The 72,089-nt window shown below is 39.1% G+C and overlaps 3 protein-coding genes, 1 non-coding gene and 1 pseudogene across 4 annotated transcripts; 4 read left to right on the forward strand and 1 right to left on the reverse strand.

Annotated features, from left to right (window-relative positions):
* The first annotated feature begins 18,653 nt into the window (after nt 1–18,653).
* LOC144281573 (olfactory receptor 11H6-like) lies at nt 18,654–19,595 on the forward strand. Its single transcript, XM_077844382.1, has one exon. It carries the CDS (start codon nt 18,654–18,656, stop codon nt 19,593–19,595), a length of 942 nt encoding a protein of 313 aa, XP_077700508.1.
* A 369-nt stretch (nt 19,596–19,964) lies between these two features.
* On the forward strand, nt 19,965–23,326 carry LOC144282144 (AP-1 complex subunit beta-1 pseudogene; annotated as a pseudogene).
* A 14,835-nt stretch (nt 23,327–38,161) lies between these two features.
* LOC144281574 (olfactory receptor 11H6-like) lies at nt 38,162–39,100 on the forward strand. Its single transcript, XM_077844383.1, has one exon. It carries the CDS (start codon nt 38,162–38,164, stop codon nt 39,098–39,100), a length of 939 nt encoding a protein of 312 aa, XP_077700509.1.
* Nucleotides 39,101–44,003: 4,903 nt separating this feature from the next.
* LOC144282763 (U4 spliceosomal RNA) lies at nt 44,004–44,141 on the reverse strand. The gene has a single exon (XR_013351207.1). It is a non-coding gene; the product is annotated as a U4 spliceosomal RNA (small nuclear RNA).
* A 7,936-nt stretch (nt 44,142–52,077) lies between these two features.
* Nucleotides 52,078–53,047, forward strand: LOC144281575 (olfactory receptor 11G2-like). The gene has a single exon (XM_077844384.1). It carries the CDS (start codon nt 52,111–52,113, stop codon nt 53,044–53,046), a length of 936 nt encoding a protein of 311 aa, XP_077700510.1. The 5' UTR covers nt 52,078–52,110; the 3' UTR covers nt 53,047.
* The last annotated feature ends 19,042 nt before the right edge of the window (nt 53,048–72,089 follow it).

Here is a 72,089-nt window from a genome sequence, read left to right on the forward strand (position 1 = left end):
AATAAACTTCCCTATGAGTAGGTGAAGGCTTGTCTAGCTCATGATGAGTCCTAGTGGAACATACTCCAATTCCGATAAGTTATTGCTGCATTATCTGCAATTCTAAGAAACAGAAGTTCAACTAAAGGGGAAAAAAATCCTCCACCTTCTAGGAAAGACTCATTAGCTGCAGGGAAATGTAATGCTGCCCACTCATCTTTATTCCTCTTCTAAGAGTGAATAAGGAAGATCCTTCCACTTACTGTTTTATCTTGAGCCTGGGACAACAATTAACCAAATAAATGAGATCTTTATATGTAGGTTTTTCATAGTGTCTGAAGAAGATATTCATATTTTAAAATAAAATATTTAAAATTAAATATTTTTTGTTTTGGTCTAAATGTCATACACACAGAATTTTCAATAACCAAGGCTTGCTTAGCTACACTGAGATGAATAATATGCTATTTTCTCTACATGCTTTTTAAATACACTTTACAATGAATAAATTTTCATTGTAAAAGAGTAGAGTACAAAATGATGAAAATCTTCATATCTCCATACTTCCACACACCTGTCCCTTTAGCAATGTGTTCAGTTTGATAGGCATACTTCTAGACCTTTTTCTGTGCATTTATATTTAAAAATATAAGTTCTGGATTTTGAATGACTATGTAAATTGGATTATACTTAAAAATTGCCCTATGACTTACTGGCCCTCACACCCATCCCCTACTCTCATCTAAAAAGCAATATCTGAGAAGGAAACTTCATCCAACTTCTAAAGGAGCTTCTGACTATTGGTCTAGAACACACATGAGGATAATGAAGCTGAAGATAGCAATTCTTCAGGAAAGACCCATTCCTAGAAGGTAGTTCATGGATGTGTGAGAGCACTACTTCCATGACATACTCAGGAGGTTCTTCTGCCATCAAACCAGGATTAAAATGAGGAAAACCTGTGAAAATTGAGGTGCATGTGCCCCTTTGAGTCTGTAATTTTGTATCCCTTGGGCAAATACCTAGTAGTGCAATTGCTGGATTGTAGGGTAGTTTGATTTTAACTGTTTGAGGCAACTCTATACTATTTTCCAGACTGGCTGCAAGAACTGGTTACATTTCTTTCTTTCTTTTTTTTTTTTTTAAAGGAAAGACCTTTTTTTTTTAATTTTTATTTATTCATGATAGGCACACAGTGAGAGAGAGAGGCAGAGACACAGGCAGAGGGAGAAGCAGGCTCCATGCACCGGGAGCCTGACGTGGGATTCGATCCCGGATCTCCAGGATCGCGCCCTGGGCCAAAGGCAGGCGCCAAACCGCTGCGCCACCCAGGGATCCCCTGGTTACATTTCAAGTGGTCAGTAGCCACGTGTGAGTCATGGCTGTCGTGTTGGATAGTGCAGGTATAGAGAAGTCTGAGGACTAAATATAGAACTTCAAAATGTTGAGGTTAAACAAATAACTGAATTGTCTTTATTTTTCAGAATATGGTTTCTTTGCCTAGAGGGACTAAGTATTATTATTCAAATTCAAATTTAGTTGTACCAAGGAATCACTAAATTCAATTAGCCAACATATAAGTACATCATTAGACTCAGATGTATGTTCAACAATTTATCAGTTGTGTATAATACCCAGTGTTCATCAAATCATATACCCTCCTTAATGCCTATCACCAATTACCCCGACCCACCACTGACCTCCCCTCCAGCACCCTTAGTTTATTTCCTATAGGTAAGAGTCTCTCATGGTTTGTCTCCCTCTCTGATGACTTCCCAATCAGTTTTCCCTCCCTTCCCCTATGATTCTCTGTGCTGTTTCCTATATTCCACATATGAGTGAAACCATGTGATAATTGTCTTTCTCGGATTGACTTATTTTGTTCGGCATTATATCTTCCAGTTCCATCCTTGTCGATGAAGTATTCATCTTTCTGATGGCTGAGTAAGATTCCATTGTATATACATACCACATCTTCTTTATCTATTCATCTTTTGATGGAAATTCTACATTTGAAACCAATATTACACAATATGTTAACTAACTGTAACTTAAATAAAAATTTGAAGAAACAAATGTGACCAGTTCTAATTGAGAAGTGTGATAAGTGGGGGAACCTGGATGGCTCAGTTGACCAAGCTTCTGCCTTAGGCTTATGTCACAATCTCAGGGTCCTGAGATGGAGCCCCACATCCAGCTCTCCATTCAGTGGGGCAGTCTGCCTCTCTCCTCCCACTGCCCCTCCCCCTTCTTGTGCTTGCTCTCTCACACTCTCTCTTGAATAATAAAATCTTTTTTAAAAATGTGATAAGTCTAAAATTACAAACTGATTTTGAAGACTTTGTGACAAAAATGTAAGTATCTCATGAATGTTTATGTAGAGTACATGTTGAAATACTATTTTAGATAAATTGAGTCAAATAAAATGTATTAAAATTTCACCTATTTCTACGATTATTAATGTGGCTACTAGATTATTTAAAATTATATATGTGGTTCACATTATATCTTATTAGATAATACTGATTTTTTTAAAGATTTTATTTATTTATTCATGAGAGACACAGAGAGAGAGGCAGAGACACAAGCAGAGGGAGAAGCAGGCTCCCTGCAGGGACTCGGGTATTATGCCCTGAGCCAAAAACAGATGCTCAACCTACTGAGCCACCCAGGCGTCCCGATAATACTGATTTAGACTGATCTCAAAGAATCTAACAGCTTTAAATAGACTTACATGTTGAGAATTCTCAGGTTTCTATCTCCACTCCCAACCACATCTCATACCTCCAGAATTGCCTATACAATGGCCTACCTGACCCCCACTTGGATGTTTACTCATCAATTTGTAAGTGTACCTTCCTATCTTTTATTTCAGTGGACTGATATCAGTGCTTGTCTTGACCCAGGATGAGAATCCGGCTAATGCGTTGAATTCAAATGCAGGGTTGTCTTATTCTACTTATAAAGTAGATTTCCCTGGTATACTTAACAACTACATATATAAATTTTTATATTTCAAATTCCTTCTAGGTTTTCCTATGGAAACAGCTGCCTTCACTAAAAACTTGGGCACTACTAACCAAATCTAACTTTGCATATGAGATCTATTTAAATATGGGACACATCATTTAAAAATTGTAAGGGAGATTTTCATGTTTTAACAAAAATGGCAGTGGACAGTGATTAATGTTAGCTCTTTTTCGAGATAAGTTATAAAGCCTGTCATTTCTACCTTCTTCTTAATGCCAATAAAGGTCATTTGCATTCCACGGACATACTTTTCAGGATTTTCAAAGTACTCCACTGGCTTGTCCTTCCCCCAAGTAATGTCTTTCCTCTTATCACATCCATGTAAGAGAATTCTGAGGTCTGGCACATCTTCAATACAAACAGCCCACGAAGATTCAAACCAGTCTTGAGTCTATCATACTTCTCAAAGGCATGTCTCCAGGTATGCTTTTGAAACAGAATCTTCTTGCCTTTCTTAATGCAACTATTTTAACTTGATTCTCTAATCACACTTCTCAGAATGTTCCTACACTCTATTTTCTTGATTTCTAGCTCACCTAAAATGTGAAATAGCCAAAACAGAACCCTTTTACTTCCTTTTGGGCTCTTCTAAAAATTCAGATTAAAGGAAGCTTTCCCAGACTGTGCTATTTAAAAGAGCACCCTCCCCCCTTCCATTATTATATGTTCTCTTCACCTGCTTTATTTTTCTTCAAAGTATTTATCACCATCGGAACTATATTCTATTCTAGGGGCACCTGGCTGGCTCAGTCAGTGAAGCATGTGACTCTTGATCTTGGGTTCATGAGTTTGAGCTCCATACTGGGTGCAGAGATTACTTTAATTAATCAATTAATTAAAAGAAATATATTGTATTCTATATACTTCTTTATCTATATCTTTATTTCTGGCTGCTTGTACCAGAATATGAACTTCATGAGAGCTAAATATCATTACTATACCCTCAATGCTCAGAGAAATGCCTAACACACAGGAGCTCAATGGCAAGCCTCAAAAATGCTATGAATTTCAAAAAGTTTCAAGGAAAGCATGACTGGTGCCTAAAAATGGGCAAGTTATCAGTAAAAAAAATTAAGCTCAGATTGTAAAACTAAGATTGTACATTAATTAGGGAAAATGAGTCAACAGGAGTAATGGGACATATAGTTAATAAGGTTATAGTTTGAGGACTAGTTGAGAGGAACCTTGAATTACATACAAACTAAAGAATTTGTACATGACTAATCACATGCACCTTTTACTAGAATAATCTTGTCTAACTGCTGGTCCTTTCTCTCTAGGGTGGCACCTCCCTTAGGTGGCTGCTAAAAAATCAGTCTTCAGACTTTTCAGAAGTCCTTTCACGTTGGTATTATTCTTTTCCTTCGTGCCACTTGGCTTTTGTTTCTTGTTCTCAAGTGTCTTATCTTCTCCAATTCACCAAGCATTAAGATCATTATAACAGGATAATGATCCTGTTTGCCACTTTTTTACAGTCATCTGTTATTACTACTATTCCTGCTGTTTTCTATGCATTCCACAGGTCTAAAGGCTCATACTCCAAATTTGACTTTAATTTTCTTGGGCTCTTTTAGAAACAGTCCTCTCTCCCACAGAGTTACAAAATCTGGATTACAATTCAATGTCAGAAAGCCAATTCGGAAGCACTATTATACAGCTACTGGTGGCTCTAGAAAAAAGCATAAAGAACTCAAGAGACTTCATGACTGCAGAATTTAGATCCAATCAGGCAGAAATTAAAAATCAATTGAATGGGATGCAATCCAAACTAGAAGTCCTAACGATGAGGGTTAACGAGGTTGAAGAACGAGTGAGTGACATAGAAGACAAGTTGATGGCAAAGAGGGAAACTGAGGAAAAAAGAGACAAACAATTAAAAGACCATGAAGACAGATTAAGGGAAATAAACGACAGCCTGAGGAAGAAAAACCTACGTTTAATTGGGGTTCCCGAGGGCGCCGAAAGGGCCAGAGGGCTAGAATATGTATTTGAACAAATCCTAGCTGAAAACTTTCCTAATCTGGGAAGGGAAACAAGCATTCAGATCCAGGAAATAGAGAGACCCCCCCCCCATAAAATCAATAAAAACCGTTCAACACCTCGACTTCTAATAGTTAACCTTGCAAATTCCAAAGATAAACAGAAGATCCTTAAAGCAGCAAGAGATAAGAAATCCCTGACTTTTATGGGGAGGAGTATTAGGGTAACAGCAGACCTCTCCACAGAGACCTGGCAGGCCAGAAAGGGCTGGCAGGATATATTCAGGGTCCTAAATGAGAAGAACATGCAACCAAGAATACTTTATCCAGCAAGGCTCTCATTCAAAATGGAAGGAGAGATAAAGAGCTTCCAAGACAGGCAGGAACTGAAAGAATATGTGACCTCCAAACCAGCTCTGCAAGAAATTTTAAGGGGGACTCTTAAAATTACCCTTTAAGAAGAAGTTCAGTGCAACAATCCACAAAAACAAGGACTGAATAGATATCATGATGACACTAAACTCATATCTCTCAATAGTAACTCTGAACGTGAACGGGCTTAATGACCCCATCAAAAGGCGCAGGGTTTCAGACTGGATAAGAAAGCAGGACCCATCTATTTGCTGTCTACAAGAGACTCATTTTAGACAGAAGGACACCTACAGCCTGAAAATAAAAGGTTGGAGAACCATTTACCATTCGAATGGTCCTCAAAAGAAAGCAGGGGTAGCCATCCTTATATCAGATAAACTAAAATTTACCCTGAGGACTGTAGTGAGAGATGAAGAGGGACACTATATCATACTTAAAGGATCTATCCAACAAGAGGACTTAACAATCCTGAATATATATGCCCCGAATATGGGAGCTGCCAAATATTTAAACCAATTAATAACCAAAGTGAAGAAATACTTAGATAATAATACACTTATACTTGGTGACTTCAATCTAGCTCTTCCTACCCTCGATAGGTCTTCTAAGCACAACATCTCCAAAGAAACGAGAGCTTTAAATGATACACTGGACCAGATGGATTTCACAGATATCTACAGAACTTTACATCCAAACTCAACAGAATACACATTCTTCTCAAGTGCACATGACTTTCTCCAGAATAGAACACATACTGGGTCACAAATCGGGTCTGAACCGATACCAAAAGATTGGGGTCGTCCCCTGCATATTCTCAGACCATAATGCCTTGAAATTAGAACTCAATCACAACAAGAAGTTTGGAAGGACCTCAAACACGTGGAGGTTAAGGACCATCCTGCTAAAAGATGAAAGGGTCAACCAGGAAATTAAGGAAGAATTAAAAACATTCATGGAAACTAATGAGAATGAAGATACAACCGTTCAAAATCTTTGGGATGCAGCAAAAGCAGTCCTGAGGGGGAAATACATCGCAATACAAGCATCCATTCAAAAACTGGAAAGAACTCAAATACAAAAGCTAACCTTACACATAAAGGAGCTAGATAAAAAACAGCAGATTGACCCCACGCCCAGCAGAAGAAGAGAGTTAATTAAAATTCGAGCAGAAGTCAACGAAATCGAGACCAGAAGAACTGTGGAACAGATCAACAGTACCAGGAGTTGGTTCTTTGAAAGAATTAATAAGATAGATAAACCATTAGCCAACCTTATTAAAAAGAAGAGAGAGGAGACTCAAATTAATAAAATCATGCATGAGAAAGGAGAGATCACTACCAACACCAAGGAAATACAAACGACTTTAAAAACATATTATGAACATCTATACGCCAATAAATTAGGCAATCTAGAAGAAATGGACGCATTCCTGGAAAGCCACAAACTACCAAAACTGGAACAGGAAGAAATAGAAAACCTGAACAGGCCAATAACCAGGGAGGAAATTGAAGCAGTCATCAAAAACCTCCTAAGACACAAGAGTCCAGTGCCAGATGGCTTCCCAGGGGAATTCTATCAAACGTTTAAAGAAGAAATCATACCTATTCTACTAAAGATAGAAAAGATGGAAAGATAGAAAGAGATGGAGTACTTCAAATTCATTCTATGAAGCCAGCATCACCTAATTCCAAAACCAGACAAAGACCCCACCAAAAAGGAGAATTACAGACCAGTATCCCTGATGAACATGGATGCAAAAATTCTCAACAAGATACTAGCCAATAGGATCCAACAGCACATTAAGAAAATTATTCACCATGACCAAGTAGGATTTATCCCTGGGACACAAGGCTGGTTCAACACTCATAAAACAATCAATGTGATTCATCATATCAGCAAGAGAAAAACCAAGAACCATATGATCCTCTCATTAGATGCAGAGAAAGCATTTGACAAAATACAGCATCCATTCCTGATCAAAACTCTTCAGAGTGTAGGGATAGAGGGAACTTTCCTTGACATCTTAAAATCCATCTACGAAAAGCCCACAGCAAATATCATTCTCAATGGGGAAGCACTGGGAGCCTTTCCCCTAAGATCAGGAACAAGACAGGGATGTCCACTCTCACCACTGCTATTCAACATAGTAGTGGAAGTCCTAGCCTCAGCAGACAACAAAAAGACATTAAAGGCATTCGAATTGGCAAAGAAGAAGTCAAACTCTCCCTCTTCACCGATGACATGATACTCTACATAGAAAACCCAAAAGCCTCCACCCCAAGATTGCTAGAACTCATACAGCAATTCGGCAGCGTGGCAGGATACAAAATCAATGCCCAGAAATCAATGGCATTTCTATACACTAACAATGAGACTGAAGAAAGAGAAATTAAGGAGTCAATCCCATTTACAATTGCACCCAAAAGCATAAGATACCTAGGAATAAACCTCACCAAAGAGGTAAAGGATCTATACCCTAAAAACTATAGAACACTTCTGAAAGAAATTGAGGAAGACACAAAGAGATGGAAAAATATTCCATGCTCATGGATTGGCAGAATTAATATTGTGAAAATGTCAATGTTACCCAGGGCAATTTACACATTTAATGCAATCCCTATCAAAATACCATGGACTTTCTTCAGAGTTAGAACAAATTATTTTAAGATTTGTGTGGAATCAGAAAAGACCCCGAATAGCCAGGGGAATTTTAAAAAAGAAAACCATATCTGGGGGCATCAAATGCCAGATTTCAGGTTGTACTACAAAGCTGTGGTCATCAAGACAGTATGGTACTGGCACAAAAACAGACACACAGATCAATGGAACAGAATAGAGAACCCAGAAGTAGACCCTGAACTTTCTGGCCAACTAATATTCAATAAAGGAGGAAAGACTATCCATGGGAAGAAAGACAGTCTCTTCAATAAATGGTGCTGGGAAAATTGGACATCCACATGCAGAAGAATGAAACTAGACCACTCCCTTGCACCATACACAAAGATAAACTCAAAATGGATGAAAGATCTAAATGTGAGACAAGATTCCATCAAAATCCTAGAGGAGAACACAGGCAACACCCTTTTTGAACTTGGCCACAGTAACTTCTTGCAAGATACATCCACAAAGGCAAAAGAAACAAAAGCAAAAATGAACTATTGGGACTTCATCAAGATAAGAAGCTTTTGCACAGCAAAGGATACAGTCAACAAAACTCAAAGACAACCTACAGAATGGGAGAAGATATTTGCAAATGACGTATCAGATAAAGGGCTAGTTTCCAAGATCTATAAAGAACTTCTTAAACTCAACACCAAAGAAACAAACAATCCAATCATGAAATGGGCAAAAGACATGAAGAGAAATCTCACAGAGTAAGACATAGACATGGCCAACATGCACATGAGAAAATGCTCTGCATCACTTGCCATCAGGGAAATACAAATCAAAACCACAATGAGATACCACCTCGCACCAGTGAGAATGGGGAACATTAACAAGGCAGGAAACCACAAATGTTGGAGAGGATGCGGAGAAAAGGGAACCCTCTTACATTGTTGGTGGGAATGTGAACTGGTGCAGCCACTCTGGAAAACTGTGTGGAGGTTCCTCAAAGAGTTAAAAATAGACCTGCCCTACGACCCAGCAATTGCACTGTTGGGGATTTACCCCAATGATTCAGATACAATGAAATGCCGGGACACCCTCACCCCGGTTTGTAGCAGCAACGTCCACAATAGCCAAACTGTGGAAGGAGCCTCGGTGTCCAAAGAAAGATGAATAGATAAAGAAGCTGTGGTGTATGTATACAATGGAATATTACTCAACCATTAGAAACGACAAATACCCACCATTTGCTTCAACGTGGATGGAACTGGAGGGTATTATGCTGAGTGAAGTAAGTCATTCGGAGAAGGACAAACAGTGTATGTTCTCATTCATTTGGGGAATATAAATAATAGTGAAAGGGAATATAAGGAAAGGGAGAAGAAATGTGTGGGAAATATCAGAAAGGGAGACAGAACATAAAGACTCCTAACTCTGGGAAACGAACTAGGGGTGGTGGAAGGGGAGGTGGGCGGGGGGTGGGGGTGAGTGGGTGACAGGCACTGAGGGGGACACTTGAGGGGATGAGCACTGGGTGTTATTCTGTATGTTGGTAAATTGAACCCCAATAAAAATTATTTTATTAAAAAAAACAATGTTTTATAAACACATAAAAGTTGTTAATAGAGTAAATCCTAAGAGTTCACATAACAAGGAAAAGTTTTTCTTTTTTTTTGTATCTATGCGATATGATAGATATTAACTAAACATTGTGGTAATTATTTCACAATATATATAAATCATTTTATTATGCCATCTATCAGAAACTTATATAGTATTTTATGTCAATTATATCTCAATAAAACTGGAGAAAAAATGCTTAAGTAGTAACCAAAAAAAAATGCAACTACAAAAATGGGATAGGAATGTTTTTTATTCTATCAATATAGAGAGAAATTTTTTCAAATACCATCCATATGCCTATAAGGATGCCATAAGATAGCATTCTTATCAACACACCTTTTGAAAATATATTTTGGAAAGTGATTTGATGACATGTATAGCTAGCAGTGAATTATATATATTTTTAAAATATATAATATCTATTATATATGATATATACAAATATCTTTTGAAATTATAATTTTCTCTTCAACAATCTATTCCAGGGAATTATTCTAAAATTTAAAAAAAATTAAACTCAAAGATTTCTATTGCATAGTTAAGATTGGAAAATTCAAAATAGCCTAAATACACTAGCGAAATGTTATAAAAATAACATTCACTATTATGCAGCATTTAAGAGCTTTAATTACATGGAAAAAATGCTTACATAAGCAGAATACTAAATTGTAAATGCTATATGACCTCATATGTACAAAGAAAAATTGTTAAAACAAAATAAAGCAAAGGAAATAGGCCAAGCCTTTACCTGAACTTATGTCTACTTGATAAAATTATAAGTAAATTTTTAGCCATCAAACTTTTTGAATCTTCCAAATTTTTGTTTAAATATATATTACTTGGATAATCAGAATTTTTAAAAATTGCAACAGTGATACCTGGAATACAGAAAGTTGCAAGAATTAAATAAAAAAACTTAGAGGTAAGAATTTTTGTCACAGTGCTGGGCATGAGATGAGTTATCAGAAAGCATTGTTTTCCTTCCCTGTCAAGTAAAGATGCAGGGTAAATAGTTTAGTATTTAAAAACTCAGTCTCTGATCTCAGAGAGAACTAAATTCAAATATTGGCATTCCCATTTATTAGTTGTGAACCTTGAACAGATTAATTTATCTAATCTTCAATGCCTCACCTATAAAATAAAAATAATAGTAATATTTAACATATTGGGTTATTATGGGAATTAAATGAACTTATTCAGAAAAGGTATTCTTGGGACACCTGAGTGGCTCAGCAGTTAAGCACCTGCCTTCAGCCCAGGGCATGACCCCGGGGTCTCGGGATCGAGTCCCACATCGGGCTCCCTGCAGGGAGCCTGCTTCTCCCTCTGCCTGTGTCTCTCATGAATAAATAAATTAAATCTTTGAGGAAAAAAAAGGTACTCATTTTACCACCCGGCACAAAGCAAGCTTTCAATAAATATTAACTGCTAATATTTGTATGCCAAAGTAAAATGGCAGCTCTGGGCACAGACTGACTTTTGGATTCATGCAATAAATTTAAAAATGAGTGATGAAAATAGTCTCCCTTTAATTCCAGAAGAGGCTTAGAATTGCTTGTCAAATGGACAGTGTCAATAGATGGAATAGACTCGTTGGTCCAATATGAGAAAAGGAGTATCAAGGGAGGGAGCCGGATGGCTCACGTCATGATCCCAGAGTCCTGGGATCAAACCCCACATTGGGCTCCCTGCTCGGTAAAGAGCCTGCTTCTCCCTTTCTCTCTGCCCCCTCACTGCTTGTACTCTCTCTGTCAAATAAATAAAATCGAAAGAAAGAAAGAGAAAGAAAGACAGGCAAAAAAGAAAGGGAGAGGGAGAGAAAGAAAGAAAAAGAAAGAAAGAAAGAAAGAAAGAAAGAAAGAAAGAAAGAAAGAAAGAAAGAAAGAAAGAAGAAAGAAAGAAAGAGAGAGAGAAAGAGAGAGAGAAAGGAAGGAAGGAAGGAAGGAAGGAAGGAAGGAAGGAAGGAAGGAAGGAAGGAAGAAGAAGAAAGAAAGAAAGAAAGAAAGAAAGAAAGAAAGAAAGAGAAAGAAAGAAAAGAAAGAAGAAAGAAAGATAAAAAACAAAGAGAAAGAAAGAAGGAAGAAAGAAAGAAAGAAAGAAAGAAAGAAAGAAAGGAAGGAAGGAAGGAAGGAAGGAAGGAAGGAAGGAAGGAAGGAAGGAAGGAAGGAAGGAAGGTATCAGATGTTTGAAAAAAAAATCATCAAAACCTAAGTCCTTGGGGTAACGTCCATCCAGCTGAGGGAACCTCAGCAAGGAATCCCTATAGGGAAGCTGGCTTTGGCCCAACAAAAATTTCACAGGGACAAGTGGAGAATAAGTTTTCATTCTCATCCCTGCTAAAAGTGGCGGGGGGTGGGGGGGTGGGGAGGGACCCACATCTTTTCCAACTTCAAAAAACAAAATTTTTCCCAAATGCACTGAAAGTGAAAGCACAAGGGACAGAACTCAGAGCCCTGGGAAAAGGCTTATCTGCAGCCCTGTCTGCTAATCAATCAGTTCTTGCATCAGCTCCTTCAACAAAGGGCAGGTGCCTGTATAGCATGAATGTGGGATAGAGAAAAATATGTTCTATTTTGAGTGTGGAAATCTGAGCCAGAGAAAGTACCTTCGTAGCTTCTAGTTGAAGAAGAAACCGTTACTTTCAAAGGCTGTCAACCGGAAAGGCAAAAGAGAAAAGGTAATTTAATTGCCTTTATTTATTCTGTTCTACTATTGTCATGGTTTCTGGACCTTTATTCTAAACTACAGCATTCTCCATAAAATTTACTGAAGAAAAGTAAAATCTGAAATGGAAGGTAATATCCATTTTCCTTTTTGTTTCTTTTAAGGGAGAAAAGTAGACGGAGGATAAGCTAGGACTCTTTCTAATGAGAAAGGAGTAAACATAAATCCTCTCCAGAAGTTGAGGGTTATCATTTTTCCTAAGGTTGCACTTGATTTTTTTTTTTTTGCCTTAACTTCTAATCCCTGCTCTAGGTTTATGAAATGATATTGGTCACCAGAAGTAAAATGCAGCCACCGAGTGTCCTGTTGGGAATCTTTCCTTTCTCCTCAACCCTGGCACATACACTGACTTCAGTGGGTTTATTTTGTTTAATAATAATAAATTTATTTTTTTATTGGTGTTCAATTTTCTTCAGTGGGTTTAAATCCAAGTAGCAAGTGAGTGGGGATGAGACCTGAGATGGCAAGTCAAACATGACACAGACCGTGGTTTTCCTAGAATCTTGGAATGTCCCAGGAACAGTAAAGTTCATAAAAAGTACTCAAGCAGGGTTTAGAAGACCAGGAGGGTAAATACCTTCAAAAACAATATTCTATGATAATTATTTTTCAGATTATAAGTGATAGATGATACTCATAGAAATTTTAAGACATATTAACATGTATAAACGAAAAAAACCACGTAACCTATCATTTGACCTTGAAAAAGTTACCATTGTTATTTCTTTACAGGAATTTTTCTATCCCTTTGTATTATTTACTTTCTTTAAAGAAATGTATGTAAAGAACTACATAAACCCTTGCTACACAACTCTAAAAAATATGAAGAACTCTGTAAATCTTTACGACTCAAAGAATCAGCATTACCTTATTGCTTTTGTTAAAATTTTTTCCTTTGTGTATGGCCAACATTAGTTACCCTGTGTTACATTAGCTATACGGTGTTACATTAGTGTGGGGTCTATAACACAGCGATTCAGATTCTCTGTTATTAAAATCTTAGGATCTCAAGACCCATCCATTCCTTCTGAGAATCTGTATTTTAATGATCCCCAGAAATTCTTCTGTACTGCTATGATCAACGTATTAATTTTTTCTGCAACTCTGATTTTTGTTTAATGGATATAGAAATTTTAAAAGCTCTAGGTATCCCCAAATTGCTTGCCGGAAAAAAATATATATATTACAAGTTTATTTTCCCTCCAGCAGTTCTTCTGAGTGCCATTTCATTGTACCTTCACCAACACTGCTATCATGATTATTTACCTATGCTAATTTAAAAAGTGAAAGAAAAAAAATAAAAAATAATAAAATAATAAAAAATAAAAAGCGAAAGAAAAATTATCTTTTTCAACTTTAAATTACCAACCTTCATCTAGAAATGTGGGAAACTAACTTCCACAATTTACACTCATATCCACTTCTTTATTACACTTTACACTTTATTACACTTCTTTATTACATTCATATCCACTTCATTAAATGCCCCTTAATTTTATTGAAAAGAATATTTCCAATTTTTAAGACATTTCACCATGCAGGAATTTAAATACATATCCCAAAACATCCTATGCATTGAAAATTATACAAGAATTCAGTAGGCACTTAGTAAAATTGTGTTGTATTTTTGAAATCGTTCAGGTCAGCAATTAGCTATAAAACCAAATGAACGTTAGAAAATAAGCTTGAACTGTTGGGGATTTACCCCAAAGATACAAATGCAATGAAACGCCGGGACACCTGCACCCCGATGTTTCTAGCAGCAATGGCCACGATAGCCAAACTGTGGAAGGAGCCTCGGTGTCCAACGAAAGATGAATGGATAAAGAAGATGTGGTTTATGTATACAATGGAATATTACTCAGCTATTAGAAATGACAAATACCCACCATTTGCTTCAACGTGGATGGAACTGGAGGGTATTATGCTGAGTGAAGTAAGTCAGTCAGAGAAGGACAAACATTATATGTTCTCATTCATTTGGGGAATATAAATAATAGTGAAAGGGAAAATAAGGGAAGGGAGAAGAAATGTGTGGGAAATATCAGAAAGGGAGACAGAACATAAAGACTGCTAACTCTGGGAAACGAACTAGGGGTGGTAGAAGGGGAGGAGGGCGGGGGGTGGGAGTGAATGGGTGACGGGCACTGGGTGTTATTCTGTATGTTAGTAAATTGAACACCAATAAAAAAATAAATTAAAAAGATAAATAAATAAAATAAAATAAAATAAAATAAAAATAAGCTTGAAAGGATTGTACCAGCACATAAATGTTCAATAAATGGTAGAAAAATGACAGTTAATAGAAAGTGACCTAAATACATGATAGCAGTCAAAAAGTTAATGCTGCTATTACCAACAGTTGTTGATAATAATAGATGCTAACCTAGAAAAAGTTTTAAGTGACAGGAAAAAGCATTTTCTCGTGTTCTACCTAATATTTTAATCAGACATAGGTAAAACATGAGAAATTCTATCCAATTTATAGGCAATAAAAATAGAAAAAAGCTAGTATTGATAGTCATAAGATTTTAATTGACTGAAACACTTGGTAAAATTCAATAATTAACCTCCCTCATTTTGAAAACTCACTTAGGTGAATTCCTAGCACAGTGTCAGATGGGGCCAATCTTGTTTAAAAGAAGTTCTTGTGAACAAACTCTAAGGACTTTGGTAAAATGAAATTCAATAAAAGTCAAAAATATAAAGTCACTGCCCAAAAAAGCTAATGTCAACTTAAGTCTGCATGAGCTTCTGGAGCAAAAGCGATTATGGCCACTGTGCCCCATGTAAATCACCCAACATGAAGGGTGCTGTGCTCAGTTTTAGTAAGATCATATCTTTTTTCAAAAAAGATTTTTATTTATTTATTCATGAGAGACACCGAGAGAGGGGCAGAGACCCAGGCAGAGGGAGATGTGGGACTCGATCCCAAGACCCCGGGATCACGCCTTGGGCTGAAGGTAGACACTCAAGTGCTGAGCCACCAGGTGTCCCAAGATCACATCTTCTGAAAGGTATGAATGTTCAAAAGACGAGCAGGATGGTGAGCACCCTGGGAATCCCATCACATTGGGTTCAAGGAACCAGGAGTGGTTAGGACACATTGAGAAGATTCAAAGAGGACGTGAGTCTCTGCCTCAAGTATTTTTGAGTGCTGCTGTGGGATTCATGCTGAGCATCGGTATAATGTAAGGAAGGAATACAGATCTGCCCAGGACGGGTGCTTGCTGCCTTCCTGTGGCTCAGTCGTTACTTCTGTGGTTGGTAAAGATCAGGGAGGGCAGCGCAGGGTCCAGGTCCTGATGACTGGGGCATGTGATGGGCACGTAGGAAGTGTCGGCCTCCCTACCTGAGGCAGAAGTAGACAAGCCCGGGAGGGCAAATCAAGGTGGGAATGTGACTCAGAACGTAAGAGAAAAGGAAGTTCATGGCAGCCTTCAAAAATGAAAGCTGCTCTGCCATCCATCGAGCTCTTGGTCAGAGTCTGCAAGCCAGGTGGCCAGCCAGCAGGCAGCAGGATGGACGAGCGCTGGAGGCCAGCAGGAGGCCACTCAGGAGCTCCTGAGGTCTCCAGCTCCAGGATTCAGCAGGTCAGACCAGTAAGCAAGTGCGGCTTTGGAGCTCCCATGCTGACCCCGGATATCTCTGAGGCCAGTGAATATGAGCCACACATTAGCCCCAAAAAATAGAATGCAGCTACTCACTTAGGTGAATTCCTAGCACATGGCACATGGACCCAGTCGTCCCTCGTGCTACGAGGACAGCTGAGCACAGACACTCAGCAGGCAAGGTCAAAGGGGAATAACATTATCTAACTTGGTGAAAAATATTTAAATAATAAAAGGCTGTTAATAAATCAAAGGCTGTCACAAATAGAATTATAACACGCCAAACTGCAAAGAAGCACACCCGTAGCCCCCTTACATGTCTCTTCACTATCGTAGCTCAGTACCTTCTCTTTTTTAAAACATTTACTCTCATAACTTCTTTATCTATCTTAATTTTGTATCTTAATTTTGTATAAATGTACAAACCTGTCTCCTTACAGGAGCTGAACATTGCATATCAAAAAAGTCAGGTAAGAGTAAAATAACTAGCGTTCTTAGTACGGTATTTGGTATTTGTATGCCTTTTAACTTATTAGAAAAGAGGAGAGAGAGAGAGAGAGACCTAGAAATGAAAATGAAAAATAAAAGTCACAAAACACAATTGGACCTAAGTGGTATAATTTGAGGGGAGCTTGGGAGACACCACCTCTCTCCCCTCAGATGACGCGGTGAAGTCTGTGACAGTTATTTTATTAATTTGATGCACTTTTTTCCCTGGGATGAGGGACGTTCTGGATATATCTACCTTGAAGGTCTGTCAAAATAGTGACAGTAAAATAGGAGCCAAAAGGTATGCCCCATGTCCTGACCGTGTCGCCTCCTGGTTTGAGATCTCAGGCATTTAATCTCCTTGAAACATTATCTCTTCATATATGGAACGGAGGCAAGGATCCCTGCCCCTACGCTGCCCTCCGGGTACTGAAGAAAGCCTCCCCGGGAAGATGCATGTTAGACACAAGGGTTAACTTATTCAAACAAATCCCTTTCGAGGTACCCTCCCCAGGGGTAAGGTGCCTCCTGTGAAGCTCCTTGGAAATGAAGCCATCCACTGCCTGCTGCTTAATGACTTTCTCCCTCACCTGGTTGAGGTGAAGCTCAGTGAGGTGAAGCTTCACCTGCGGTTGGCTTGTCCTATCCTGGAGCTTCAACTGCAAAGTCCGAACTACGGCTCCCAATCACACCAGAAGGGGAGCCGGCACCCCTCCTCCCCAGCCCCAAACTCTGAGTCCAGAAATAGGACTGAACCAAGTGTTCCTCACGTTGATGTCCTACCTCGAGCCTACACACATCAGGAGAGCGGTCAGCACTTCCCCAATCACATGGCGTAAAACAAAACAAAACAAAAAACCCAAAACCTCACAGCTTAAAGGTTGAGGTGCCTCCTTAGAATGTAGTGTTCTAGGTGTCTGTATGCCCCTGGGGTTACAGTGAGCAAAATAAAAGGGGCCTGCGTGCCTGCGACTCATCCTGGGTCTACACACTTGACGTGTGAGCCACCTGTTCACATGCCGTTGCGTACAGAACACGGAAAAAGCGAAAATTACTAAAGTCTTCACAGATGTTGAGGGTTTGGTTCATGCAGGAGTTTACTGGATTTTCCCCCAGAGAACTGGTGTTGTTAAGAAAAGGTGAATAGAGCATTTGAGTGGGAAAGGAGAAAAAAGGCGAAACAAGGATGATACACCCATATTCCAAAATTCTTCTGGGTTCAACTTGGCCTAGGTTAAGGCCTAAAATTTAGATAAGCCTCCATCTTTTCCCCTGTATCCAAAAAAAGAGTCAGGCTTTCTCCAGGGCTGAATAAAGCACAAAATCCAGGAATACCAGAAGGAGAAAGGGCACGGGTTTCCATAAGTCTGCCTATTTTGAAGTGGTATTTGTTGGTGTTTCCCTGTTATGATCGCTTGCGTACAGACTGATCCTCATTCCCCAGGAAATCCCACAGAAGAGCCAGCCATGGGTAGGGACCATGGGGGAGGTTTCGCAGGTTCAAAAGTAGGTGTGGCCTTAATACAAAGCACGGTGTAGCCATAGGAAAATGACCCTGTCACTTAAGGCTGCAACGGTGACATCACCAAAGAACACAGTCCATTAAGAAAAAAAGGGGAGCTCTGGTGTGTTTGATGGGCAAAAAAAGTCTTAAAAAGAAGCCTGCAAGGGAGCTGCTTTCAGTGTGGCCTGAGAGGACTGAGAAGCACCTCTTCCTCATACGCGTGTACGTGTGCTCATACACGATCACACACATACGACCTGGGCTTAGCCCGTCACGTGGCTAAAATTCCGCAAGGAAAAATATTCTTTCGCACTTTGCGATCAGTGTAATTTATAAAGCTAACAGAGGGGTATGACCTCTAGCATAACCAGTCCTGGATGCTTTATAGCATCTTATGTTTCTGCAGCATTCTATGATTTTTAAACTGTGCTTGGGTACATGATTTTATGCAATTTTTATGTCCCCCTTGTTGTGGAGGTGTGATTATCCATATTTTACAGAGAAAGGAACCTGGTCTCAGAGCGGAAGTCCTCTCCTGGGGCAGAAGCAAAGCGAGAACTGTAATATGTCCAAGCTCATGCCCTGGCACCCCGGGGAGCCCCATCCAGGGGAAGCCTAGGAACGGGGGCCCCTGGGTCCAGGCCCCCCCCCCCCGATGATCAGGACATTGTGTGGCCTCCTGGGGAGCAGCTGGCACGTGTAGCCTCTGCTGCGAGCCTCGCGGGCTCAAGGGCAATGACCTCAGAGGCCAGAAACGCTTCCCGTAGTGGGCAGGACTTCATCCTCCTGGGCTTCCCTTGCAGCCGGGAAGTCCAATTCCTCCTCTTCTCTATATTCTTTGTGACCTACACGCTGACGCTCCTTGGAAACACGGTCATCGTGTGTGCGGTGCACGGGGACCGCCGGCTTCACACCCCGATGTATGTCCTGCTGGCCAACTTCTCCTTCCTGGAGATCTGCTACGTCAACTCCGATGTGCCCAACATGCTGGCCAACCTCCTCTCCCAGACCAAAACCATCTCCTTCGCTCAGTGCCTGCTCCAGTTGTACTTCTTCTTCTCCCTGGGCACAACCGAATGCTTGTTTCTGTCCATCATGGCCTATGACCGCTTCCTTGCCATCTGCCGCCCCCTGCACTATCCCACTGTCATGACTATTAAGTTCTGTGTCCGTCTGGTCATCTTTTGCTGGGTCTATGGTTTTCTCTGGTTTCTGATCCCTGTGATACTCGTGACCCAGCTACCGTTTTGCGGCCCGAATGTAATTGATGACTTTCTGTGTGACCTGGGTCCTCTGCTGGCCTTGGCTTCAGCCTGTGTCCCAATCCCAGGGACTGTTCTCATCTGTGGCACCATGAGTTCCCTCCTCATCTTTGCCACCTTCCTGTACATAATCGGCTCCTACAGCCTGGTGGTGCGGGCTGTAGTGCAGGTGCCCTCCAGAGCCGGCCGGAAGAAAGCCTTTTCTACCTGCTGCTCACATCTGGCTGTCGTGTTTCTATTCTATGGTTCCGTCATGATGACATATGTGAGCCCAGGGTCAGGACAAGCAGAGGGAATGCAGAAGTTCACGACTCTATTCTACTCAGTTTTGACCCCTTTTTTCAACCCCATGATCTACAGCCTCCGGAATAAAGAAATGAAGGCTGCCTTGAAGAAAATTCTGGGAGGTTCCTAAAAATTGGTCCGTGATGTGTGTTATTCCCAGATGAGATCAATGCTGTGAGTCTCCTGTCAGTGAACAGTTGAGAAACTAGAAAATAAACGTGAACATTTTGAAGGAGGCATTTCAAAATTCTAAATACCAGGTCATCGATGAAGCGTTTCCCCAGGTGAAATTAACTGCCTCTTCCATAGCACGTTGTGTGTTCTTCTACTGAACACGTGGTTCATTTTCTTCTTGTGTTATAGTTAGCTATTCACAGATCTGTCCTACCTGCCTCCCATCCTTCACAGACGGTTAGTTTTTTAAGAGCAGGGCCTATGCCTTATTAATTTCTATAGTTCTAGAACCCAACATCACACTTAGAACAAAAATGTCGGTCGTGACGTGCAGGAAACCATTACAACACCACTCGGGCCGTGCTCTCTGGCTGCTGCCGCCACCCCCGCCCTTGCCTCCGGTGCACATTAAAGATCCAGAACCATGACTGACTCCAAGTACTTCACAACCAATAAAAAAGGAGAAATCTTTGAATTAAAGGCTGAACTCAATAATGAAAAGAAAGAAAAGAGGAAGGAGGCTGTGAAGAAAGTGATTGCTGCCATGACTGTGGGAAAGGACGTTAGCTCTCTTTTTCCAGATGTAGTGAACTGTATGCAAACCGACAACCTGGAATTAAAGAAGCTTGTTTATCTCTATTTGATGAACTATGCCAAGAGTCAGCCAGACATGGCCATCATGGCTGTCAACAGCTTTGTGAAGGATTGTGAAGATCCCAATCCTCTAATTCGGGCCTTGGCAGTCAGGACCATGGGGTGCATCCGGGTGGACAAGATTACAGAATATCTCTGTGAGCCTCTACGCAAGTGCTTGAAGGATGAAGATCCCTATGTTCGGAAAACAGCAGCAGTTTGTGTGGCAAAACTCCATGATATCAATGCCCAAATGGTGGAAGATCAGGGATTTCTGGATTCTCTGCGGGATCTCATAGCAGATTCAAATCCAATGGTGGTGGCTAATGCTGTAGCAGCATTATCTGAAATCAGTGAATCTCACCCAAACAGCAACCTACTCGATCTGAACCCACAGAACATTAACAAGCTGCTGACAGCCCTGAATGAGTGCACTGAATGGGGCCAGATTTTCATCTTGGACTGCCTGTCTAATTACAACCCTAAAGATGACCGGGAGGCTCAGAGCATCTGTGAGCGTGTAACCCCCCGGCTATCTCATGCCAACTCAGCCGTGGTTCTTTCAGCGGTAAAAGTCCTAATGAAGTTTCTAGAGTTGTTACCCAAGGACTCTGACTACTATAACATGCTGCTGAAGAAGTTGGCCCCTCCACTTGTCACTTTGCTGTCTGGGGAACCAGAGGTGCAGTACGTCGCCCTGAGGAATATCAATCTAATTGTCCAAAAAAGGCCTGAAATCTTGAAGCAGGAAATCAAAGTCTTCTTTGTGAAGTACAATGATCCTATCTATGTTAAACTAGAGAAACTGGACATCATGATTCGTTTAGCATCCCAAGCCAACATTGCTCAGGTTCTGGCAGAGTTAAAGGAATATGCCACAGAGGTGGATGTTGACTTTGTTCGCAAAGCTGTGCGGGCCATCGGACGGTGTGCCATCAAAGTGGAGCAATCTGCAGAGCGCTGTGTAAGCACATTGCTTGATCTCATCCAGACCAAAGTAAATTATGTGGTCCAAGAGGCAATTGTTGTCATCAGGGACATCTTTCGCAAATACCCCAACAAGTATGAAAGTATCATTGCCACTCTGTGTGAGAACTTAGATTCACTTGATGAACCAGATGCTCGAGCAGCTATGATTTGGATTGTGGGAGAATATGCTGAGAGAATTGACAATGCAGATGAGTTACTAGAGAGCTTCCTGGAGGGTTTTCATGATGAAAGCACCCAGGTGCAGCTCACTCTGCTTACTGCCATAGTGAAGCTGTTTCTCAAAAAACCATCAGAAACACAGGAGCTGGTACAGCAAGTGTTGAGTTTGGCAACACAGGATTCTGATAATCCTGACCTTCGAGACCGGGGCTATATTTATTGGCGCCTTCTCTCAACGGACCCTGTCACAGCCAAAGAAGTAGTGTTGTCTGAGAAGCCACTGATTTCTGAGGAAACAGATCTTATTGAGCCAACTTTGCTGGATGAGCTCATCTGCCACATTGGATCTTTGGCTTCAGTATACCATAAGCCTCCCAATGCTTTTGTGGAAGGAAGTCATGGAATCCATCGTAAACACTTGCCAATACATCATGGGAGTGTGTGTGACTGCAGCACTGATGCAGGTGACAGCCCTGTTGGCACCACCACTGCCACGAACCTGGAACAGCCTCAGGTTATCCCCTCTCAAGGTGACCTTCTAGGAGATCTCTTAAACCTTGACCTTGGTCCCCCAGTCAATGTGCCACAGGTGTCCTCAATGCAGATGGGAGCAGTGGATCTCTTGGGAGGAGGACTAGATAGTCTGCTTGGCAGTGACCTTGGCGGGGGCATTGGAGGAAGTCCGGCAGTGGGACAGTCATTCATCCCATCATCAGTGCCTGCAACCTTTGCTCCCTCACCTACTCCTGCTGTGGTCAGCAGTGGTCTGAATGACCTGTTTGAACTCTCCACGGGAATAGGCATGGCACCTGGTGGATATGTGGCTCCTAAGGCTGTCTGGCTGCCTGCAGTAAAAGCTAAAGGCTTGGAGATTTCTGGAACATTTACTCACCGCCAAGGGCACATGGGAGTGAACTTCACCAACAAAGCTCTGCAGCACATGACAGACTTTGCAATCCAGTTTAACAAGAATAGCTTTGGTGTCATCCCCAGCACTCCTCTGGCCATCCATACACCACTGATGCCAAACCAGAGTATTGATGTCTCCCTGCCTCTCAACACCCTGGGCCCGGTCATGAAGATGGAACCTCTGAATAACCTGCAGGTGGCTGTGAAAAACAATATTGACGTCTTCTACTTCAGCTGCCTCATCCCACTCAACGTGCTTTTTGTAGAAGATGGCAAAATGGAGCGCCAGGTCTTTCTTGCAACATGGAAGGATATTCCCAATGAAAATGAACTTCAGTTTCAGATTAAGGAATGTCATTTAAATGCTGACACTGTTTCCAGCAAATTACAGAACAACAACGTTTATACTATTGCCAAAAGGAATGTGGAAGGGCAGGACATGCTGTACCAATCCCTGAAGCTCACTAATGGTATCTGGATTTTGGCTGAACTACGTATCCAGCCAGGAAACCCAAATTATACGCTGTCGCTGAAGTGTAGAGCTCCTGAAGTCTCTCAGTATATCTATCAGGTCTACGACAGCATTTTGAAAAACTAACAGACGGGTCTGGTGCCCTCCAGCCACCCCGCGATCGGTGCAAGCCAAGAATTCTTAACTGGAAGAAATCGTCTTGCCTCATAGAATCTGAACCCAAACACACTGAGGCCACCCACCAAGGTAGTGACTAGTCTAACCTGTGCTAACATTAGGGCACAAGCTGTGGATAGTTTTAGCTTCCTGTGAACGTTTGTAACCACTGCTTCTGTCACTTCCCACCTCCTGCCCCCTGCCGCTGCTCTGTCCTTACCTGTGAGCTTCTTCATAACCTGCCGGTGGCTGGCATTTCTGAGAGTAGTTTCAGATTTTGTCATTGAGAGCTCATTTCAAAAGCAGAAAAAGACAAAAAATATTAAAGCAAGGAAAAGTGTCACTGAAAAAAAAAAAAAGAACAAAAATGTCAATATTGTCGATTTAAATAAAGAAAATACATTTGTTCATATTTCCTCACTGGATTTTTATCACCTTGTCACCCTATTGATAGTCAGGACAATATCTAAAGAAATTATGCAAACTCCAAAACAATCTATATTTTATATGTCCTTCTGATGAAAATGAAAAAACTTCTAGAAAAATGTGAGGTCAACCTAACGTGGTTGGGCCAACCAGTCAATGATAAATCAATGGAAGAGCCTCACCAAGATGAAAGTCAAGGTCTTAAGAAATTACCTGCTTCCTTCTCCTCATCAATCCTCTCATCAAATAATGTAACTCCTTTATTTCGTGTTCTTCTTACTAACCATGCTTTCACTCCTGCACATTTTCAAATGTACAACCTTAATCACTGAAAATCTGATTTGGGGATCATTCCCTAGGCATCACTGGCGATCTTCTTAGAAGGTAGGATCTCAGTCTCAGGCCTATTGAAATAGAATGTGCATTTCATCCCCATGAGTTATACACACTAAAGTTGGAAAGCCACAATGTACAACAGATTCTCTGTGGGCTCCCAGTAATCACAACCCCGTGTAGTTCTAAAGACCCCTACCTCTGCTCAAGCGGTGGTTCTCAACTAATTGACTCAGATTTGGGGGTGGGGTGTAAGCACCCAAATATTCTGCAAAGCTCCCCAGGAAGTTAATACAGAGAGAGTTCTGGGAACCACTGCATTCAAATTTAGGGACCCCTATGGGACACCTGTGTGGCTCAGTCAGTAAAGTGTCTGACTCTTGATTTCAGCTCAGGTCATGATCTCAGGGTTGTGAGATCCAGCCCCACATCAGGCTCTGTACTGGGTGTGGAGTCTACTAAAGATTCTCTCTCTCCCCCATTCCTTCTCTTAAAAAAAAAATTAGGGACTTCTAAACTCCACAATAACACAGAATGAAACCACATCCACATTCCTTTTCTTTACAAAACCCCCCTTGATGCTAATCAACCAAACTGAATATTAGATGGCAATAAGACGTGTTATAACACAAGTATAATTACCATTGCTTTGCTGAAAAAAATTTATATTCAAGATAGATAAATCTCTTTTGAATATTCTCACACATTTACAATTGAAAGATATGTGTATTAAAAAAATAAGGAATATAAAATTCTATCCTGGTACAGTACTAGCCTTTGGAATAATCCATTTTAGCAATAATCCTTTCCTGTCCTCAGAGAGACACAACCCAGTGATGGAAATAAACTTTTCTAACCTTTTTTGTTTTGTTTTGTAACAACTTGATTGAAATACAGTTTACACACCATAGAATTCACCCTTTAAAAGTAGACAATTCAGTGTTTTTAGTTTATTCACATAACTGTGCAACTATTACCACTAATAATTTTACAATATTTTCATAACCTCAAAAAGAAATCCCATACCAATTAGCAGTCACTCCCTACTCCCCTCTCCCTTCATCCCTGGGAAACCACTAATTTACTTTCTATCCCTATGAGTTTTGCCTATTCTGGGCATTTCAAAAAAGTGGGATTATGCACTGCGTGGCTTTTAGTACCTGGCTGCTTCCACTTAGCATAATGTCCATCCACAAACAATTCATCCATGTTATAGCAGCGAAGAGTACTTTATTCCTCTTATAGTCAAATAATATTCAACTGTATGGATATGCCATATTTTGTTTACACATTCATTAACTCATAGACATTTAAGCTGTTCCCATTTTTTTGGCTGATATGAATGAGGTTATGAATATTCATGTACACATTTTTGTGCAAACATAGACATTCATTTCTCCTGGATGTGTACTAGTCTGCATAGGTGGCCATGACAAAACACCACAGGCTGGGTGGCTTATTTTTTTTAAGATTTTATTTATTTATTCATGAGAGACACAGAGAGAGAGGCAGAGACACAGGCAGAGGGAGAAGCTCCCAACATGGAGCCAGACGTGGGACTCGATCCCAGGACCCTGGGATCACGACCTGAGCCAAAGGCAGACGCTCAACCGCTGAACCACCCAAGTGTCCTGTGATAACTCTCTCGAAGAATTTCTGGACTGTGTTCCAAATTTTCTATACTATTTTATAATGCCACCAGCAGTTATTAGAGTTTCAAATTCTCTGCATCCCAGCCACACTTGCTATTCTCTCCTTTCCTGTCTCTTTTTTTCTTTTTCTTTCTTTCTTTTTTTTCTTTTATGATAACTTAGACATTATAAAGTAGTAGCTCGCTATGGTTTTGATTTGCATTTTCCTAATCTCTTATATTAAGCATCCCTTCATGTAACTGGCCATTCATGAATCTTCTTTGAAGAAATGTCAGTTCTAATTTTTTGCCCCATTTTTGATTGACGTAGTTCTTATTTCTTTTTTTTTTTTAAGAGTTCAATTCTTTTTTTTAATTTTATTTTATTTTATTTATTTTATTTTTTATTGGTGTTCAATTTACTAACATACAGAATAACCCCCAGTGCCCGTCACCCATTCACTCCCACCCCCCGCCCTCCTCCCCTTCCAACACCCCTAGTTCGTTTCCCAGAGTTAGCAGTCTTTACGTTCTGTCTCCCTTTCTGATATTTCCCACACACTTCTTCCCTCTTCCCCTATATTCCCTTTCACTATTATCTATATTCCCCAAATGAATGAGAACATATAATGTTTGTCCTTCTCCGACTGGCTCACTTCACTCAGCATAATACCCTCCAGTTCCATCCACATTGAAGCAAATGGTGGGTATTTGTCATTTCTAATAGCTGACTTAGTTCTTATTTCTTATTGCTGTTGAGTTTTAAGAGTTTTTAAAATATCCTAGATGCAAGTGTCTTATCAGATAAATGATTTGCAAAAATTTTCTCTCATTCTGTGGGTTGCTTTTCACTTTTCTTAGAGGTGTCATTTGCAACGTGGAAGTTTTTTCTATTTTGATGAAGTCCAATTTATTTGTGTCTCTTGTTCTTTCGGTAAAGAAGAAGTCACTGCCTTACCCAACATCACAAATATTTATGCCTATTTTCTTCAGAGAGTTTTACAGCTTTATATCTTACATTTAAGATTATTGACTGACCATCTTAAAATAATTTTTATATACAGAGGAATCCAACTTCATTCTTTTGCATGTGGATACCCATTTGTTGAGACTATTCTTGCCTATAGTGAATTATTCAGCACTCTTGTTGAATATTAAACCATAAATATAAGGATTTATTTCTGGATGCTCAATTCTAACTCTATTGGTCTATTCTCATGCCAGTACCACACAGTCTTCATTATTGTATCGTTGTAGTAAGCTTTGGAATCAGGAAGTTAGAATCCTCCAACTCTAAGTACTCTGGGTCCCTTGCATTTCCACATGAATTTTAAAGTTGAGTCATTTATTTCCTTTTTTTAAGGTAAACCAAATAATACAATTTATATATTTCCATTATTTTTTTCATAATTGTAATATTTTGTAATTTCATAGAATTTTCTAACAGGATGCTTCCCAAACTTTTTTTTTTTTTGATGCTTCCCAAACTTAAAACTAACAATGTGTTGGGCCTAAGAACACATGAGGCAAGAACCTAGAGAACTGCAAAGAGTGAGAACAAAAGAAATCCACTATTATATTATTATAGTTAGTATATATATAATTATATATTGTATTTAAGCTAAACATCTCTTTTTCAGTAACTGATAGATTAGGCAAACAGAAAATTGGTAAAGATAGAGTTTACTTAAGTAGCACTATCAATAAACTGAATTTATTTGACATTTATAAAATATTCCATCCAACAACACAACACACATTCTTCCTGAACTTGCATAGCACATTATTCACCAAGATAAACCATATTCTGGTCACTCCTGACCATAAAACACACCTTAACAAAGCTTAAAAGAATAAAAATAAATCAACTGGAAGAGGACAATCACCACATGGTCTCACTCATACATGGACTATAAGAAATAGTGAAAAAAACTATTAGGGAAAGGAGGGGAACTGAGTGGGAAAAATTAGAGAGGGAGACAAACCATGAGAGATTCCTAACTCTGGGAAACAAACAAAGGGTTGTGGAAGGAGAGGTGGGTGGGGGTTGGGGTAGCTGGGTGACAGCACTGAGGAGGGCATTTGATGGGATGAGCACTGGGTGTTATACTATGTGTTGGCAAGTTGAATTTAAATTTTGAAAATGTAAAAAAAATAATAAAAAAATACAAAGTATTATCAGACTACATTGAAATTCAAGTAGAAATCAATAACATAAAGACAACTGGAAGATTACTAAATATTTGGAACTTAACACACTTCTATTCTACATGTACAACAACAAAGCAGTCTTATGATATTAAAAAAAAACATTTTAAACTGAATAAAAATGAAAATATACCTCATCAAAATTTAAGAGATGTGGCAAAATCAGTATTTAGAAGGAGGCTTATAGCATTAAATGCATCTATTAGAAAAGAATAAATATATAAAATTAATTATATAATTCTCTACCTTAGGAAATCTGGAGAAAGAACAATTTAAGCCTGAAAAAGCAGAAAAAAAATAATAAAATTTAGAGCAGAAATCAATGAAATTGAAAACAGAAAAAATAGAGAAAATCAATGAAACAAAAGCTAGTTCTTCAAAAATATTTTAAAAATTAGTAAACCTCTAGCCAGGCTAACCAAGTGAAAAAAACAGAGAGAGAAGACATAGGTGGACATTAAAAGGATAGTAAAGAAACTCTCTAAGTTTGTGCCCACAAATTTAATAATGTAGATGAAATGAACAAATTCCTCAAAAGGCACAAACTGTAATCCACACAAGGAGAAATAGGAATAGATAATTGGAATATATATATATATATATATATATATATACTATAGCTATGTATCTAGAATTTATAACTATATAAAAAAGGAAATAAATAATTAATAACCTTTTAAAAATATCATCAACAAGGTCATATGATTTTACTGGTGAATTCTATCAAACATTTAACAAAGAAATGGTGCCAATTTTCCGCAATATATTTCAGAAAATAGAAACAGAGGGAGCACCATTATCCTGCTACCAAATCCAAATAAATAAAGGCATTACAAAAAAGGAAGATGTACAGGTGAAAAATAAGCACATGAAAAGATGTTCCACATCACCCTCATTAAGGAATTGCAAATCAACATAATGAGATACCGTTACAAGTCACTAACAAGAATGGCCAAAATCAAAAAACTGACAGTACCAACTGCTGACGAAGATGCAGAGCAACGAGAACTGCCATTCGCTGGCCATTCACCGAGAATACAAAATGATAGTCACTGTGGAAGCCAATCTGGCAGTTTCCTCCCAAACTGAACTTAATTATACCATACCAATCAGCAAGTGCACCCCGAGGCATTCACCAGGTTGCTTCAAATACTTATGTCTACAAAGAAAACCTGCACACAAATGCTTATACTAGCTTTACTCATAATTATCAAAAACTGGAAGCAAGAAAGAAGTCCTTCAGTGGGTGAATGGACAACAAATTGATACACCTATATAGTGGAATATTTTTCAGTAGCAAAAAGAAATGAGCCATCAGGACATGAAAAAAAATTGAAGGTCAAGTCATTAATTTCCGTTGAAGATAACTCAAGGAGAATTGCCACCTTAATTATATTAAGTCTTCCATTCCAATAACATGGGTTCTCTTAGATTTATGGTAACTTCTTGCAACAATGCTTTGTAGTTGTCACTATTCAAGGTTTTTTGCTAAATTAATTTGTCAGATTTTTATTCTTTTTCATGCTATTATAAATACAATCAGGATGTCTTTTATTTCTTTTTCTTGCTGAGGCTTAGAACATCCAGTACTCATGACACTAGGTAAGCCTGGAGTTTTTCACCACTATATGTAAGATTAGCTGTGAATATTTTATAGATGCCCTTTTATCAACTTGAGGAGGTTCCCTCCTATTCCTAGGTTTTTCTTTATTTTATTTTTTAGGATTTTTATCATGAAAGAATGTTGAAATTTGTAAAATGCTTTGTTGGTATCTATTGAGAGGATCATATTTTTTTTACCTTATTTTATTCATATGGTAAGTAACACATTTATGATTTTGAAAGTGAAACTAACCTGTGATAGATCCCACATGGTCATGATGTATTTATCTTTTTATGTATTACCGGATTTTTTTTGCTAATATTCTTTTGAGACATTTTTTGTCTATGTTCATAAGGAATACTGGTCTGTAGTTTTACTTACCTCTGACATCTTTGTCTGGTTTGGGTCTCAGATTAATACTGGCCTCATAAAATGAGTGGGAAAGACTACTTCCTCTCATTTATTTTTGAAAATCTCTTCCTTCATTATTACCTCCTTTTGTGTTAAATATGTATTTCTTAGTACCCATTTTGATTTCCCTTTTGTTTTGTTTCTTTTGATATATTTTTAGAATTATTTTCTTAGTGGTTGCATCTTAAAACTATCTAATGTATATTAGTTTCAATTTAATTTCAATAGTATAGAAGAACTTTGCTTGAATGTACCTCCTTTCTCTCCCTCCTCCTTATTGCCTTTGTTGCTATACAAATGACATCTTTATACATTATAAAGCCATTGACACAGTTTTATAATTATTGCTTTATGAAGTTGTCTTTTGAATCAGGAGAAGAAAAGAGTCACAAGTAAAAACACATTTATATTTTATTTTATATTTACCTTCATTGTTACCTTTATTGGTGTTTACTTTTTAGCTAGATTCAAGTCTAGTCCTTTCATTTCTACCTGAAAGGCTTCTTTTAATATTGCTTGTAATGCAAGTTTGCTTGCAACAAATTCTCTCAGTTTTTGTTTGAAAATGTTTAATTTTTCCTTCTTTTGTAAAAGATAGACTTCCTAGATATAAAATTACTAGTTGACTATCTTTTTCTTTCAGTTCATTTGAAAATACCAACTCACTCTGTTTTGGTTTCCATGGTTTGAATGAGAGGTCAGCTGTTAGTCTTATTTAGGATGACTTCTATGTGATGACTTTTCTCTTGCCATTTTCACAATTTTCTGTCTTCTTCTTTCAAGAGTTTGACCCTGATGTGTTTAGATGTGGATCTCTTTGAATTTATCCTACTTGAAACTTATTAAGCTTCTTGGATGTGTTAATTCATGTTTTTCATTAAATTTGGGGGATATTAAGCCATTCTTTCTTCAAATATTTTCCTCCTCCTTTTAATCTCCTTTTCTCATTCTTGGACTCCCATCACGTGTTGGTATCCCTAATGGTATCCCACCATTCTCTGAAACTCTGACCATTTTCCTTATTTTCCTTCATTTCTTTTGCTTTTATTTATCAGATTATTCTCTATGTATTTTCAAATTTGCTGATTCTTTCTTCTGCACACACAAATATTCTGTTGAATCCCTCAATTAAATATTTTTATTAGACGCTGTACTTTTCAACAAAGAGTTTCCATATGGTTCTTTTTGATAATTCATATCTCTTTCTTGATATTCTCTACTTGGTGAGACATCATTCTCATAATTTCCTTTAATTCTTTAGATAGACTTTTCTTCAGTTTCTTTGAAGTTCTTTATAAAAGCTTATTTAAACTCTGCCTAGTGGTGGTGGAAGGGGAGGAGGGCAAGGGGTGGGGGTGACTGGGTGGTGGACACTGAGGTGGGCACTTGACGGGATGAGCACTGGGTGTTATTCTGTATGTTGGCAAATTGAACACCAATAAAAAATAAATTTATTATTAAAAAAATAAACTCTGCCTAGTAAGTCCCACATCTGGACTCCCTGAAGATAATTCTTATTGACTGCTGGCTTTTTTTTTTAATTTCCCTACTTCTCTGGGTTTTTATTGTTGTTTCATTTGGTTGTTCTAAAAACTAATGGTACTGTTTCTTCAATGACTTTTTTTTTTTTTACTAATCCTATTCGATATCACCTGTTATATGTAGCTACTGAAGTCTCTGTTTGGTTAGCTTAGTGGTCAGATCATAATTGCACAGAGATTTCCTTAAACACCTTCAACCAAAAGGTTACCCATTCTTTGTAAAGCAACAAAGGTTAGGCCAAAGCTTCATCAGTTTATAACTCTTTTAACTTTTATCTCCCACTTGTGCAGGACCTCAGATATGGCCTCAGGTAAAATATTATGGCCTTCTTAAGTTTTCTTTGGAAATGTGCACAGCCCTGCACATGTGTGTGCTCTTCTAGATCCCCAGGAATACACTGGAACATTTCAAAGATCACAATAGACATCTCAGTCCCCAGATCTACTTTTTAAGTTTTTTTTTTTTCTATCCAGCTTCCCATTTGTCCCAGCTGACATCACTGCTCCAAGCAGCTGCAATGTTAAAACAATCACCTTCACTATTTTCAAAAATATCCCGGGCTACACCTTTGCCCACTGAGCAACCTTTGATTCAGGCCAAATAACAAGTCCTGTAAATGGAGCTTTTCCAGGGAGCTGTAAGATGGACCAAAAAGTGAGAGTTCTCTGGTGACAGAGCTTTTGGAGTAGTTCCAAACCCAGTCTTCCCTCTCTAATGGCTGTTAGCCTATTGATTTTCACAGATACCATGGCTGCAAGGCTGCTGGTTTTTGAAGGCTAATGGGTAAGGGAGGTGAGAATAAGGCCAGATAAAATGCCATAAATTTCACTCTTCTTATCAAGATTCAGCACTTCTACTGGGAAAATAAATTCTTAAATTGTTGCAAGCCTTTGGCTAATTTCCAGAGTTCTGATAAAACTTATTTTAATAATTCCTGCTTGATGCTTTTTTGAAGGAGTGGGGTTTTGAAGGCTCTTACTCTTCCATTCTGGAAGTCCTTTTCTAAGCTTTTAACTTCTTACAAAACAATAATATGAGTTATCTAATAACTTGAATGTTACATAGTGGAGTTGTGTGAATAATATTATGGAAGCAAAGTCATAGCCAATTCTGCTTGTAAGGCTGAATACATAATGTAATACAGAAGTAATGGCATCTGAGCCAGATCTTGAAAAATAAGTGGAATATATGTGTGCACAGATACTAAGAGAACAAACCAAGAGAAGACATAAAAATAGAATCAAGTCCATAATAATATAGGCAGAAAGTAAATTTAAAGCACTTGGAGTTCTACAATAGAACCGAACAGAAAGTCAACTAAGGAACAGTGACCAGAAATTATGAAGATACACATTCTCTTGATTCTTTTTTAATTTGGAGATCCCTTTAATTCCCCCCCCCACATCCATCTTAACAACAGTTTACATTATGTTGTTTCTGGGAATCGATTCTAAGCTTTCTTTTTATTTTTGTCTCATAAGCCATGAAGTAATGAATTATTTCATCATTTCAACAATTTTCTATTATGTTCGTACTTTTTTGCCAGGAATTATTCTAGGTGCTGGTAATACAGAAGTGAATAAAGGCACAAGACAAAAAGACTTTGTTCTCATAGAACTTACGCTCCGAAGACGACAAGAAAGTGACAATAAAAAATGCATAATTCCATTTACTATTAAGTGACACTAACAAAATAGAATAAGAGGATAGAAGTGGTGGGTGTATATTTCAAACAAGGTGGTCAAGAAAGTGTTCTTGAAGGAGACAGATATTAGAAGTGAAGGAAGCAAGGAGGCAAGATATGTGAATACCTGGGAGAAGAGTATTCCAGGCAGAAAAAACATGTAGCACATGGGTCCTCAGGGTGGAGCAAAACTAGCATGTTCAAAATACATTTCCTGTGTGACTGGCTTGGAGTGAATGAGGATAAGATCATTAAGGTGGCCAGAGCCTAGAATATGCAGATCTCGTAGGTCACAGTAAAGATGATGAGTGTATCTTAAGAAGATATTAATGATAATAACGATAGTAGAGAGTATGTTTATAGTTCGCTGCAGCAAGGGACAATATCCCAAATGAACCACAGGATATCTCAATAAAAGCTTGGAGAGGTTTATTATAAGATTTTAACTTTGTGTGATTTGGGGGAAAGTTAAACAAAATTGGAATCTGTTTTTAGAAACGCTGCTGTCAGAAAGTAAGTAATTCAGTGATTAACATCTTAGTCATTTTTACCTACAATGTGGGAGGAATTAAGGGAAGATTGGAGTTGCCAATAGTAAAGAAGCAGGAGTTACTCGCACTAGTGGGGAAAAGGTGATGTTCCATTATTTTTGTGGTTGTTAGAGTACCCTTGTCTTGGTGCCTATTTACATCTAACTACAAAATAACATTTCTTTGTCTTATTCTACCGTAGTCATGGAGTAAACTTATCTGATATGCAGATATTAGGCTTAGTGGGGAACACTAAGGTACAGCACTCAGGCATTAGTTCTTTGGGCTATCTTTTTCTCTTTCTCAGTAATAATAGGAAATGCTTACTTTGTATTAAAAATGTGTCAGGCTTTACATATAAATGTAACTGTTTTTACAAATAAGCTCATTTCATCTTCATACCAACCATATGAAGTAAATAATGTTATTATTCTTTAAAGAAACTGAAACACTGAGGACAAAAGGAATTTACTCAAAATTACAGGTTTCCTGGGGACAATTCACAGTAAACATTCTTAAGACCAAGTCTCCTGAAGAGGCAGATGTCAAGTGGAAGGAACAACTACTCTAAAGCTCTCTCCTTCTCAACTACAAATTGATTCCCCAAGAAGGAAAAGACATGGGGGGGGAGGACTCAGATTCTGCTTATAATTACTTTTTCAGCCAGCCATGATAGAGTAAGCTATACTGCATCTTCATATTGCTGCACTTATTGCCACTCCCCTCTTCCTATCTGGGTTAACATTTTTTAGGATAATATAATACAGAAGATAGCAAAAATAGACTTAGACTCAAAATTATTTTATTCTTCTCCCTGTTCCAGACAGAAAAGTGGTAGAGTCACTATTCAAACCTGAAAAGATATACGAACTAGAACATTACCACCTGCCCATTTATTTCTGCTGAGTCTGTTACTGTTCAAGGTATGACATCTGATTCTGTTTGTTCAAAGAAGAAGAAACACTGAAGAAATAATGACCAAAAATTTTTGAAAATTAGTATTAGTCACCTAATTATGGATCCAAGAATCTCAAAAACTAAAATGCATAATAAACACCAGACATATAATGTAAACCTAGACATATGATATTTAAACTACTGTAAAACTATAGGCCGATATCTTTGATGAATATAAATGGAAATTGTCTCGATAAAATACTAACCGAAATAACTCAACAGCACAGTAAAAGGATCATACACCATGATCAAGTGGGATTTATCCCTGGAATGCAAGGATGGTTCAACACACGTAAATCAATACATGCATGTGAAATATATATACACATATATATATAATATATAATATAGAGTAGAATATATTGGATATATGTTACATGATAGAATAATAGAATATATGACATATATATTATATGGTTACTATATATTTAATATATATATTTAAATATATATTATATTTAAAATATATGTTGTATATCCTATTATTATATACATTTTATATATATTATGATAGAACACTATTCAACCACAAAAAAGGAGGAAATACTGCAAAGGAAACTTGTATGTCACTTAGCAATGTTGAAGGCATTATGTTAAGTGAAATAAGTCAGAGAACAACAAATACTCCATGTTATCACTTATATGTAGAATCCAAAAAACTGAACTCATAGCAACAGAAAACAGATTGGTGGTTACCAGAGATGGAGAGTGAAGAAAATGGGTGAAGGTGGTCAAAATGTACAAACTTCCAAGTTAAAAGATAAAAAAAATTGTAAGGATATAAAGTACAGCATGGTGGCTAGACTTAACAATATATTATAATCGCATATTTGAAAGTCACTAAGAAAATAAATCTTAAAAGATACCGACAAAAGAAAAATTTTGTAACTATGTGTAGTCATGGATGTAATTAAACTTAGTACTGATCATTTTGCCATATCTATCTATCATCTATCTTTATGTTTTATAACTTAAATTTATAAAATGTTATTTATATCTCAATAAAATGGGAAAAAATAAAATAAGGGAGTATTTCCCAAATGTCTTTCAATACCAGGAGGGAGAACTTTACTATGCATGGAAAAATATAGTATGCATGTGTGTGGGTGTGTGTATTTTTACATATATTTTTTAAACATCAAAAGTGCCCCTCAACTCCGTCCAGTTAAATTCTACAGTTTAATACTTCAGTTCAAGTATATGGGATCACACCATCCACCCAATGAAAGTTAGATAAATTCTTGATTCCAAATAATAATTTTGGCAGGCTTTAGTGTCAAGAAAGTTCTTCACGAATTCAAACATTAAAACCTTTTAATGAATAAATAACTCAAAAAACTGGCTGCTGTGCTTACTAGGATATCAACTTTCACGACTGGAAAAGTGCTGTCACCATTTAAAAGACAGAAACATGTCTACCTTACACAAATGATCCTTAGAAAATAAGCAAACGGCAAGTCATAATCCTTCATGAAATTCTTTTTGCTCAAGGATGCTGTGTAGCCAATAAATTATTAACAAGGTTGTGGTCTCACTAGAGATGGCTCCAAACCAATAACAGAAAAAAAGTTATTAAATATCTCAACTACATACACACATACCCATATACACATGCATATATAGACATATAAGTAATAAAAATGAAAGGATCCAAAAGTTTGAGTCATCTCTCTCAGCAATAACTCACTCTAAAGAACAAAGAAAATTCAACAATCATGCCAAATTTTACTGTCACCTGCTAAAAGGTCTGAAATAACCTAAAGGACTAGATGGGGAGGTATCGTCTAAAACTTTGGCATTCCATCACACATTCCATGTTCTCTACTCTTGGGATTTGATCACCATGAAATGAAATTTACTTATCAGTGTCATACTAGAAGCACACAGTGAACCTGGGAGAAAACCTGTTAATATAAAGAAGGAATAACCACTTTCCACCCATGGAGTAAGTTAACAGGAATGAGAATGAGAAATCTGATGACATGACTCTGATACTGATATATGAGAATCTAAACCTTGCAGCAGACTCAAAAAAGAATAAGACTGAATGCAAAGGAAGAAGAAAATTAAAAAAAAAAAAAGCTCATGTTCCAGTAAGCTGGTGTTACTATAGTGATGGTACTATCATGAGGGTAACGTGTTCTATACAACAAAATAAGTATCTGCTCTAAGAATAGCCTGGGAGTATCTGATCAACACTGGGGAAACTGAGTCCCACGGGCCAATTAAGGGCCTCCTGAGGGAGGGGAACATTGGGGATATAACTGACTATCCCCTCTCATCAATTCTCATTTCTGGAAGTCACAGGAGACACTATCCCGTAGGAGGAATCAGATTTCAGAGAAACATAGATAAGTCTGTAGTGGAGCCAATATTTCTCTCCAAGCCAGAAGTGTCCAGCAATGCAAGCGCCCTCTCTGGGCTGCTGCCTGCCAAGGAGCCCATGTTCTCCATCGTGCCTGCCTTCTGCTGCCCTGGAAACAGAGGATTACAAGTCAGACCTGCCGGACCTACGGGGAGGTGGGTTCAGAGGAGGTACAAGTGTAGGACAGTCCTCAGGTAGGCCTCCTAGCTCCGCCGCCCCTGTGTGATCCTGGAAACAATAGCCCCTCATGTCACCTGAAGAATGTAAGGAGATTCATCTTTCCACCTGAGAGGCCTGGCTGTCAGGGAACCGAGAGATGGGGATGAGGAAGAAGGGAGAGTTGGTCCTTCTTAACCAGGAGCTGCATCCGGTCAGAACCAGGTCTGTCCCTCACTGTGGAGGGGATTCTGAAATAAATTAATAAATTAAGACCAAACTACTAACAACAGAAACGTAGGCAACTTCACAGGCTTTGTTTTGCTTGTCTCACCGTGGCAATCACACGACACGTAAGACTTACTCAGAGAAGGAAGTTTTCGCGAAGATTCTCCTTCAACTTCCCAAAGCAATGCCAACCTTCCACATCTAGACTAGGCAAGGGAGTAGGAGGGGGATCTTGGTCAGAGGGAGGGGTTATGGCTCCCACACTGCTCTCGGTTCCCAGAGGCCTCTGCTGGGCAGTATCTGACATTTGTGAGCATCTGCATCCATCCCTAACCCAGAAGAATGGAGGCCTTTCCAGGACACTGTGTGACACTTCAGGCAAAACCCTCAAAAATCCTTAAATAATATACCAGTTGCATTGCTCAGTTTTTCAACCTATAAGTAGGGATTCAACCTAGACCAAGGTTTTACAGAAGCATTTGAATTCAACAGGTAGAAGATGGAAGTGATATGAAAGCCATCACGTAGATGTCTGGGGGTTCCAATTTTTATCGAGTTAACAAACCATGATGAACGCTGAAGAATGGATGGTATGTTTGATGATTTTTGTCTCAGTTGTCAGATAACTTTAGACACCGACACCTACAATTCAACACTGATCCAGAATAACGGTGAAATGCAGAGGTTTCCGTGTGTTGTCACCTTTCTCCCTCTTCTGATGCCTAACATCTGGGTCTCTAATTCCAAACATTTAAGTAATTGAAACTCTGTCCAGTAGTAAGGGTCTATCTCTCTTAATCTATAGAAACGAATACATGATGTTCATACCTACTTACATTTGTGAGCACTGCCATCAACCTTCTCCAAGCTGCTTATTGCATAACATCCTGCGTTTTAATGCGAGAAGGTTCAGAGAGAGAAATGAGAAAATACAAATATCTAAAGTCTGATCACCAAGCCCTACCCAAGGTTTATAATCTTCAGCAGCTTAGCTATTTATTTAATGGAATAATAGAATCTGAGGGAGTTAGGGATCTCCAAAAAGGAAATATTTCTGAGGATTAAAGAATAAGGTCATCTTTGTTTGTCATTGTCACTTTTTCCTCTCTGCCCCTTAGGAAGCCGTGAATATGTCAGGAGTCAGCACAGTGACTGAATTCATACTCCTGAGTTTTCCGTGCTCCAGAAAGGTTCAGGTCCTCCTCTTCCTGCTGTTCTTTGTGTCCTACATCCTGACACTGATGGGGAATGGGGCCATTGTCTGTGCAGTGAAGCTGGATCCCAGACTTCATACCCCCATGTACCTTCTGCTGGCCAACTTCTCGTTCCTGGAGATCTGTTACATCAACACCACCGTTCCCAATATGTTACAGAACTTCCTATCTGAGACCAAAACCATCTCTTTCACAGCCTGTTTCTTTCAGTTCTACTTCTTCTTCTCCATGGGCACCACTGAGACTTTCTTACTGCCCCTCATGGCTTTTGATCGGTACTTGGCCATCTGCCAGCCTCTCCATTATCCTATCATCACGAACAACCGCCTCTGCATGAACCTGGTGGCCCTGTGCTGGGTCACAGCCTTCCTCTGCTATCCGATCCCTATCTATTTTATCACACAGCTCCCCTTCTGTGGCCCCAACGCCATTGACCACTTTGTCTGTGACCCCGGTCCTCTTCTGGCCCTGTCCTGCATCCCTGCCCCTGGAATTGAGCTTTCCTGTTCTCTATTGAGCTCTCTCATTATCTTCATCACCTTCTTCTTCATCCTTGGTTCGTACACACTGGTTCTCAGAGCAGTGTTGCGTGTCTCCTCAGCAGCTGGTCGACGTAAGGCCTTCTCCACCTGTGGTTCCCACTTGGTTGTGGTCTCTCTTTTCTATGGAGCCCTCATGGTAATGTACATCAGCCCAACCTCTGGAAATCCATCTGGGATACAGAAGATTGTAACCTTGTTCTACTCATCAGTGACCCCACTTATAAACCCACTGATCTACAGTCTACGGAACAAAGACATGAAAGCTGCCTTGAGAAAAATTCATATGAGCACAAAAATTAGTCAAAGCAAATAAGAGCTCATGAATGGGTAAAATCTAATTAATTATTTTTCTCCATTCCATTCCCATCTAAAAAGTAGGGATTTATTTATTTGCCTCTTGAAACGCACACTCAAATTCATCTATTCCTGCCTAGTTACATAATGGACAATTGTATGACAAATTAAACCATACCTTGCCCTCAGGTCAGGAATTTGCAGATCATAATTTGAATTAAATTACCTGGATGTCTGGACTTTAGGCTCTTCTTCTATCCTAATCTCCAATAATTGTTTGTCCATTTAACTGTGATTATTAACATAGTCCCTGGCCTCATGCCTTTTTGACCTCTATTAAGTGGTCAAAGGTCATTCTTACACTTGGTTTTTCTTGCTTAAACATCTCTGCTCTACTTCTTAGAAGAGTAGTACATTTTTGGTTAAGATAACAAGAAATTAGTGCCAATCAAATTATAATTGAGCCAAAATTTTAAAATAATTGACAGCCAAAAGATTGACAATGATCTTAGATCATTGTCACTGTCTCCCAAACCTGTTTCATAATTACTTAGGGAGCTTTTTAAAAGAACCGATTCCCAGTTCTTTCTCCAAATCTAAATCAGAACCTTTGAAGCGGATGCCTGGAAATCCTTATTTTAATGTTAATCAAGTGGTTCTGGTGCACCTAGACCAGCACCAATCAACAAACTCATCTTACAGTCACTATTTTAAATAACTGTGTGACACAGAGAAAAAAGTGAAAGAAGTTACAGTGAGTACCTATAGGTGACTCAAACACTGATGAGAATAGAAGGGGGTTTTTTTGTGCATCAATTTTGAAAACTTCCATTTGAAAAATAAGGACTAGACTACATTCTTCTTACCTTTTCTTACCTATGCAAGATAACTAAGATACCTGGAAATGGGTTTACATTTTAAAAGAAGACTGTCATATAGTGGCTAATGGATTTCAGTTAGTTTTATGTGAAGGAAGGTTGAATTGCGTGCACAGCCCAAAAGAGGTAAAAGCAGACAGAGAGCAAAACAGTGATTCTAAGAGACTCAGATAAAGACAGATGCAGAGAAATTTGATTACCACTCCTGGTTATTTGTCCCAACTGTGCTCAAAAACAAATTGCTCAATTCATGTCTGGGATTGATACATTTCATTTATTCATTCCACACACTTTTATTTATTTCTGTGATGTGCCCAGAATTACATCAATGTGGAAGATAAAGTTCCTGCTTTTATTAAATCCACATTCTAGTGAGAGAGACAGATAATTATGAGGTAAACACATAAATCTATAATTCCAGTTAGTCATAGTAGTGTAAAAAAAAGTGTAAAAAAGTACTGTAAAGGATAGAAGGAAATTTGTGACTATGTGTGGTGATAGATGTTAACTAAATTTATTGTGGTAACAATTTTGCAATATATACATATGTCAGATCACTATTGTAGAGCTGAAACTAACATCATATGTCAACTATATCTCAATAAAACATGAATATGTGAATATAGAAAATGTTGGTATAGGATAAGGGGTAATTTAGACTTGATGGTTAGAAAATGCCTTTGTTAGGGAGTAATATTTCAAAGTCAGAAAATGTGCCATGCAAAGTTCTAGGGGAACCAAGTCCCATGTAAGTACAGGTAAAAATTTGGGATTTTCAAGGAATATTAAATAGTTTATTTGGCTATCCAGAAGGAAAATGGTAGATGAGGCTGGAGAGGTAGGCAGGATCAGATCATCCAGAACCACCTAGGCCACGATGAATAGTGTTTTATTTGAAATCCTGGGAAAGCCTGTTCAATAATATAGAGGAAGTCTTAATAAAAATCTCATCTTAATAAAATCCTTACCACTTCATATAATCTCTTATCCTGGAACTAGCTATTTACTTATATTTATTTAAATGTGCCTTCAATAAATAAATAAATATGTAAATAAATACATAAATAAATAAATAAGCCTTCATTATGCTATATTCCACCTTGTTCCATTAAGGATCTGACGTACCAAAAGAAAAGTGCAATAAAAGAAGGAATAAGAATAATATTAACTTGCGAAGAAAAAAAATAGAATGATAGTTTTTAGATAAGACCTTAGGCTGGTATTAAAGTCAAGCCTCTAAATGTGTTATTAAGTCCCTTCAAAGCAAAGTGAGAATGAAAACATTACCTGCTATATGATTTTCATTAACTGTAAGAAGAAAACAAGTGGGTTTATAAGGAAAGATCAATTAACGGCTCTTAGTTCTATAAAGATTTCTTTCATGAGGATTCATACTAGAAAAACTAAGAAATATAGTGAACATTGGTCCCCTGAAATATCTTATACAGAGAGATAGATGATGATAGATACATAGATATAACCTGGTTCAATACAGCTGCTTCTAATAACAGGTCTCAATAAGATTCAAAGGCATTATATAGAAGTATGACTCAAGAGAAAAAGTTCTTTCCAGGTCTAATAACTTTGATCTAAATATTAACTTTTTGATGTTCTTCCTTAATCTAAAAGTCTGATCCAGAATATCCTAAGAATAAAATTTAGAGCTAAGTGCATGGTCATCCAAATCAAAGATGAATAACCCCCTATTCGAATACCAAAGTTCTCTTCTGTGATATAGAAATTGGTTTTGAAGAAGCATTCACAAGAATGGAAGGAACTGTTGATTTCACAGTATGTGTTATAAGTTTATTGGATACTTTCTGCACTGGAAGTAATTTACCTGTAAGAGGCTGCCATATGTGCTATCCAAAGAAAAGTGAAGGATGGAAAGGGTGATTGAGAATGGACAAAGAAGTGGGAAGTTTGGGAAAGAGTTATTCCTGACATAACTGAAATGGAAGGGGGAAGCATTGTTCATGAGAAGCTCATTGTTCATGCGATTCATTTATGAATCCAATAAACTTTTATTCAAACAAACTTTCAGGTAAATATTTTAATTATCCTAAAATAAGATACTTATTTTCCTCTTAAATGTATAAATTTTCTGCTTAAGTGCATAAAATAATATACTGGCTGAAGGATTTAATCCCATGACCCTGGGATCATGACCTGAGCTGAAGGCAGGTGTTCAACCCCTGAGCCACCCAGGTATCTTGCATATTCCTGTTTTTAAATAACATATTGGAGACAAATGATAGCCCAGTGATCTAAAGAAAAAGAGAGATAAAGAGTTTCATCAATTCTGTCATTCTATTTGATCACTTGGAGTTTTTATTTGTGTTTAAAACATTGAGGGACGCCTGGGTGACTCAGTGGTTGAGTGCCTGCCTTTGGCCCAGGGCATGATCCTGGGGTGCCTGGATTGAGTCTCACATCGGGCTCCCTGCATGGAGCCTGCTTCTCTCTCTGCCTGTGTCTCTGCCTCTCTCTCTGTGTGTCTCTCATGAATAAATAAATAAAATCTTAAAATAAATAAATAAATAAATAAATTTAAAACATTGAAAAGGTATAAACTACAAGATGTTCAGTTTTTTGGTGGTTCCAAATTTTGATTCATATATTAAATACTTTATAAAGCTTGAATAATATTTTAAAGTAGTATTTCAGGGGCACCTGGGTGGTTCAGTCAGTTAAGTGTCTGTCTTCTACTCAGGTTGTGATCCCAGGGTCCTGGGACTGAGCCCAGCGCTGGGCTCCTTCATCAGAGGGGAGTCTGCTTCTCTGTCTCTCTGCCTCTCTTTCTGCTCGTGTTCTCTCTCTTTCTGTCAAATAAATAAATAAAATATTTTTAAAATAATAATATATATATATATATATATACTGGCTGAAATAAGGAAAGAGGGTATCTTATTTCTATAACTTGATCCAAATAGGATAGTGAGTGGAATTTGTAAAACACTAGATAGAGCACAGGTAATTGAGGTAACTGGCAGTGAAAGCAAGGTGCCCTCAGGATTCTGGAAGCAGAAAGAAATTAAAACATAGTAAATGGACATTTAGCAGTCATGAGGACCAATTACTTCCCACTTGTGGTTTCCTCTCACAGAGTTTGATGGGAATAAGTTACCCTCCAGAGCAGAAAGTAGCCTTCACCAGTGAATAGGAATTTGTGACATTGAGAGTCACCTTAGCCAACTGAAGCAACTTCAGATCACATGCCATACACTGCTAACACCTGCACTAGGGATAGCTTATAGATTCACCCTCTAAGAAAACATTCATCTTTCTTTTTTACAAAAGATTTTATTTATTTATTCATGAGAGGCAGACAGAGAGAAAGACAGAGACAGAGAGTCGGAGACACAGGCAGAGGGAGAAGCAGATTCCCGGTGGGGAGCCTGAGGCGGGACTCGATCCTGGGACTCCAGGATCATGCCTTGAGCCAAAGGCAGATGCTCAACCGCTGAGCCACCCAGGAGTCCTGAAAGCATTCATATTTCATTGTCATAACTAGTGTGTGCTGCCATGAAAACACCAGGTGTGGAAAAAGAGTTTTTATTTTATCAGATCCTTCTTAAGGCTTAAGTATTGCTGATGTTTAAGTGATATTTCCTTAAAAAATAAAACATTAATATAGGAAACTCTCAACAATTGGGCTGTAAGGGCAAAACTTTTCTCAGAACTAGGGTATTTTAAATTTGACTTTAGTTTTCCCATTTAAGCCCTATTAGAGGGGCACCTGGGTGGCTCATTGGTTGAGCATCTGAGTGGTTCAGCTCAGGTTGTGATCCCCGGGTCCTGGGATCCAGTCCCACGGTGGGCTCCCTGAATGAAGCCTGCTTCTCCCTCTGCCTGTGTCTCTCCCTCTCTCTCTCTTTTTCTGTGTCTCTCATGAATAAATAAAATCTTTAAAATAAATTAAAATACATAAATAAACCCTGTCAGATGATATTAACACCCAAGTTGGCACATAAGAATCTAGCCACATAACATACCCACATATTGAACTATAACATACCCACACATATTGAACTATATTTTAACCAACATCCATTTGCGATAAAAGTTCTTAGCAAACTAGGGATAGACACAAATATCTTTGATCTATGAAGAGATTCCAATTAGCAATAATTGCACCTCAGATAAGCCTCATTGGCTATGACACTGCCGTTGTGCAAAGCTCGAAACATCTTTGATCTGTAAAGAATATTTTCAAACACCTGCATCTGCATCACACTTGATGGTGACAGTGAATGCTTTCTCCGTAAATTAAGAAATAGGACAAGAATTCTGGTCTTACCACTTCTATTCAACATTGTATTGGAAATGTCAGTGCAATCAGGCAAAGAAAAGAATTAACAGGAGTGCCTGGGTGCCTCCCTTGTAGGCTCAGGTCATGATCTCAGGATCCTGGGATGAAGTCCCAGAATCAGGTTCTCTGTTCCATGGGGAGTATGCTTCTCTCCCTCTCCCTCTCCTTCTCCCTCTGTCCCTTCCCCTGCCACTCATGTGCTCTCTCTCAGATAAATAGAATCTTTAAAAATAAATAAACAAAAATAATCATGTTAAAAATTTTAAAATAAAAAAAGACTTTGAAAGATGAATGGAAAAAGAAGATGTGGTCTATGTATACAGTGAAATACTACTCAGCCATTAGGAACAACAAATAACCATCATTTGCTTCGATGTGGATGAACTGGAGGGTATTATGCTGAGTGAAGTAAGTCAATCGGAGAAGGACAGTCATTATATGGTTTTACTCATATGGGGGATATAAGAAATAGTGAAAGGGATTATAAGGGAAAGGAGGGGAACTGAGTGGGAAAAATCAGAGAGGGAGACAAAGCATGAGAGACTCCTAGCTCTGGGAAGCAAACAAGGGGTAGTGGAAGGGGAGGTGGGTGGGGGGATGGGGTGACTGGGTGATGGGCACTGAGGGGGGCACTTGGCAGGATGAGCACTGGATGTTATACTATATGTTGGCAAATCGAATTCCAATAAAAAATATACAAAAAATAATATCAATCAATCAATCAATAATAAACAGGCATCCTAATTGAAAAAAAGAAGGAATATTGTCTTCAATAGACATGACATGATCATCTATGTAGAAAATCCAATGTAATCAACAAAAAAGGTTACTACAATAAGTAAGTCTTAGAAGATTTCAAGATACAAGATCTATATATAAAAAACAATTGTATTTCTATAAGTATTAGCAACAATCAAAAATTAAGATTTTAAAATAATGCCACTTATAATGGCATCAAAACATACTGAATAGAGATAGAATTGATAAAAGATGTAAAAGACCAATACAATGAAAATGACAAAACATAGTTGAGAGAAATTAAAGACATAAATACCTGTAAAGATATAACTCATTTATGGGTTGGAAAATTCAGTAATGTTAAGATATCAGTTGTTCCCGAAATGATCCAAGGATTCAATGCAAATCTTAAGAAAAATCGGAGGGGATTTTTTTGGTAGAAATTAGATAGCTAATTTTCAAATTCATTTGGAAATGCAAAGGACTTACACTAGACAAAGTTGGAAAAACACTATTTGATTTTAAAATTTATTATAAACCTACAAATGACAAAAAAGGGGACATTTACATTAAGTTACAGATCAATGGAACAAAACAGAATCCAAAAAAGCCTTATATGAAAAACTGATTTTAAACAAAAGCATTTCAGCGGAGAAAGGATAGTATTTCTAATACATGGTGCTCAATTGAATACCCATATCAAAAAAAATATTTCAATGCCTCACAAAATACACAAAAATTAACTCAAAATGGGTCATAAATTTAAAAAAATCTAAAACTATAAAACATCTAAAAGAAAATACAGGGGAAACTCCTTGTGACCCTGGCTCAGGCAAATTTTCTTAAACACAACACCAAAGGACCCATAAGAGAACAAATTGATTACCTGGACTCCACCAAAATTAAAAATACCTGCTCTTGGAAAGACACTATTGAGAGAAGGAAAAGACAAACAACAGACAGGAGAAAATATTGGCACAAGTTATATCTGTTGAAAGATTTGCATCCAGAATATATAAAGAACACTCAAATATCAAAAATAAAGGACAAATGACCCAATAAAAATATGGAAAAATATTTGAGCAGACATTGAACAGAACATATACAAATGGCAAAAAAGCAAATGAAAATATATTCAATATCACTTCTCATTAGGGAATTACAAATTAAAACCACAATGAGCTACCACTATATACATATAGAATCACTAAAATTAAAAAGACCAACTATAGAACGCCCGGATGGCTCGGCAGTTGAGCATCTGCCTTCGGCTCAGGGCGTGACCCCGGGGTCCTAGGATCGAGTCCCACATCGGGCTCCTTTCATGGATCCTGCTTCTCCCTCTGCCTGTGTCTCTGCCTCTCTCTCTCTCTCTCTCTCTTTCTCTCTCTCCATGTCTCTCATGAAAAAATAAATTAAAATCTTTTTAAAAATTTTTAAAAAGAACAACTATACCAATGTTGATGATGATGTAAAGGTGCCAGCGCGCTCATACACTGCTAGTGTGAATGTAAAACAGTACAAGCAGTTTGGAAAAGTTTAGCAGTTTCTTAAAAAGTTAACCATTGGGATCCCTGGGTGGTGCAGCGGTTTAGCGCCTGCCTTTGGCCGGGGGCGCGATCCTGGAGACCGGGGATCGAATCCCACATCGGGCTCCCGGTGCATGGAGCCTGCTTCTCCCTCTGCCTATGTCTCTGCCTCTCTCTCTCTCTCTGTGTGTGACTATCATAAATAAATAAATAAAAATTAAAAAAAAAAGTTAAAAAAAAAAGTTTACCATTTATCTACCATTTCGTAAAGCCATTTCACCCCTAGCTATTTACCTAAGAGAAAAAAAGCATACAACGTCTTATACACAAATATTCCTAGAAGTTTTATTGATATTAACACAAAACTGGAAATAACCCACACATCCACTAAAAGGCAAACAAATGAACAAATTCTTGTCTATCTATACAATAGAATATCAGCAGTAAAAAGGAATGATCCATCATTAGATACAACATGGATGAATCTTAAAATAATTGTGTCGAGTGTCACGCCAGTCAGAAGAGCTAAAATGAACAAGTCAGGAAACAACACACTGTTGGTGGGAATGCAAACTGGTGCAGCCACTCGGGAACACAGTGTGGAGGATCCTCAAAAAGTTGAAAATAGAGCTACCCCATGACCCAGCAATTGCACTACTGGGTATTTACCCCAAAGATACAGATGTAGCGATCCAAAGGGACCCCTGCATCTCAATGTTTATAGCATCAATGTCCACAGTAGCCAAACTATGGAAGGAGTCCAGGTGTCGATTGACAGATGAATGGATAAAGATGTGTGTGTGTGTGTGCATGTGTGTGTACACACAATGGACTGCCAGCCATCAAAAAACTGATATCTTGCCATTTATAGTAATGAGGATGGAACTAGAGGGTATTATGCTAAGCAAAATAAGCCAATCAGAGAAAGACAATTATCATCTGATCTCCCTCATATGTGGAATTTAAGAAATAAAACAGAGGATCATATGGGAAAAGAATGAAAAATAAAACACAAGACAAAATCAGAGAAGGAGACAAATCATGAGACTCTTAATCATAGGAAACAAACTGGAGATTGCTAGGGGAGAGGAGTGGGGGCACTGGGTAACTGGGTGATGGACGTTAAGGAGGGCACGTGATATAATGAGCACTGGGTATTATATAAGACTGATGAATCACTGACTTCTACCTCTGAAACCAATAACAACATGTTGACTAATTGAATTTAAATAAAATTTAAAAATAAAAAAATATAATTGTGATGAGTGAAAGACACTAGATCAAAAAATACATGTTATGATTATATATATATATATGTATATATATATATATATATATATATATATATATATATATATATAAAGGTATAAAAATGCAAACATCTACAGTGAGAGAAATATTAGGGGATACCTGGAAGTGATGTCAGGGAAGGGTAGGAGGGAGGAATTGCAAAGGGGCACACTTAGGGAAGTTAAGGATAGATGTGTTGGTTGATTAATTAATAAAATGATCAATTGATTGGTTAATATGTCATCCTTCCTGAAAGAGATTTAAAGCAAGGAAATATTTCAACCTACACAGGAAAAAAAAAAACCCACAGAAATTAAGCTAGGCCCCAAGGGAAGTGAGTAATAAGCCTAGAGATGTCTCCTGACATGGTTTTCCTTTCAAAAACAATAAATGGATCCTCAAGGATCAAAAAAAACGGGGGGGTGCTTACTTCCTGACAGACTCTGCTTATAACCTCTCCACCCTTCCACAAACACAACCAAGGGTCCTTACCACAACCACTTGCACTTCTTTTCTCCCCTCTGGTTATTGCCGTCTCTCTAAGAAAATTTAAAAAAAGAAGCTTTTGAGAAACTTCAGTTTGGAATTCCCTTTGCTGATTCAGGTAAGAATGCTACGAAGTGTTTAGAAGAGCAAAAGTCACAACCTACTAGCTTTCACCCACAGCCCTCCAAATTTGCTACAGCCGGTCACGTACAACCAATTATTTCTTAAGCATTTTCTGGTCAGGAAACAGCCAAGATATCTCTGCAGGCATTTATCTCATTCAGTAATCTTTGGACCAGCCCTCTAAAGAGGCATGATTATGCGCATTTTATCACTAAAGAAACTGAGTATTAATTTCCTATGATCAATAAAAAAAGCTCTTGACTCTGGATCCTATGTCTTGTCTATAACGCACAGCTGTCTACCTCTCACTCCAACCAGGAAAATTATCCTGACTTTTCAGTATTTTCTACCGATTACCCAGTATTACCGATGTGCAGGCCCTTCACTGAGACTGTACAACCTAGCTGACGGAGGGAAATGAGTTGTCTCGAGACATGTCTGGGGGGCTACAGAGACACGGGGCCAGCACGTGGACATACCAAGATCAGGAAATGCCTTTCTTGAGCTGTGTAGCCCAGGACCTGGTTCACTCACTTAGCCGTCTTAACCTTTTCTGAGTTGACTAATTTAACAAGTAAACCAAAAACAAAAAAACAAAACAAAACAAAAAGATGACTGTTGTTAATTAACTCAGTCCATTAACTCAGCCTGGGATGGTAAAGACACTGCTGTTGACAGCACCCTCTGCAGTCGCGCAATGGGAATTGATCAGTTTGGGGTTTTTGTTGTTGTTTTGGCAGCTCCTGCTCAGACTCGTGACGGGTAAACATCGCAGTTCTCTTCTGTGCAGAGGAACTAAGTGAAAAAAAATGAGTAGCAATACAGGCCTGCTAGATATACAGGATTGAGCATAAAATGGTGGTGGCCATTCCTGTTTTCTAGAACACCTTGGTGAGACTTCCTGACACAGAATTCCTCTTTTCAGAGGTATGGTTTTCTTCAGAAGCCTAAAGTGATGGGTTTTTCTGTTTTTAGGAAGTTATATGCTGATGCTGCTTGGCAGATGGTGGGTGAAGGAACAAAAGTGGAAGCAAGGGTTTCTGTTAGGTTGCTACTGCAGAAGCGCAAGGAAGGGAGGATGCGGTCATTTAAACTTGGGAGACAACAGTGAAGACAAAGAGAGTATATGACGTGAGTCGTAGTTGAGGAGCAGAAGGTTCTTGCTGATGAACTGGATGTGAGGGGAAAGAGGAAGGAGGAGAGGAGACATTAGACTAAACCAGGAAAAGTAAGTTCTTGTATATTAAGCCATTCAAAATGCTGAAAATATTTTGAGGTAATGGACAAAGTGATCATTACAAAAAAATCGGCTTTTAGAAATATCCTGCAAAGTACTTTGATTAAAGATGCCCCAACCTTAGGGGTCTGGCTGGTTCAGTTGGTTCAGCCTCTGACTCTTGATCTCACCATAGATCTTGATCTTAAGGTCTTAACTTTAAGCCCCAAACTGGACATGGTGCCTACTTATAAAAAAAAAAAAAAAAAAAAAAAGGAAGCAATACTCTAACCACAATTAGTAATAAATTACTCTGAACTATTGAAAACTGAACAGCTTTTCTAAGTTGATACTAAAACTGTTAAGACTAAAAGGGACTTTTTTTAATTCTATGGAATTTAAAGTCCATAAGCAGCTTTCACATGTTAAAGCGAATCTTATTTTGAGTCACTCCTTCCATTCCTTGGCAGTTAATGTATTGTCCACGGCTTCAATATTTGTTAACAGCCCCATTCAAAGAACAAACATTTGGAAAAAAAAAAAAGATTACTTCAGAAAAGACTACATTCTGATTATGTTCACCCTGAATGAGAACAGTGTAAGGTGTTGCAAATGAATATTAAATATTTTATGTCTGGTTTAAGTTTGCCTTCAAAAGATGAATACTAAGTATCTGAAACGTAAGCTCAGTTCCAAGTCACGTGTTCTGAAATTCAAAGAGGAAAGGGCATTTAGAAAGTGTGAGTTTATGGTACAAGAACCAGAACCTGTTCCTCCCACAGCTGAGGCACTAAAAGACCCGCTGTAATATAAAACATAAACTATCAGGATCTTGGGAAATTTTATTGGCCACATGAGTCCCCCATGGCATCAAAATCAAATAAAATCCAGAAATAGATCTTGCTCAGAGAGGGAAGCTTTTGTACAGTTTATAAATTCCAAACATTACTCAGTTTGCCAGTTTCCTATCATAAATCTTCCTTTTAAATCAACACAAAAATATACTATCATCAACTACTTCCCTCCTGACACCTTCTGCCATTTTATTCCAGAAATTTTATTGTTTTGAATACTCCCAACAGACCACTGTCAGACTCCTTGGACAACTATGCAGGCTCTGAAAAATAATTTGACTAATTAATACTCCATTCTAGATAATGGAAATGGATTTTTTCATGTTTCTTAGACTTACCTTATTTACAGAGGCTATAATACCAAGACCCAGGATTCAGGGCAGGATTATTTAACAAAGGATGTATATTGTGTGTTTTTCTTAGCTCAGCAAAACATAAAGCCATTATGCAAATATATAACCATCTAAGGTCATCCTGACTTGAGGTGCTCCCAAGCAGTGACAAAAAGGGAGAAAAAATTAAAGTTTTCTCTTCTTTTCAAGCTTATTGCTACATTTACCTTAACATTAGAGCAATTGTATCAGGTTCCACTGGAATATATCAACTGGAATAGAAATAGAAAATGGATTTTGTGGAGTCGTATCCCCCTCCCAGACAAAGATCCGTTTCCACAAAACCACAATAATCCTCATCCTATCCCTCAGCTGTATCTATCCTAGAAGGCTGGGGAACTATATTAACAGAAGTGAGCTGCAGCTATTTCCTACAATTTGAATGTTTTACTCCTGAAATTGGTGGGTTGCATTACCAAATAGAATCGATGAGTTTGTTAACTACCGCAAAGCAGTAACGTGATTCCAATAGTCGCAGGGTTCTACTGCTCCAACAACACACAATCTGAGTCACCTTTGCTCACAAGTAGCTGTGTTAGGGTGAACGCTTTCTGGGAACTGAAAAAGGTGCATTATTCATTCATTTTTATGAGTATTTATTAAAAGCTGTCTAAGGGGAATGCTACAGCTGGAAGGATCGAGAGGGAGAGGATAGTAATTAGGATGAAGCATGAGGCAGGATTCTAGGGTACAAGTGATAGTCTATTTTTAAGATTATATTTATTTATTTGACAGGGAGAGAGAGAGCACAAGCAGGGGAGTAGCAGGCAGAGGGAGAGGGAGAAGCAGATTCTCCGCTGAGCAAGCAACCCATGCAGGACTCGAACCCAGACACTGGGATCATGGCCTGAGCCAAAGGCAGACACTTAATGATTGGGCCACCCAGGCACCCCATGATAGTCTACTTCTTGACCTCAGTGGTAGTTACTACGGAGGTTTATATATAATGATTCATTAAGTTATAAGTTTATGTATTAATCATGTTTGCATATATTTCACAATAAAGAAACATCTGTCTATCCACTGATATTCACTGGCTTCTTGTGTTTTTCAGTCCAACAACTAAGCTAGAACAGTATTTCAGGATTAGACAGAAATAGTAATTACTAAGATATAAGTGTTTATTGCATTCCACAGAGTGGTTTCAATGCATATCTGGATCCGCATCCATACATTCAATAATGTGATGGTCTTTCACAGCTCCCAGGCCCATGAAAGTCTCCAGCACCACCAACACATCCAGCACCATCTCCGGCTTCATCCTCCTGGGCTTCCCTTGCTCCAGGGAGGGGCAGCTCCTCCTCTTTGGGCTCTTCTCCGTTCTCTACCTCCTCACCCTCATGGGCAACGGGTCTATCATCTGTGCCGTGCGCTGGGACCAGAGACTCCACACTCCCATGTACATCCTGCTCGCCAACTTCTCCTTCCTAGAGATCTGGTACGTCACCTCGACTGTCCCCAACATGCTGGCCAACTTCCTCTCTGACACCAAGGTCATCTCCTTCTCCGGGTGCTTTCTCCAGTTCTACTTTTTCTTCTCCTTGGGTTCTACAGAATGTTTTTTCTTGGCTATTATGGCGTTTGATCGGTACCTTGCCATCTGCCAGCCTCTACACTACCCAACCATTATGACAGGACGTCTCTGTGCGAGTCTTGTGGTCAGTTGCTGGGTACTTGGTTTCTTCTGGTTCTTGATTCCCATCATCATCATCTCCCAAATGTCCTTCTGTGGATCCAGGATCATTGACCACTTCCTATGTGATCCAGGTCCCCTGTTGGCCCTCACCTGTACTAGAGCCCCTGTGATAGAGTTAACTAGCTCCACCTTAAGTTCTCTGCTCTTGTTTATTCCCTTTCTCTTTATCATGGTGTCCTACACTCTGGTCCTGAAAGCTGTGTTGAAAGTCCCTTCTGCAGCTGGACGAAGAAAGGCTTTCTCCACCTGTGGGTCTCATCTGGCCGTGGTTTCACTGTTCTATGGCTCAGTGATGGTCATGTATGTGAGCCCAACATCTGAGCATGAAGCTGGGATGCAGAAGATGGTGACTTTGTTTTATTCCATAGTTACTCCACTTATCAACCCTGTAATATATAGTCTAAGGAACAAAGATATGAAACATGCTATGAAGAAATTACTGAGAACATAAAAGTAAGGGTCTTGATTTAGAAGATTTGGGGACAGAATCTGTTTTTATTTTCTTAGTTAAAAAGAAAACTGATATCATTCAGAATATTGTCTGCATCATTTTTGAACTTTATACATCATATAGTTTATTTCCTAAAACTTATGGGGCCATACAGGATCTCAGAGATGCACTTCATCTCACTAATTTTATAGTTGATAAAGTCATAGATTGAAAAACTGAACTCAGTTTGTTGAAGAAATAGAATTTAAAATCTATCCTGCCAATTTAGTACGAAAAGTGATGCATATAGAAAGCATTATGAGGTTGCGTATTGGTTGACTGAAATGAGGGGTGGGGTTAAGTTGTAAAAGGTGGCTGATTGCTCTCTACATATGTACATGTTCTTTGAGATGGTTGTCCCATATTTTTTGTATATTGGAATAAAAATTTCTATAAATTATCATAACTGAAAGTAGATATTCTAAATTGTTTCACTGCTATCTTCAAAACTTTACCTTTAGAAGATTGCTTAAGACAGGGGCCATGAAACTTCAGGAAAAGGGGGAAAAGGAAATGTGCAATATACGGGTCTTGTTGCTTCCAACCACCAATACCAGATTATTCTTTTCTGTGAAGGCAGTAGAAAGACCTCACTTTCATAAGTTACTACTTTTGATATTTTCTTTAAGGATACTTTTCATTAAAGATCCTCTCATGAGGTATTTAACTGCGAGCTGGAAGGCTAAGGTGCTCCAGTCTTAGTTCTTCAGTGAGTTGTGTGAACTTAGGCCAATCACTTAACCTCTCTATGCTTCAGAATCCCTATCTTGTAAGATGAGAGACTACCCCAGAGGGTTGTTGTAGGGATTAATTAGATATAATATCTGTATAGTAGCTAAGGCTCTTAAAGAAGGCATTATATAAATACAAAATTGTATCTATTAAAGTTGGTTTATTTGTGGATAAAATATATCTCCTGCCAAGCCTCTCCACAATGGTTGAAGAGAATAAAATAGTTTTATTATTGAACAAGCATTAAAGCAAGGGAATATGCGTATCACAGCAATTGGCTAAGAGATGGCAAAGACATATAGAAATCTCATTCCTTTATGTATCGAGCAAATACAACTTATTTACATACATGTTTTCAAAATAAAAAATAGTCCTCAAAAAGACTTGACAGCACCCTTGTCACACATAGTTCATCCTAGATTCACTTAGTAATGGGAATGGCCATCTGTGTTTGCTAATAGGCTTCATACAACGGAAAAATAGACCTATGTCTACTACCTGAGACAGTTTTGCAAGTTGGAAATAGGCCAACAAAGCTAGGCTCATACACTCCCACAGAAAGGGGGAATTGGGGCACTACCAACTTTGATTATTACATTTCAAAGAGACTTCCTAGGTCCTTGACAAAGACATTCCTGAGTCATGAAGCTAGCAAGAGTCTGACATCGATTTTTAAAATTTTTACATACATTTCAATATTTAAAATATTACATTCAGAATTTATTCTTCTATTTTTTTTAAATTTTTATTTATTTATGATAGTCACACACACACAGAGAGAGAGAGAGAGAGAGAGGCGGAGACATAGGCAGAGGGAGAAGCAGGCTCCATGCACCAGGAGCCCGATATGGGATTCTATCCCGGGTCTCCAGGATCGCGCCCTGGGCCAAAGGCAGGCGCTAAACCGCTGCGCCACCCAGGGATCCCTATTCTTTTATTTTTAATTTATTTTTTATTGGTGTTCAATTTACTAACATACAGAATAACCTCCCGTGCCCGTCACCCATTCACTCCCACCCCCCCGCCCTTCTCCCCTTCCACCACCCCTAGTTCGTTTCCCAGAGTTAGCAGTCTTTACATTCTGTCTCCCTTTCTGATATTTCCCACACATTTCTTCTCCCTTCCCTTATATTCCCTTTCACTATTATTTATATTCCCCAAATGAATGAGAACATATAATGTTTGTCCTTCACCGACTGACTTACTTCACTCAGCATAATACCCTCCAGTTCCATCCACGTTGAAGCAAATGGTGGGTATTTGTCATTTCTAATAGCTGAGTAATATTCCATTGTATACATAAACCACATCTTCTTTATCCATTCATCTTTCGTTGGACACCGAGGCTCCTTCCACAGTTTGGCTATCGTGGCCATTGCTGCTAGAAACATCGGGGTGCAGGTGTCCCGGCGTTTCATTGCATCTGTATCTTTAGGGTAAATCCCCAGCAGTGCAATTGCTGGGTCGTAGGGCAGGTCTATTTTTAACTGTTTGAGGAACCTCCACACAGTTTTCCAGAGTGGCTGCACCAGTTCACATTCCCACCAACAGTGTAAGAGGGTTCCCTTTTCTCCACATCCTCTCCAACATTTGTTGTTTCCTGCCTTGTTAATTTTCCCCATTCTCACTGGTGTGAGGTGGTATCTCATTGTGGTTTTGAATTGTATTTCCCTGATGGCAAGTGATGCAGAGCATTTTCTCATATGCATGTTGGCCATGTCTATGTCTTCCTCTGTGAGATTTCTGTTCATGTCTTTTGCCCATTTCATGATTGGATTGTTTGTTTCTTTGGTGTTGAGTTTAATAAGTTCTTTATAGATCTTGGAAACTAGCCCTTTATCTGATACGTCATTTGCAAATATCTTCTCCCATTCTGTAGGTTGTCTTTGAGTTTTGTTGACTGTATCCTTTGCTGTGCAAAAGCTTCTTATCTTGATGAAGTCCCAATAGTTCATTTTTGCTTTTGTTTCTTTTGCCTTCGTGGATGTATCTTGCAAGAAGTTACTATGGCCAAGTTCAAAAAGGGTGTTGCCTGTGTTCTTCTCTAGGATTTTGATGGAATCTTGTCTCACATTTAGATCTTTCATCCATTTTGAGTTTATCTTTGTGTATGGTGAAAGAGAGTGGTCTAGTTTCATTCTTCTGCATGTGGATGTCCAATTTTCCCAGCACCATTTATTGAAGAGACTGTCTTTCTTCCCATGGATAGTCTTTCCTCCTTTATCGAATATTAGTTGACCATAAAGTTCAGGGTCCACTTCTGGATTCTCTATTCTGTTCCACTGATCTATGTGTCTGTTTTTGTGCCAGTACCACACTGTCTTGATGACCACAGCTTTGTAGTACAACCTGAAATCTGGCATTGTGATGCCCCCAGATATGGTTTTCTTTTTTAAAATTCCCCTGGCTATTCGGGGTCTTTTCTGATTCCATACAAATCTTAAAATAATTTGTTCTAACTCTCTGAAGAAAGTCCATGGTATTTTGATAGGGATTGCATTAAATGTGTATATTGCCCTGGGTAACATTGACATTTTCACAATATTAATTCTGCCAATCCATGAGCATGGAATATTTTTCCATCTCTTTGTGTCTTCCTCAATTTCTTTCAGAAGTGTTCTATAGTTTTGAGGGTATAGATCCTTTACCTCTTTGGTTAGGTTTAATCCTAGGTATCTTATTCTTTTGGGTGCAATTGTAAATGGGATTGACTCCTTAATTTCTCTTTCTTCAGTCTCATTGTTAGTGTATAGAAATGCCATTGATTTCTGGGCATTGATTTTGTATCCTGCCACACTACCGAACTGCTGTATGAGTTCTAGCAATCTTGGGGTGGAGACTTTTGGGTTTTCTATGTAGAGTATCATGTCATCGGCAAAGAGGGAAAGTTTGACTTCTTCTTTGCCCATTTGAATGCCTTTAATGTCTTTTTGTTGTCTGATTGCTGAGGCTAGGACTTCCAGTACTATGTTGAACAGCAGTGGTGAGAGTGGACATCCCTGTCTCGTTCCTGATCTTAGGGGAAAGGCTCCCAGTGCTTCCCCATTGAGAATGATATTTGCTGTGGGCTTTTCATAGATGGCTTCTAAGATGTCGAGGAATGTTCCCTCTATCCCTACACTCTGAAGAGTTTTGATCAGGAATGGATGCTGTATTTTGTCGAATGCTTTCTCTGCATCTAATGAGAGGATCATATGGTTCTTGGTTTTTCTCTTGCTGATATGATGAATCACATTGATTGTTTTACGGGTGTTGAACCAGCCTTGTGTCCCAGGGATAAATCCTACTTGGTCATGGTGAATAATTTTCTTAATGTACTGTTGGCTCCTATTGGCCAGTATCTTGTTGAGAATTTTTGCATCCATGTTCATCAGGGATATTGGTCTGTAATTCTCCTTTTTGGTGGGGTCTTTGTCTGGTTTTGGAATTAAGGTGATGCTGGCCTCATACAACAAATTTGGAAGTACTCCATCTCTTTCTATCTTTCCAAACAGCTTTAGGAGAATAGGTATGGTTTCTTCTTTAAACGTTTGATAAAATTCCCCAGGGAAGCCATCTGGCCCTGGACTCTTGTGTCTTGGGAGGTTTTTGATGACTGCTTCAATTTCCTCCCTGGTTATTGGCCTGTTCAGGTTTTCTATTTCTTCCTGTTCCAGTTTTGGTAGTTTGTGGCTTTCCAGGAATGCGTCCATTATCCTAGATTGCCTAATTTATTGGCATATAGCTGTTCATAATATGTTTTTAAAATCGTTTGTATTTCCTTGGTGTTGGTAGTGATCTCTCCTTTCTCATGCATGATTTTATTAATTTGAGTCTTCTCTCTCTTCTTTTTAATAAGGCTGGCTAATGGTTTATCTATCTTATTAATTCTTTCAAAGAACCAACTCCTGGTTCTGTTGATCTGTTCCACAGTTCTTCTGGTCTCGATTTCGTTGACTTCTGCTCGAATCTTTATTAACTCCCTTCTTCTCTTGGGTGTAGGATTTATTTGCTGTTTTTTCTCTAGCTCCTTTATGTGTAAGGTTAGCTTTTGTATTTGAGTTCTTTCCAGTTTTTGAATGGATGCTTGTATTGCGATGTATTTCCCCCTTAGGACTGCTTTTGCTGCATCCCAAAGATTTTGGATGGTTGTATCTTCATTCTCATTAGTTTCCATGAATGTTTTTAATTCTTCCTTAATTTCCTGGTTGACCCTTTCATCTTTTAGCAGGATGGTCCTTAACCTCCACGTGTTTGAGGTCCTTCCAAACTTCTCGTTGTGATTTAGTTCTAGTTTCAAGGCATTATGGTCTGAGAATATGCAGGGGACGATCCCAATCTTTTGGTATCGGTTCAGACCCGATTTGTGACCCAATATGTGGTCTATTCTGGAGAAAGTTCCATGTGCACTTGAGAAGAATGTGTATTCAGTTGAGTTTGGATGTAAAGTTCTGTAGATATCTGTGAAATCCATCTGGTCCAGTGTATCATTTAAAGCTCTCGTTTCTTTGGAGATGTTGTGCTTAGAAGATCTATCGAGTATAGAAAGAGCTAGATTGAAGTCACCAAGTATAAGTGTATTATTATCTAAGTATTTCTTCACTTTGGTTAATAATTGATTTATATATTTGGCAGCTCCCACATTTGGGGCGTATATATTGAGGATTGTTAAGTCCTCTTGTTGAATAGATCCTTTAAGTATGATATAGTGTCCCTCTTCATCTCTCACTACAGTCTTCGGGGTAAATTTTAGTTTATCTGATATAAGGATGGCTACTCCTGCTTTCTTTTGAGGACCATTCGAATGGTAAATGGTTCTCCAACCTTTTATTTTCAGGCTGTAGGTGTCCTTCTGTCTAAAATGAGTCTCTTGTAGACAGCAAATAGATGGGACCTGCTTTTTTATCCAGTATGAAACCCTGCGCCTTTTGATGGGGTCATTAAGCCCGTTCACATTCAGAGTTACTATTGAGAGATATGAATTTAGTGTCATCATGATAACTATTCAGTCCTTGTTTTTGTGGAATGTTCCACTGAACTTTTTCTTAAAGGGGAATTTTAAGAGTCCCCCTTAAAATTTCTTGCAGAGCTGGTTTGGAGGTCACATATTCTTTCAGTTCCTGCCTGTCTTGGAAGCTCTTTATCTCTCCTTCCATTTTGAATGAGAGCCTTGCTGGATAAAGTATTCTTGGTTGCATGTTCTTCTCATTTAGGACCCTGAATATATCCTGCCAGCCCTTTCTGGCCTGCCAGGTCTCTGTGGAGAGGTCTGCTGTTACCCTAATACTCCTCCCCATAAAGTTCAGGGATTTCTTGTCTCTTGCTGCTTTAAGGATCTTCTCTTTGTCTTTGGAATTTGCAAGCTTCACTATTAAATGTCGAGGTGTTGAATGGTTTTTATTGATTTTAGGGGGGGATCTCTCTATTTCCTGGATCGGAATGCCTGTTTCCATTCCCAGATTAGGAAAGTTTTTAGCTAGGATTTGTTCAAATACATATTCTGGCCCTCTGTCCCTTTTGGAGCCCTCGGGAACCCCAATTAAGCATAGGTTTTTCTTCCTCAGCCGTCGTTTATTTCCCTTAATCTGTCTTCATGGTCTTTTAATTGTCTCTCTCTTTTTTCCTCAGTTTCCCTCTTTGCCATCAACTTGTCTTCTATGTCACTCACCTCTTCTTCCACCTCGTTAACCCTCGTCCTTAGGACTTCTAGTTTGGATTGCATCTCATTCAATTGATTTTTAATTTCTGCCTGATTGGATCTAAATTCTGCAGTCATTGAAGTCTCTTGAGTCCTTTGTGCTTTTTTCTAGAGCCACCAGTAGCTGTATAATAGTGCTTCTGAACTGGCTTTCTGACATTGAATTGTAATCCAGATTTTGTAAGTCTGTGGGAGAGAGGACTGTTTCTGATTCTTTCTTTTGAGGTGAGGTTTTCCTTCTAGTCATTTTGCTCAGTGCAGAGTGGCCAAAAGCAGGTTGTACTGTGAAAAGGAGAAAAAGAGGAGAGAAAGAAGGAAAGAAAAGAGAAAGAGAAAAAAAGGAAGAAAAAAACGAAAAAAAAAGAAAAAGAGAAAGAGAAAGAAAGGAGAAAAAAGGGGGGTGGGGGAAGGAAACAAATCAAAAAGCAAAAGAAAAAAAAAAAAAAAAAGAACCACAGGGAGAATCTCCTGATTCTGTGTACTTTAAGTCCCTTGGCTTCCCCTGGAAGTTGTCAGTCAGTCTAGCTGGTCTTCTGGGGGAGGGGCCTGTTGTGCTGATTTTCAGGTGTTAGCAGTTGGGGGAGCTGCTCTGCCCCTGCCTGGTGCAGGGCTCAGTGGGGGTTGTTTACCCCGTGAGGCCCCAGGAGCAACAGCCCCAGTGGCGGGGCCGCTCTGGAAACCTGGATTCAGCCCCCGCAGGAACTCCGGAGCTCTCGGTCTGCAGGGCCTGGAGGCTCCGGGGCGGGGCCGCTGATCTGCTCAGCTGGGGCTGGAGCGTCCTTGCTGTCCTGGGCCCTCCGGGCCTCTCTTCCTGTCCCGGGGGGAGGCCGGATCCTGGGCTGTGTCCCTGCGCCCTGTGCTCCGGCGCCTGCGCTGGTGGATTCGCGCTCCCGGGCCGCAGCCCCCTCCGCGGAGCCGCCCCGAGCCCCGCGAGCTGCTCCTGGAACCGCGCAGCCCCCTCCGCACGGAGCCTCTTCCTCTGCCTGAGCCCCTCTGAGCTGCTCCTGGGGCCACGCAGCCCCCTCCGCGGAGCCGCCCCCGAGCCCCCCCCCCGAGCTGCTCCCGGGGCCGCGCAGCCCCCTCTGCGGAGCAGCCCCAGAGCCCCTCCAGCTGCTCCGGGTCCCGCCGGGTCCCGCCGTGCGCGCTGCAGCCCTTAGGGAGCTCGGCGCATCTCCCGGGGCGCAGGTGTCTGTTAGTGTCCCCGGGAGCCCGAGGGCATCCCCGCCCTCCCGGGTCCTGCTCCACCTCCCTGCGGGCCCCTTTCCGCCCGGGAAGGTCGGTGCAGCTCCTGCTCCTCCCGGACGGGGCTCTCCTGTCCTGGGGACACTCGCCCCGGCCTCACCCCGGCCCCTCGCGGGGCCCCTCCCCCTGGAGGCCTTTGTTTCTTTATTCCTTTTTCCCCGTCTTCCTACCTTGATAGAAGCGCGAACTCTTCTCACTGTTGCATTCCAGGTGTTCTCTCTTTAATTCTCAGGCCGAATTCATAGATTTTCAGGATAATTTGAAGGTTTTCTAGGTAATTTGGTGGAGACAGGTGATTTGGGGACCCTGCTCTTCCGCCATCTTGCCCCTCCCCCAGAATTTATTCTTGAGCCAAAACCATGTAAGCTGGAATGTGAAATGTACTTTGTGTATTTGACCTATTTTTATAAATTCATCTTTCTTTTTGACTCCAAAGGATACATTGATATTTATTTGTATTCAAGAAAGATGTCTTCAATGCAATGATTCTTCTCATCCACAGTAAAAAAAAATGCTTTTTCTTTCCTAGTATATAAATAATAAATGCTCATTATAGTAATTCTCAAACAATAAATTATAAAAATATTTTATTTTTTTATAAAAATATTTTAAAGTTATCTAAAATCCCACCACTCTGAGGTAACCACCATTAACACTTCAGTCAACAATCTTTCATGTATTCTTGTATACAAGTACACATACATTAACATATGCTAATTTTACATGAATGAGTTGTTTTTTATGGTGGACTCCTTATTCCTCCCTACCACTTCATCCTCAATCTACTTTTCACTCTACCACTACCAACCCCTGCTAGACAGACAATATTAGCAACCTAATACATATGCTTCATACTGTTCTCCATGCTCCTAATTACATCAAAATATTTGTAATCATATATCAAGGTTTTTTCATTTATCTTACAAAAATCAAATTATATTTCATTGACTTCTCATTATAGTGTTTTTACATTTGGTCTTACAATATATGCAACTCCCTCCAAAGTAATTTAGGTGTACCAAATATTTTCATTTTTTATAATAGGCCAGAGATGTATAATTAATAAAATTAGGTTCCTTCAACAGGATCTTTTAATAGGAAGAACTCTTCATGAGCTGTGGGTAATATTCATCCCGTAAAAGACATGACTAAGAACAGGCTTCATGCCCTTATTGAGTAGGTTTTACCAAGATGTTTAAAATTAGAGTCTTTATAGGGGATATCATTATTATAGAGGATATGAGAAGATGTGATTAGTCATCTCTGTTTCTACTAAATAGCCAGATATGGGATGCATATACATTACCATGGTTTCATAGAACAGAGACACCACCACCAAGAGAGACTCACATTTAGAGAAGGCATTTCAACAATGAGCTGCTGAGAGTACCTGAAATGTAGTTCTTAGAACCAATATATATGATCCATGGATATACAAAAAAGTGAGATGACAAGTATATAGTACATGTTCTATGATATGGCTTAAGTATGGGACATGACTCAGTGGGCCCATTTGTAGCAGATGCTATAATGTGCTGTCCAGATCTTTCCTTCAAGAATGAGACACTCCATTTGACAGGATGAGCACTGGGTGTTATGCTATATGTTGGCAAATTGAATTCCAATTTAAAAAAATACAAAATAATTAATTAATTAATTAAAAAATAAAATAAAAACAACAAACAGCAGCTATTAAAAAAAAAGAATGAGACACTCATTTCTCTGACAGAAGTCTAGCATGCTGATATCCTTGCCAGAAATTGCCTCAAGCCACAGAGACTAGCTTTTTCCTTGATTATCTGCCCTGCCCAGAGTCAGCTCACATCCAATGATTGGTCAATGCTGGTGTACAAAGGCTTAACACTCTTTCCTCAATCTGTGACAAATAGGAACAGCCATCCCACCTACAGGATTCCATATGGCAACAACTGAGACTTTTGTTTCAACTTTATCACTGTTCAACTTCTTCTACCCTACCCTACTTTCCTCAATCCTGTACAGCTGTTGTTCCCAAGAGAACTCCACAACAACCTCTCTTCATGAAACCTTAGCATCCATTTCCATGGAACCCAATCTATACTACCATGTCACTTACAAAGAAGATAGAGACTGAATGAGAAAATCAGTGAGTCAAGAGTCACATCACCTTACCACAGATCCTGTCATGAGGATGGGATAGTGCAGTGAGTAGCAGCAGCCAAGTGCTAACCATCTTCCATGACACAGTAGAAGAACAATGCATTTGTGCTTAGAAAAAAGAAGTACAACCAAGTGAAGTAATCACAATATGAAAAGGTATTGATTTTAGAAAAAAAACTGTCCAACATGTTGGATATTGTACAAGTAACAGAAAATCACGATAGCTGACACTCCATGGAAGCTGATGGAGTAAGAGGATCTTAAGCTCACCTCATCTAATGAATATAACTAGAAAATAGTCTCATCAGTGTAAATAACCCAGAAAATGACCCAAAGACTGTCAAAACAGACTCTCCACAGCTAAATGTAGAGAAGAGGCCACATCGAAGAGGGTAAGAAGGGCAGAGACATGATGAAGAGCTAAACAGACCATAGGACTGGCTGTGGGAGGGTCGCTGCAGACACAGAAAGAGGAAAAAAACAGAATCTCACACCAGGCACCTCAGGAATGGGGAACCCACACAGAGAAGACCAATCCCCATAATATTTGGCTTTGAAAACCAGAAAGGCATAATTTCATGATTCTTAGAATCAGCAGGGCTTAACACCAGGAACTTTAAAAATCAGCAGGCTCAACTCTGGGAGAGCCAAGAGGGCAAGAGGAAATGGAGTCCCCACCCACTCTCTTTAAGAGACAGCACAACTAACAGCTCTGTGGAGTTACTGCATAGAAGCCTCAGTTGGAAAAACCACCTAGGGTATATGGGAGGGAGATTTACTCGCTAATCTCAGAGCATGTGCTAGAGGTGCAGGGAATCTTGAGAGAATTCTCCAAGAATAAGAGAGCTGGCAGGCACAATTTCCCTTCCCTGAGCTCCAGCCTAGACACAAGGAACCAACACAGCACCAACATTCACTATCTAACTTGCTAACAGTACACCCCACCCCCAAGTTCTCCTGTGGACATGCCCCTTCCATCTAAGTTTTCCCTCCAGGTCCCCTCCCACAGAAAACTCACAAAAACCTTGCTAACATCACACATCCCACCCCTACCTTGTCCTGGTGACCTACCCTCCAATACAACCTTGGCCAAGCCCATCCAAAGTGGGGCCACAATCTTCGTAGTGTCCACGCAACCCTAACAAGGGTCAGCGCTATTCCAAAAGTGACTCCTGCACAGGGAAGGGGGGAAGGTAATCGTATATACCAGCCCCAATGCTGCCCTAGCAGTGGTCTGCAGACAGACATCCAGTTGAATTTCTCAGAGGACAGCACAGGGAAAGTGCCCGGTAGTTTGGTGCTACTGCCTCTCTGGCAAATGCCTGATCTGACTCAATTCAAGCCCAAGATGACACCAGACTGGCCCACTAACAACAAGGGACCAAACCCTGACCACAACAGGCAAAAAGAGCCATTGCAGATGACTAGGCTGAAGGCAAAAGTGGCTCAGCCACAATATTAAGGCACATACAACACACATAGGAGACACCTATGAAGTACCAGCTTCTGGTTAACAGGGACATTGAACTGCAGGGCATGACAAAGCCTCTTCATAAGGCCACTACTTGCAAGAGCAGGAGATGTAATTGACTTTCTTAAAACATAGAAACAGGCACAGAGAATTGGACAAAATAGAAGGGCAGAAAATATGTCCCAATGAGAGAAGAGGACAAAATCACAAGAGAGCTAAATGAAATGGAGATAAATAATGTGCCTGATAGAGAATTGAAATAATGGACTTGATATCCACTGGGCTTGAGGAGAGAGTAGAGGACCTCTATGAGACTCTTAACAAAGAGATAAAAACCAAAAAAGAACCAATCAGAGATGAACTCAATAACTAAAATTAAATACACTAGATGGAATAAATAATAGACTAGAGGAAGCAAAAGAATGGATCAGCAACCTGAAGGACAGAGCATTGAAAAGCAATCAGGCTGAACAGAAGAAAGAAAACTAATAACAATAAATGAGGATAAACTTAGGGAACTCAGCGACACCATCAAGATTAATAATATTCACATTATAGGAATCCCAGGAGAAAAGAGAAAAGGGGGCAAAAATTTTATTTGAAGAAATAATAATTGAAAACTTTCCTAATCTGGGGAAGAAAAGAGACATCCAGATCCAGGAGGCACGGAAATCCACCAACAGAATCAGCCCAAGGAGTCCACACCAAGACAGGTAGCAATCAAAATGAATAAAAGTACTGATAAAGAGAGAATTTTTAAAGCAACAAGAGAAAAGAAAACAGTTAAATTCAAGGAAAACTTCATAAGGCTACTGGCTGATTTTCCAGCAAAAACTTTGTCAGCTAGAAGGGAGTGGTGATATATTCAAAATCCTGAGAGAAAAATAATCTATAGCCAAGAATATTCTATCCTGTAAGGTTACCATTCAAAAGAGGAGAAATGAAGAGTTTCCCAGACAAACAAAAACTAAAGGAGTTCATGACTACTAAACCAGCCCTACAAGAAAAGTTAAAGAGGACTCTGAATAAAGGGGGAGGGAGGAGACCAATCGCAGGATAAGAAAAGTAAAAACACACAAAATAAATTCTTTTTTAAAAAAGCACAAAAATTAAATATATCTATAAAAATCAGTCAAGGGATTCACAAAATAGAAGGATGTAAAATATGATACCATACTCCTGAAACATGAGGGAAGAGGAGTAAGGAATGGGTTCAAACTTAGGCAACCATCAACTGTAAATATAGACTCCTATATGCATAAATGTTATATACAAACTTAACAGTAACCACGAATCAAAAATAGTTAACAAATATACAAAAAGAAGAAGAGCAAGGAATCCAAGTACATCAGTAAAGAAAGCAAGCAAAACATGAGAGAACAAGAAAAGAAAGGAACAGAGATGAACTGCAAAAACAACCATAAAACAATGACCCAGCAATTGCACTTCTGGGGATTTACCCAAAGATCCAGATGCAGGGAAACGCTGGGATACCTGCACCCCGATGTTTACAGCAGCAATGTCCACAATAGCCACACTGTGGGAGGAGCCTCGGTGTCCACAGTCAGATGATGGATAGAGAAGCTGTGGTCTCTGTATACACTGGAATATTCCTCAGCCATTAGAAACGACGAATACCCACCATTTGCTTTAACGTGGATGGACCTAGAGGGTATTATGCTGAGTGAAGTAAGTCAGTCAGAAAAGGACAAACATTATATGGTCTCATTCATTTGGGGAATATAAAAATTAGTGAAAGGGAATGAAGGGGAAAGGAGAGAAAATGAGTGGGCGGGAAATATCAGAGAGGGAGACAGAATATGAGAGATACCTAACTGGAAACGAACAAGGGGCAGTGGAAGGGGAGGTGGGTCGGGGGTGGGGGTGACTGGGTGACAGGCACTGAGAGGGGCACTTGATGGGATGAGCACTGGGTGTTATGATATATGTTGGCTAATTGAACTTCAATAATTAAAAAGATAAGACCTGAAACCATAAAAATCCTAGAAGAGACTGCAGGCAATAATTTCTTAGACATCAGCCATAGCAACATTTTTCTAGATGTTGCTGAGGCAAGGGAAACAAAAGCAAAAATGCACTATTGAGACAACATCAAAATAAAAGGCTCTGCACAGAAAAAAAAAATTAACAAAACTAAAAGGCAACCTACTGAATGGGGAAAGATATTTGCAAATAAATATCCAATAAAGGATTAGTATCCAAAATACACAAAAAGTTTATACAAATCAACATCCCCAAAACAAATAATCCAATTTAAAAGTCAGCAGATTGGACATCTGGGTGGCTCACTGGTTGAGCATCTGCCTTCGGCTCAGGTCATGATCCCAGGGTCCCAGGATTGAGTCCTGCATTGGGCTCCCTGCAGGGAGCCTGCTTCTCCCTCTGCCTGTCTCTGCCTCTTTCTCTGTGTGTGTCTCTCTTGAATAAATAAAACCCCTTAAAAATTTTAAATAAAATAAAAATCAGCAGAAGATATAAACAGACATTTCTCCAAAGAAGGGATATAAAGAAGATGGCCGATAGACACACGAAAAGATGTTCAACATCACTAATCATCAGGGAATTGGAAATAAAAACCACAATGAGATATTACCTCATACCTGTCAAAATGGCTGGAATCAAAAACACAAGAAAGTGCTGGCGAGGATGTAGAGAAAAAAGAACTTTCATGCACTGTTAGTGGGAATTCAAATGACCTGAGCCAAAGGCAGATGCTCAACTACCGCCACCCAGGTGTCCTATATCCCTTACTTTTTTTCTAACAAAGCTTATAACTTCAAAAAGTGTTGTCTTTAAAAAAAAAAAAAAAAAAGTGTTGTCTTAAATTTCTCAGAATTAAATTAAAAGAGGGCACTAAGTTCCTCGAGAGAATGGGAGCAGGAGCTGGAGATTAAAAAAATGAACACTTAGTAATGAACAGAAAGAGAAAAGGCCTGTTGGCCCATTCAGCTTCATTTCAGTCTGTTTCACAGGTACTAGTCAGAACGAGGGAAGTTCTTGACTCTGATACCAGCTGATAAGATAGAAACTGTGATGAATATTGAATACAAGCAACATTGAATTGAATATGAATATAAGCAATATTGCAAACTGAAGACTTATCAATCACATTCTAGTTTCTCAGGCCTCATATTCACAAGTTAATGAGTCCCTAAAAAGTTGGCAGATTATTTCTATTTCTTTACTATTTAAGTCGTTCAATCTTACAAGTATAAATGAATGCCTAGAATAAGTGGGTCTGCAAAATATAATACAGATCACAGTTCAGAACTCAGTTTTTATTTAAATACAGATATACACATAGATGTATGTGTATATATATTTGAGAAAACATGAAAAATTCTAAAGAAATAACACAAAAGGTCAACACACTAAAGTTTTCACATCTTGTGTCAGTGATAGATCCACATGAAATGCATTTGTGGTCACAAATGGATCTCTACATTTAAAATATGACTCTTTTCCTATTCCAAGGTCAATGTCCTTTACAGCTCCAAAATTCTTACTCGTTAAACAGTTTTATAAAATATCCATGGCATCTTTTTTGAATTTTTTCATCTGGAATATTCAGTTGTAGATGAGGACAATCTTTTACAGCTATTTGCATTTCTCTCTTTTCTATATATTTCTCTATGCAATTCTCATATTGAGTCACAGAAGAGTCACAGATACACAGTAAATATTGATTAAGCAGAGGTGGATGGATGACTGGAAGTTGTCTCTTTAGAAAGGCTACGTGCTCCCAAGTATGATCTTGAGACCCAAGATGGGAAAAAAAAGACACATTTGATAAATGCAAGAGATCTAAATGGTTTTTTTGTATTTTTTATTTTGTTTGAGTTTTTTTAGATTTTATTTATTTATTTATTTTAATTTATTTTTTATTGGTGTTCAATTTGCCAACATATAGAATAACACCCAGTGCTCATCCCATCAAGTGCCCCTGAACGCGCCCAATCTCGTCTGTATTTTTTTATTTTGAAGCAATTTCAGTTTTTCAGAAAAGTTACAAGAATACTATAGAACTTCTATATGCCCTTTATCCAGATTCCAATTGGTCAAATTTTACAATTGCTTTATTATCATCTGTATCTTCTTTTTTTTTAATAAATTTATTTTTTATTGGTGTTCAATTTGCCAACATACAGAATAACACCCAGTGCTCATCCCGTCAAGTGCCCCCCTCAGTGCTCGCCACCCAGTCACCCCCACCCCCCCCACCTCCCCTTCCACCACCCCTAGTTCGTTTCCAGAGTTAGGAGTCTCTCATATTCTGTCTCCTTTTCTGATATTTCCTACTTATTTTTTCTCCTTTCCCCTTTATTCCCTTTCACTATGTTTTATATTCCCCAAATGAATGAGACCATATAATGTTTGTCCTTCTCCGATTGACTTATTTCCCTCAGCATAACTTGTCTGTGTCTTCTTATATCTCAGGGCGCCCCACTCTTCTCTACATATGTACCTTTTAGGAGCAAGGTGCAGGCATCTCACCCCTTTGTGGCAGCACCTGGCTGTTCCTAAGGGTTAACTCGGTTCAAGTCAGCACTCTCCTTGCTTGCTGGCTTAGGGCCTTTGATCCATAACAGAACTAATTCACTTTCCTTGAGATTCGCAGGCCGCCGGCCCTAACAAATGAAGGACCAGAACTTTCAGCAGCTGCAAAGGCCAGCAAGGCTGTTTGAAGCTGCCTCTGCTTTCTGATTAGCCTAGCAGAGTTTTTAGCAAAATATTTTTCTGTTTTTAGGCCACACAAATGATTTTACTGACCTCCCTTTGGGTATCTATCCATAAACCTTTGCTCTCCTTTGCAGAAAGAACAGAGCACTACTGCATGTCAGGAAATAACCGAAGGCCTCACACAACCGCCAGCACTGAGGTAACATGAACCCTGGCACCATTGAGTCTGCTTGTGATCTAAAAAATGGAGCAGACCCCTGCACTCCCTTTGCTGAGTACCCGCCCTGAACCCCTTTAGGAACCCCTGGGCCACACAGAAACCTTGGAGCTGGCATGTGGACAGGAGTCCGCCTCCTCCCCAGGCTGCAGGCCTCCTCGAGGAAGTTCAGATTCCTTTCTAATCAAGACTCATCTGCTGAGTCCTGGCACTTCCAGCAACAGGCAGCCCAACTTGGAGTTCAGTGACGCCTTTACAGCTAAATGTTTCAGTGCGTATTTTCTTGAAATACAGAATGGTTTCTCACGTAACCAGAGCATGTGGTTTATATTGATACTGATATGACGCTATTATCTAATTTACAGACCTTATCTGTAATCTCCCTGATTTTCCTGTTGATATCTTTTATGGTAGGAGGTAGGGATGGATTTCCTTTTTATTTTTATTTATTTTTATTTTTTTTTTTTTTTTGGACCCAGGATTTAATCAAGATTACAAATTGACCATTTTTAAAATCAAATGAGCTTTCAGGTGTTAGTAGATTAATGATGACTTCAAGGTTCTAAAGTAGATTTCTAAAAACAAAGTCATTTTTTCAATAGAATTCTATGGAAAGGAATTTTTGTCCTCAAACTCAAACTTTTATATTTGAAAATTAAAGTAACTGCTTTTTAGCACAAATAAATTAGAATGGAATAAGAACTATTGAATCTTAAATGATAAATGCTTATCAGATTCTATGAAAGATTTTAAAGCATTTTTTTCTCCAGGAAAAAAAATTTCTAATTAATTTTAATATTGGGGTGACTAAGTGGCTCAGCCAGTTAAGCATTCAACTCTTGATTTCAGCCCAGGATCCAATCAAGATTACAAATTGACCATTTCTGAAATCACGGAGCCCCACATCCGGGCTACACACTCAGCAGGGAGTCTGCTTCTCTCTCTCTTTCCCTCTGCCCTTCCCCCTGCTCAAAGATAAAATAAATCTTTGAGAAAAAAATTAATTTTAGTATTGATCTGAGCTCATTATAAGTACTAAATTGAGCTGCTGAGCTTGTGTACTTCATAATCAACAAAAAGAGAAAGAGAATTTTGTTACAGCTTGATTGTTGCACCCACTATTACTAACACTATATTATAATGCACAAATATCTTGAACTTCATCCTTAAAAATAGCTGACTGGAAACATGGAGGAAAAAAAGAATACTGTGAAATAAAACAACATTAATTCTCCTGAGGATTTAGTTTTCCCTGATGTTTTTGTTTTGTATCCTCTTTTGTGACAGGTTTCCCATATAGGATTTATACTTTTAAAGTAATCATTGCTGAAAATACAAATTCAAGCCAAGATTACTTGAAATGTGTAACAAGTTTTTCCCATCTAAACATTACAGTGGTGACTAGGTGCCTAAGTCAGCACCTAACGTCCTATCCAATCCATAATGTACTTGCTCATAGTATCAAAGTATTCCGAAATGTAATTACAGGAACCAGGAAGGGTAGATTTGGCAAATAAAAAGGAATAAAAATAAGCAATACGTGGATGCTCCTACATACGATTAACCTGTAAACCTGCTATTTGGGTATGTGCATTCAGCTCACTCCACAGGAGTGGGTTCTCCTGCTTTCCGAGTCAGGAGGTTTTCCAGAGGGTGCAATGACTCACTCAACAAATATGTGGCTAGAATTCTGTGTGAGCAAAGGTAAGTTTGGCCGGAGCAGAGGGGAAAAAAAGAGCAGGAAACTCTGAGAAATAAGACTTGAAGACAGAGCAGAGCTGTGTTGCAAGGGCCTTACAGACCAGGCTTCAGACTTTGAGTTTTCCTCTGCGGGTAGGGGAAATGTCAAAGATGCTTCAACAGGGTGTGAGATGTTTAAGATGGACTATGGAAGTGCCTTCAAGGACTATAAGCTGTGCTAAATGACCCGCTCCTTTGTTGAGAATGAAGAACACCTGAAGCCCGGTCGCAAGCGCAGCTTCTCATTGCTGCAGGATGGCCCCACTGTGTGGCTCCCTTGGCCTAGAGCATCCTCAGGCCTGGGGAGTGTCCCAGGAGAGGCAGGATTCTTCAGTGAAACTGTTGAAACTCAGAACCTTGACCTGAGAGAAGAGGGGGCCATGGTGGTCTTGTGAAGAGGGTGATTCCACAGCCCCTTGGCTAAGGTCCCCCAACTGATCCCTCTAGGGTAGGGAGAGGGGCAATCTGTCCCCAAAGCCTGCGACTGACATCAACACATCAGAAGGCCAAAAAATAGACTTCTGTAATACTGACACCTTATCTAAGGTCTTGTTTGACAGAATTTCCCTTGAGCATACGTAAGCTGGGTATGCTAGACAGGCTGGCGAGGTATCAATCGCTATTGATGGCATCTCTAGTGATCTCTAAGAGATTTAGACCCAGTAAAAATATTACTTCCCCCACCACTGGGGAAACTAAAGACAGAAAGAAAGGCTCAAGGGTCTCCAGAGAAGATAGGGAGTGAGCAAGGGACTAACTAGCACAGACATATCTCCTGGCACTGTTCCCCTTCTAGAGACAGTAAATGAATCCTCCAGGAGCAAAAGACAAACTCTGCTCAGAACTCCTGTATCCTGGGGCATATACGTTCACTGATCTTCCTTCCAACCTATTTACGCCTTCTCTCCAGCTGGTTGCAAAGGCAACTGCTTCTACTCTCAGAAAAGCCTACGAGATACTGACTGAGAAGCTGCAGTTGAGGCTCCTTTCCTGTTTCAGGGAAGAAGGTAATGTGGTGCTTAGAGAGGAAAAAAATACTAAAATATAGCTGGAAAATGTACATCTCTGATAAAAAGCTTCCTGCT

Source organism: Canis aureus, chromosome 13 (assembly GCF_053574225.1).
Source record: "Canis aureus isolate CA01 chromosome 13, VMU_Caureus_v.1.0, whole genome shotgun sequence".
In the NCBI taxonomy this organism is placed as follows: Eukaryota; Metazoa; Chordata; class Mammalia; order Carnivora; family Canidae; genus Canis; species Canis aureus.

Coding starts and splice junctions, on each gene's coding strand:
- LOC144281573 (XM_077844382.1), top strand. CDS start 18,654: ATGACCTCAGAGGCCAGAAACGCTTCCCGTAGTGGGCAGGACTTCATC.
- LOC144281575 (XM_077844384.1), top strand. CDS start 52,111: ATGAAAGTCTCCAGCACCACCAACACATCCAGCACCATCTCCGGCTTC.
- LOC144281574 (XM_077844383.1), top strand. CDS start 38,162: ATGTCAGGAGTCAGCACAGTGACTGAATTCATACTCCTGAGTTTTCCG.